We start from the raw sequence: 65,803 nt of genomic DNA on the forward strand, positions 1-65,803 counted from the left end.
AAGCCAGACGCTCGATCGAGCGCCTCCTACATATTAGTCGAGACAACGGCTCGCTCATTAGCATCGTCTTTGTACTTTAACATTTTTTGGCTCTGCCGCTCTCGACACCGATGCGACGCTTCTGTCGCGACGCTGCACTCTCTCGCTCGCCTGACTTAGGCGCAAGTCGTTCAAAGATTCCATCCTCGTTGAGATCACCTTAGGACACCTGCGTTACACCTTGACAGGTGTACCGCCCCAGTCAAACTCACTCTTTGAGACAAGCATATCACTACTGGCAGGACAACCAAATAGCTGCGACAGCTGAGCTCGGCCCCCTCAGGCAGCGTGGCGCTTCTCTTTGCTCTATCCGATGTTTCCATCCTCGCTGAGCTCTCCTTAGGACACCTGCATTACACATTGACAGATGTACCGCCCCAGTCAAACTCAAACTCAATGCATGTATCGCTCCATTTCGAGGCGACAGCTGCGCTCGGCCCCCTCAGGCAGACTGGCGCGCTCTTTTGCTCTACCCGAGGTTTCCATCCTCGCTGAACTCACCTTAGGACACCTGCGTTACACCTTGACAAATGTACCGCCCCAGTCAAACTTAAACTTATTGCATGTATACATAACAATGCGACCGTTCTGCTAGCCCAAAAAGTGCTCAAGACAGACGCTCGATTGAGCGCCTCTTACATATTAGTCGAGACAACGGCTCGCTCATTAGCATCGTATTCGTACTTCAACATTTTTTTGGCTCTGCCGCTCTCGACACCGATGCGACGCTTCTGTCGCGACGCTGCACTCTCTCGCTCGCCTGACTCAGGCGCAAGTCGTTCAAAGATACCATCCTCGTTGAGGTCATCTTAGGACACCTGCGTTACACCTTGACTGATGTACCGCCCCAGTCAAATTCACTCTTTGAGACAAGCATATCAATACTGACAGGACAACCAAATAGCTGCGACAGCTGCGCTCGGCCCCCTCATGCAGCCTGGCGCGCTCCTTTGCTCTACCCGAGGTTTCCATCCTCGCTGAGCTCACCTTAGGACACCTGCATTACAACTTGACAGGTGTAGGAGGCTTCCATCCTCCTACATATTAGTCGAGACAACGGCTCGCTCATTAGCATCGTCTTTGTACTTTAACATTTTTTTGGCTCTGCCGCTCTCGACACCGATGCGACGCTTCTGTCGCGACGCTGCACTCTCTCGCTCGCCTGACTTAGGCGCAAGTCGTTCAAAGATACCATCCTCGCTGAGCTCACCTTAGGACACCTGCGTTACACCTTGACAGATGTACCGCCCCAGTCAAACTTAAACTTATTGCATCTATACCTAACAATGCGACCGTTCTGCTAGCCCAAAAAGTGCTCAAGCCAGACGCTCGATCGAGCGCCTCCTACATATTAGTCGAGACAACGGCTCGCTCATTAGCATCGTCTTTGTACTTTAACATTTTTTTGGCTCTGCCGCTCTCGACACCGATGCGACGCTTCTGTCGCGACGCTGCACTCTCTCGCTCGCCTGACTTAGGCGCAAGTCGTTCAAAGATACCATCCTCGTTGAGGTCACCTTAGGACACCTGCGTTACACCTTGACAGATGCTCCGCCCCAGTCAAACTCACTCTTTGAGACAAGCATATTACTACTGGCAGGACAACCAAATAGCTGCGACAGCTGCACTCGGCCCCCTCAGGCAGCCTGGCGCGCTCCTTTGCTCTACCCGAGGTTTCCATCCTCGCTGAGCTCACCTTAGGACACCTGCGTTACACCTTGACAGATGTACCGCCCCAGTCAAACTCACTCTTTGAGACAAGCATATCACTACTGGCAGGACAACCAAATAGCTGCGACAGCTGCGCTCGGCCCCCTCAGGCAGCCTGGCGCGCTCCTTTGCACTACTCGATGTTTCAATCCTCGCTGATCTCACCTTAGGACACCTGCGTTACACCTTGACAGATGTACCGCCCCAGTCAAACTCACTCTTTGAGACAAGCATATCACTACTGGCAGGACAACCAAATAGCTGCGACAGCTGCGCTCGGCCCCCTCAGGCAGCCTGGCGCGCTCCTTTGCTCTACTCGAGGTTTCCATCCTCGCTGAGCTCACCTTAGAACACCTGCGTTACACCTTGACAGATGTACCGCCCCAGTCAAACTCACTCTTTGAGACAAGCATATCACTGCTGGCAGGACAACTAAATAGCTGCGACAGCTGCGCTCGGCCCCCTCAGGCAGCCTGGCGCGCTCCTTTGCTCTACCCGAGGTTTCCATCCTCGCTGAGCTCACCTTAGGACACCTGCGTTACACCTTGACAGATGTACCGCCCCAGTCAAACTTAAACTTATTGCATGTATACATAACAATGCGACCGTTCTGCTAGCCCAAAAAGTGCTCAAGCCAGACGCTCGATCGAGCGCCTCCTACATATTAGTCGAGACAACGGCTCGCTCATTAGCATCGTCTTTGTACTTTAACATTTTTTGGCTCTGCCGCTCTCGACACCGATGCGACGCTTCTGTCGCGACGCTGCACTCTCTCGCTCGCCTGACTTAGGCGCAAGTCGTTCAAAGATTCCATCCTCGTTGAGATCACCTTAGGACACCTGCGTTACACCTTGACAGGTGTACCGCCCCAGTCAAATTCACTCTTTGAGACAAGCATATCACTACTGGCAGGACAACCAAATAGCTGCGACAGCTGAGCTCGGCCCCCTCAGGCAGCGTGGCGCTTCTCTTTGCTCTATCCGATGTTTCCATCCTCGCTGAGCTCACCTTAGGACACCTGCATTACACATTGACAGATGTACCGCCCCAGTCAAACTCAAACTCAATGCATGTATCGCTCCATTTCGAGGCGACAGCTGCGCTCGGCCCCCTCAGGCAGACTGGCGCGCTCTTTTGCTCTACCCGAGGTTTCCATCCTCGCTGAACTCACCTTAGAACACCTGCGTTACACCTTGACAAATGTACCGCCCCAGTCAAACTCACTCTTTGAGACAAGCATATCACTGCTGGCAGGACAACCAAATAGCTGCGACAGCTGCGCTCGGCCCCCTCAGGCAGACTGGCGCGCTCTTTTGCTCTACCCGAGGTTTCCATCCTCGCTGAGCTCACCTTAGGACACCTGCGTTACACCTTGACAGATGTACCGCCCCAGTCAAACTCACTCTTTGAGACAAGCATATCACTACTGGCAGGACAACCAAATAGCTGCGACAGCTGCGCTCGGCCCCCTCAGGCAGCCTGGCGCGCTCCTTTGCACTACTCGATGTTTCAATCCTCGCTGATCTCACCTTAGGACACCTGCGTTACACCTTGACAGATGTACCGCCCCAGTCAAACTCACTCTTTGAGACAAGCATATCACTACTGGCAGGACAACCAAATAGCTGCGACAGCTGCGCTCGGCCCCCTCAGGCAGCCTGGCGCGCTCCTTTGCTCTACTCGAGGTTTCCATCCTCGCTGAGCTCACCTTAGAACACCTGCGTTACACCTTGACACATGTAACGCCCCAGTCAAACTCACTCTTTGAGACAAGCATATCACTGCTGGCAGGACAACCAAATAGCTGCGACAGCTGCGCTCGGCCCCCTCAGGCAGACTGGCGCGCTCTTTTGCTCTACCCGAGGTTTCCATCCTCGCTGAACTCACCTTAGGACACCTGCGTTACACCTTGACAAATGTACCGCCCCAGTCAAACTTAAACTTATTGCATGTATACATAACAATGTGACCGTTCTGCTAGCCCAAAAAGTGCTCAAGCCAGACGCTCGATTGAGCGCCTCTTACATATTAGTCGAGACAACGGCTCGCTCATTAGCATCGTCTTCGTACTTTAACATTTTTTTGGCTCTTCCGCTCTCGACACCGATGCGACGCTTCTGTCGCGCCGCTGCACTCTCTCGCTCGCCTGACTCAGGCGCAAGTCGTTCAAAGATACCATCCTCGTTGAGGTCATCTTAGGACATCTGCGTTACACCTTGACTGATGTACCGCCCCAGTCAAACTTAAACTTATTGCATGTATACATAACAATGCGACCGTTCTGCTAGCCCAAAAAGTGCTCAAGACAGACGCTCCATTGAGCGCCTCTTACATATTAGTCGAGACAACGGCTCGCTCATTAGCATCGTCTTCGTACTTCAACATTTTTTTGGCTCTGCCGCTCTCGACACCGATGCGACGCTTCTGTCGCGACGCTGCACTCTCTCGCTCGCCTGACTCAGGCGCAAGTCGTTCAAAGATACCATCCTCGTTGAGGTCATCTTAGGACACCGCGTTACACCTTGACTGATGTACCGCCCCAGTCAAATTCACTCTTTGAGACAAGCATATCAATACTGACAGGACAACCAAATAGCTGCGACAGCTGCGCTCGGCCCCCTCATGCAGCCTGGCGCGCTCCTTTGCTCTACCCGAGGTTTCCATCCTCGCTGAGCTCACCTTAGGACACCTGCATTACAACTTGACAGGTGTAGGAGGCTTCCATCCTCCTACATATTAGTCGAGACAACGGCTCGCTCATTAGCATCGTCTTTGTACTTTAACATTTTTTTGGCTCTGCCGCTCTCGACACCGATGCGACGCTTCTGTCGCGACGCTGCACTCTCTCGCTCGCCTGACTTAGGCGCAAGTCGTTCAAAGATACCATCCTCGCTGAGCTCACCTTAGGACACCTGCGTTACACCTTGACAGATGTACCGCCCCAGTCAAACTTAAACTTATTGCATCTATACCTAACAATGCGACCGTTCTGCTGGCCCAAAAAGTGCTCAAGCCAGACGCTCGATCGAGCGCCTCCTACATATTAGTCGAGACAACGGCTCGCTTATTAGCATCGTCTTTGTACTTTAACATTTTTTTGGCTCTGCCGCTCTCGACACCGATGCGACGCTTCTGTCGCGACGCTGCACTCTCTCGCTCGCCTGACTTAGGCGCAAGTCGTTCAAAGATACCATCCTCGTTGAGGTCACCTTAGGACACCTGCGTTACACCTTGACAGATGCTCCGCCCCAGTCAAACTCACTCTTTGAGACAAGCATATTACTACTGGCAGGACAACCAAATAGCTGCGACAGCTGCACTCGGCCCCCTCAGGCAGCCTGGCGCGCTCCTTTGCTCTACCCGAGGTTTCCATCCTCGCTGAGCTCACCTTAGGACACCTGCGTTACACCTTGACAGATGTACCGCCCCAGTCAAACTCACTCTTTGAGACAAGCATATCACTACTGGCAGGACAACCAAATAGCTGCGACAGCTGCGCTCGGCCCCCTCAGGCAGCCTGGCGCGCTCCTTTGCACTACTCGATGTTTCAATCCTCGCTGATCTCACCTTAGGACACCTGCGTTACACCTTGACAGATGTACCGCCCCAGTCAAACTCACTCTTTGAGACAAGCATATCACTACTGGCAGGACAACCAAATAGCTGCGACAGCTGCGCTCGGCCCCCTCAGGCAGCCTGGCGCGCTCCTTTGCTCTACTCGAGGTTTCCATCCTCGCTGAGCTCACCTTAGAACACCTGCGTTACACCTTGACAGATGTACCGCCCCAGTCAAACTCACTCTTTGAGACAAGCATATCACTGCTGGCAGGACAACCAAATAGCTGCGACAGCTGCGCTCGGCCCCCTCAGGCAGCCTGGCGCGCTCCTTTGCTCTACCCGAGGTTTCCATCCTCGCTGAGCTCACCTTAGGACACCTGCGTTACACCTTGACAGATGTACCGCCCCAGTCAAACTTAAACTTATTGCATGTATACATAACAATGCGACCGTTCTGCTAGCCCGAAAAGTGCTCAAGCCAGACGCTCGATCGAGCGCCTCCTACATATTAGTCGAGACAACGGCTCGCTCATTAGCATCGTCTTTGTACTTTAACATTTTTTGGCTCTGCCGCTCTCGACACCGATGCGACGCTTCTGTCGCGACGCTGCACTCTCTCGCTCGCCTGACTTAGGCGCAAGTCGTTCAAAGATTCCATCCTCGTTGAGGTCATCTTAGGACACCTGCGTTACACCTTGACTGATGTACCGCCCCAGTCAAATTCACTCTTTGAGACAAGCATATCAATACTGACAGGACAACCAAATAGCTGCGACAGCTGCGCTCGGCCCCCTCATGCAGCCTGGCGCGCTCCTTTGCTCTACCCGAGGTTTCCATCCTCGCTGAGCTCACCTTAGGACACCTGCATTACAACTTGACAGGTGTAGGAGGCTTCCATCCTCCTACATATTAGTCGAGACAACGGCTCGCTCATTAGCATCGTCTTTGTACTTTAACATTTTTTTGGCTCTGCCGCTCTCGACACCGATGCGACGCTTCTGTCGCGACGCTGCACTCTCTCGCTCGCCTGACTTAGGCGCAAGTCGTTCAAAGATACCATCCTCGCTGAGCTCACCTTAGGACACCTGCGTTACACCTTGACAGATGTACCGCCCCAGTCAAACTTAAACTTATTGCATCTATACCTAACAATGCGACCGTTCTGCTGGCCCAAAAAGTGCTCAAGCCAGACGCTCGATCGAGCGCCTCCTACATATTAGTCGAGACAACGGCTCGCTTATTAGCATCGTCTTTGTACTTTAACATTTTTTTGGCTCTGCCGCTCTCGACACCGATGCGACGCTTCTGTCGCGACGCTGCACTCTCTCGCTCGCCTGACTTAGGCGCAAGTCGTTCAAAGATACCATCCTCGTTGAGGTCACCTTAGGACACCTGCGTTACACCTTGACAGATGCTCCGCCCCAGTCAAACTCACTCTTTGAGACAAGCATATTACTACTGGCAGGACAACCAAATAGCTGCGACAGCTGCACTCGGCCCCCTCAGGCAGCCTGGCGCGCTCCTTTGCTCTACCCGAGGTTTCCATCCTCGCTGAGCTCACCTTAGGACACCTGCGTTACACCTTGACAGATGTACCGCCCCAGTCAAACTCACTCTTTGAGACAAGCATATCACTACTGGCAGGACAACCAAATAGCTGCGACAGCTGCGCTCGGCCCCCTCAGGCAGCCTGGCGCGCTCCTTTGCACTACTCGATGTTTCAATCCTCGCTGATCTCACCTTAGGACACCTGCGTTACACCTTGACAGATGTACCGCCCCAGTCAAACTCACTCTTTGAGACAAGCATATCACTACTGGCAGGACAACCAAATAGCTGCGACAGCTGCGCTCGGCCCCCTCAGGCAGCCTGGCGCGCTCCTTTGCTCTACTCGAGGTTTCCATCCTCGCTGAGCTCACCTTAGAACACCTGCGTTACACCTTGACAGATGTACCGCCCCAGTCAAACTCACTCTTTGAGACAAGCATATCACTGCTGGCAGGACAACCAAATAGCTGCGACAGCTGCGCTCGGCCCCCTCAGGCAGCCTGGCGCGCTCCTTTGCTCTACCCGAGGTTTCCATCCTCGCTGAGCTCACCTTAGGACACCTGCGTTACACCTTGACAGATGTACCGCCCCAGTCAAACTTAAACTTATTGCATGTATACATAACAATGCGACCGTTCTGCTAGCCCGAAAAGTGCTCAAGCCAGACGCTCGATCGAGCGCCTCCTACATATTAGTCGAGACAACGGCTCGCTCATTAGCATCGTCTTTGTACTTTAACATTTTTTGGCTCTGCCGCTCTCGACACCGATGCGACGCTTCTGTCGCGACGCTGCACTCTCTCGCTCGCCTGACTTAGGCGCAAGTCGTTCAAAGATTCCATCCTCGTTGAGATCACCTTAGGACACCTGCGTTACACCTTGACAGGTGTACGGCCCCAGTCAAACTCACTCTTTGAGACAAGCATATCACTACTGGCAGGACAACCAAATAGCTGCGACAGCTGAGCTCGGCCCCCTCAGGCAGCGTGGCGCTTCTCTTTGCTCTATCCGATGTTTCCATCCTCGCTGAGCTCACATTAGGACACCTGCATTACACATTGACAGATGTACCGCCCCAGTCAAACTCAAACTCAATGCATGTATCGCTCCATTTCGAGGCGACAGCTGCGCTCGGCCCCCTCAGGCAGACTGGCGCGCTCTTTTGCTCTACCCTAGGTTTCCATCCTCGCTGAACTCACCTTAGGACACCTGCGTTACATCTTGACAAATGTACCGCCCCAGTCAAACTCAAACTTATTGCATGTATACATAACAATGTGACCGTTCTGCTAGCCCAAAAAGTGCTCAAGCCAGACGCTCGATTGAGCGCCTCTTACATATTAGTCGAGACAACGGCTCGCTCATTAGCATCGTCTTCGTACTTTAACATTTTTTTGGCTCTGCCGCTCTCGACACCGATGCGACGCTTCTGTCGCGACGCTGCACTCTCTCGCTCGCCTGACTCAGGCGCAAGTCGTTCAAAGATACCATCCTCGTTGAGGTCATCTTAGGACATCTGCGTTACACCTTGACTGATGTACCGCCCCAGTCAAACTTAAACTTATTGCATGTATACATAACAATGCGACCGTTCTGCTAGCCCAAAAAGTGCTCAAGACAGACGCTCGATTGAGCGCCTCTTACATATTAGTCGAGACAACGGCTCGCTCATTAGCATCGTCTTTGTACTTCAACATTTTTTTGGCTCTGCCGCTCTCGACACCGATGCGACGCTTCTGTCGCGACGCTGCACTCTCTCGCTCGCCTGACTCAGGCGCAAGTCGTTCAAAGATACCATCCTCGTTGAGGTCATCTTAGGACACCTGCGTTACACCTTGACTGATGTACCGCCCCAGTCAAATTCACTCTTTGAGACAAGCATATCAATACTGACAGGACAACCAAATAGCTGCGACAGCTGCGCTCGGCCCCCTCATGCAGCCTGGCGCGCTCCTTTGCTCTACCCGAGGTTTCCATCCTCGCTGAGCTCACCTTAGGACACCTGCATTACAACTTGACAGGTGTAGGAGGCTTCCATCCTCCTACATATTAGTCGAGACAACGGCTCGCTCATTAGCATCGTCTTTGTACTTTAACATTTTTTTGGCTCTGCCGCTCTCGACACCGATGCGACGCTTCTGTCGCGACGCTGCACTCTCTCGCTCGCCTGACTTAGGCGCAAGTCGTTCAAAGATACCATCCTCGCTGAGCTCACCTTAGGACACCTGCGTTACACCTTGACAGATGTACCGCCCCAGTCAAACTTAAACTTATTGCATCTATACCTAACAATGCGACCGTTCTGCTGGCCCAAAAAGTGCTCAAGCCAGACGCTCGATCGAGCGCCTCCTACATATTAGTCGAGACAACGGCTCGCTTATTAGCATCGTCTTTGTACTTTAACATTTTTTTGGCTCTGCCGCTCTCGACACCGATGCGACGCTTCTGTCGCGACGCTGCACTCTCTCGCTCGCCTGACTTAGGCGCAAGTCGTTCAAAGATACCATCCTCGTTGAGGTCACCTTAGGACACCTGCGTTACACCTTGACAGATGCTCCGCCCCAGTCAAACTCACTCTTTGAGACAAGCATATTACTACTGGCAGGACAACCAAATAGCTGCGACAGCTGCACTCGGCCCCCTCAGGCAGCCTGGCGCGCTCCTTTGCTCTACCCGAGGTTTCCATCCTCGCTGAGCTCACCTTAGGACACCTGCGTTACACCTTGACAGATGTACCGCCCCAGTCAAACTCACTCTTTGAGACAAGCATATCACTACTGGCAGGACAACCAAATAGCTGCGACAGCTTCGCTCGGCCCCCTCAGGCAGCCTGGCGCGCTCCTTTGCACTACTCGATGTTTCAATCCTCGCTGATCTCACCTTAGGACACCTGCGTTACACCTTGACAGATGTACCGCCCCAGTCAAACTCACTCTTTGAGACAAGCATATCACTACTGGCAGGACAACCAAATAGCTGCGACAGCTGCGCTCGGCCCCCTCAGGCAGCCTGGCGCGCTCCTTTGCTCTACTCGAGGTTTCCATCCTCGCTGAGCTCACCTTAGAACACCTGCGTTACACCTTGACAGATGTACCGCCCCAGTCAAACTCACTCTTTGAGACAAGCATATCACTGCTGGCAGGACAACCAAATAGCTGCGACAGCTGCGCTCGGCCCCCTCAGGCAGCCTGGCGCGCTCCTTTGCTCTACCCGAGGTTTCCATCCTCGCTGAGCTCACCTTAGGACACCTGCGTTACACCTTGACAGATGTACCGCCCCAGTCAAACTTAAACTTATTTCATGTACACATAACAATGCGACCGTTCTGCTAGCCCAAAAAGTGCTCAAGCCAGACGCTCGATCGAGCGCCTCCTACATATTAGTCGAGACAACGGCTCGCTCATTAGCATCGTCTTTGTAATTTAACATTTTTTGGCTCTGCCGCTCTCGACACCGATGCGACGCTTCTGTCGCGACGCTACACTCTCTCGCTCGCCTGACTTAGGCGCAAGTCGTTCAAAGATTCCATCCTCGTTGAGATCACCTTAGGACACCTGCGTTACACCTTGACAGGTGTACCGCCCCAGTCAAACTCACTCTTTGAGACAAGCATATCACTACTGGCAGGACAACCAAATAGCTGCGACAGCTGAGCTCGGCCCCCTCAGGCAGCCTGGCGCGCTTCTTTGCTCTACCCGAGGTTTTCATCCTCGCTGAGCTCACCTTAGGACACCTGCGTTACATCTTGACAGATGTACCGCCCCAGTCGAACTCAAACTCAATGCATGTATTAGCTCCAGATTTACCACAGTTATCCACTTCGCTTACGAGACTCAATAAACCAAGGCTGATTTAAAGAGCCATTTGCAGTTTCGCTTTAAGAATACTCGTACTTTCAATTGCATGGCTTCCATCCTTGCTGAGCTCACCTTAGGACACCTGCGTTACAACTTGACAGGTGTACCGTCCCAGTCAAACTCAAACTCAATGCATGTATTAGCGCTAGATTTACCACAGTTATCCACTTCGCTTACGAGACTTATTAAACCGAGGCTGATTTAAAAAGAGCTCACCTTAGGACACCTGCGTTACACCGTGACAGATGTACCGCCCCAGTCAAACTCCCTTTTTGAGACAAGCATATCACTACTGGCAGGACAACCAAATAGCTGCGACAGCTGCGCTCGGCCCCCTCAGGAGGCCTGGCGCGCTCCTTTGATCTACCCGAGGTTTTCATCCTCGCTGAGCTCACCTTAGGACATCTGCGTTACACCTTGACAGATGTACCGCCCCAGTCAAACTCACTCTTTGAGACAAGCATAAGACTACTGGCAGGACAACCAAGTAGCTGCGACAGCTGCGCTCGGCCCCCTCAGGCAGCCTGGTGCACTCTTTTGCTCTACCCGAGGTTTCCATCCTCGCTGAGCTAACCTTAGGACATCTGCATTACACCTAGACAGATGTACCGCCCCAGTCAAACTCACTCTTTGAGACAAGCATATCACTACTGGCAGGACAACCAATTAGCTGCGACAGCTGCGCTCGGCCCCCTCAGGCAGCGTGGCGCTTCTCTTTGCTCTATCCGAGGTTTCCATCCTCGCTGAGCTCACCTTAGGACACCTGCATTACACATTGACAGATGTACCGCCCCAGTCAAACTCAAACTCAATGCATGTATCGCTCCATTTCGAGGCGACAGCTGCGCTCGGCCCCCTCAGGCAGACTGGCGCGCTCTTTTGCTCTACCCGAGGTTTCCATCCTCGCTGAACTCACCTTAGGACACCTGCGTTACACCTTGACAAATGTACCGCCCCAGTCAAACTTAAACTTATTGCATGTATACATAACAATGCGACCGTTCTGCTAGCCCAAAAAGTGCTCAAGCCAGACGCTCGATTGAGCGCCTCTTACATATTAGTCGAGACAACGGCTCGCTCATTAGCATCCTCTTCGTACTTTAACATTTTTTTGGCTCTGCCGCTCTCGACACCGATGCGACGCTTCTGTCGCGACGCTGCACTCTCTCGCTCGCCTGACTCAGGCGCAAGTCGTTCAAAGATACCATCCTCGTTGAGTTCATCTTAGGACACCTGCGTTACACCTTGACTGATGTACCGCCCCAGTCAAACTTAAACTTATTGCATGTATACATAACAATGCGACCGTTCTGCTAGCCCAAAAAGTGCTCAAGACAGACGCTCGATTGAGCGCCTCTTACATATTAGTCGAGACAACGGCTCGCTCATTAGCATCGTCTTCGTACTTTAACATTTTTTTGGCTCTGCCGCTCTCGACACCGATGCAACGCTTCTGTCGCGACGCTGCACTCTCTCGCTCGCCTGACTCAGGCGCAAGTCGTTCAAAGATACCATCCTCGTTGAGGTCATCTTAGGACACCTGCGTTACAACTTGACTGATGTACCGCCCCAGTCAAACTCACTCTTTGAGACAAGCATATCAATACTGACAGGACAACCAAATAGCTGTGACAGCTGCGCTCGGCCCCCTCAGGCAGCCTGGCGCGCTCCTTTGCTCTACCCGAGGTTTCCATCCTCGCTGAGCTCACCTTAGGACACCTGCGTTACACCTTGACAGATGTACCGCCCCAGTCAAACTCACTCTTTGAGACAAGCATATCACTACTGGCAGGACAACCAAATAGCTGCGACAGCTGCGCTCGGCCCCCTCAGGCAGCCTGGCGCGCTCCTTTGCACTACTCGATGTTTCAATCCTCGCTGATCTCACCTTAGGACACCTGCGTTACACCTTGACAGATGTACCGCCCCAGTCAAACTCACTCTTTGAGACAAGCATATCACTACTGGCAGGACAACCAAATAGCTGCGACAGCTGCGCTCGGCCCCCTCAGGCAGCTTGGCGCGCTCCTTTGCTCTACTCGAGGTTTCCATCCTCGCTGAGCTCACCTTAGAACACCTGCGTTACACCTTGACAGATGTACCGCCCCAGTCAAACTCACTCTTTGAGACAAGCATATCACTGCTGGCAGGACAACCAAATAGCTGCGACAGCTGCGCTCGGCCCCCTCAGGCAGCCTGGCGCGCTCCTTTGCTCTACCCGAGGTTTCCATCCTCGCTGAGCTCACCTTAGGACACCTGCGTTACACCTTGACAGATGTACCGCCCCAGTCAAACTTAAACTTATTGCATGTATACATAACAATGCGACCGTTCTGCTAGCCCAAAAAGTGCTCAAGCCAGACGCTCGATCGAGCGCCTCCTACATATTAGTCGAGACAACGGCTCGCTCATTAGCATCGTCTTTGTAATTTAACATTTTTTGGCTCTGCCGCTCTCGACACCGATGCGACGCTTCTGTCGCGACGCTACACTCTCTCGCTCGCCTGACTTAGGCGCAAGTCGTTCAAAGATTCCATCCTCGTTGAGATCACCTTAGGACACCTGCGTTACACCTTGACAGGTGTACCGCCCCAGTCAAACTCACTCTTTGAGACAAGCATATCACTACTGGCAGGACAACCAAATAGCTGCGACAGCTGAGCTCGGCCCCCTCAGGCAGCCTGGCGCGCTTCTTTGCTCTACCCGAGGTTTTCATCCTCGCTGAGCTCACCTTAGGACACCTGCGTTACATCTTGACAGATGTACCGCCCCAGTCGAACTCAAACTCAATGCATGTATTAGCTCCAGATTTACCACAGTTATCCACTTCGCTTACGAGACTCAATAAACCAAGGCTGATTTAAAGAGCCATTTGCAGTTTCGCTTTAAGAATACTCGTACTTTCAATTGCATGGCTTCCATCCTTGCTGAGCTCACCTTAGGACACCTGCGTTACAACTTGACAGGTGTACCGTCCCAGTCAAACTCAAACTCAATGCATGTATTAGCGCTAGATTTACCACAGTTATCCACTTCGCTTACGAGACTTATTAAACCAAGGCTGATTTAAAAAGAGCTCACCTTAGGACACCTGCGATACACCGTGACAGATGTACCGCCACAGTCAAACTCCCTTTTTGAGACAAGCATATCACTACTGGCAGGACAACCAAATAGCTGCGACAGCTGCGCTCGGCCCCCTCAGGCAGCCTGGCGCGCTCCTTTGATCTACCCGAGGTTTTCATCCTCGCTGAGCTCACCTTAGGACATCTGCGTTACACCTTGACAGATGTACCGCCCCAGTCAAACTCACTCTTTGAGACAAGCATAAGACTACTGGCAGGACAACCAAGTAGCTGCGACAGCTGCGCTCGGCCCCCTCAGGCAGCCTGGTGCACTCTTTTGCTCTACCCGAGGTTTCCATCCTCGCTGAGCTAACCTTAGGACATCTGCATTACACCTAGACAGATGTACCGCCCCAGTCAAACTCACTCTTTGAGACAAGCATATCACTACTGGCAGGACAACCAATTAGCTGCGACAGCTGCGCTCGCCCCCCTCAGGCAGCGTGGCGCTTCTCTTTGCTCTATCCGAGGTTTCCATCCTCGCTGAGCTCACCTTAGGACACCTGCATTACACATTGACAGATGTACCGCCCCAGTCAAACTCAAACTCAATGCATGTATCGCTCCATTTCGAGGCGACAGCTGCGCTCGGCCCCCTCAGGCAGACTGGCGCGCTCTTTTGCTCTACCCGAGGTTTCCATCCTCGCTGAACTCACCTTAGGACACCTGCGTTACACCTTGACAAATGTACCGCCCCAGTCAAACTTAAACTTATTGCATGTATACATAACAATGCGACCGTTCTGCTAGCCCAAAAAGTGCTCAAGCCAGACGCTCGATTGAGCGCCTCTTACATATTAGTCGAGACAACGGCTCGCTCATTAGCATCCTCTTCGTACTTTAACATTTTTTTGGCTCTGCCGCTCTCGACACCGATGCGACGCTTCTGTCGCGACGCTGCACTCTCTCGCTCGCCTGACTCAGGCGCAAGTCGTTCAAAGATACCATCCTCGTTGAGTTCATCTTAGGACACCTGCGTTACACCTTGACTGATGTACCGCCCCAGTCAAACTTAAACTTATTGCATGTATACATAACAATGCGACCGTTCTGCTAGCCCAAAAAGTGCTCAAGACAGACGCTCGATTGAGCGCCTCTTACATATTAGTCGAGACAACGGCTCGCTCATTAGCATCGTCTTCGTACTTTAACATTTTTTTGGCTCTGCCGCTCTCGACACCGATGCGACGCTTCTGTCGCGACGCTGCACTCTCTCGCTCGCCTGACTCAGGCGCAAGTCGTTCAAAGATACCATCCTCGTTGAGGTCATCTTAGGACACCTGCGTTACAACTTGACTGATGTACCGCCCCAGTCAAACTCACTCTTTGAGACAAGCATATCAATACTGACAGGACAACCAAATAGCTGTGACAGCTGCGCTCGGCCCCCTCAGGCAGCCTGGCGCGCTCCTTTGCTCTACCCGAGGTTTCCATCCTCGCTGAGCTCCCCTTAGGACACCTGCGTTACACCTTGACATATGTACCGCCCCAGTCAAACTCACTCTTTGAGACAAGCATATCAGTACTTGCAGGACAACCAAATAGCTGCGACAGCTGCGCTCGGCCCCCTCCGGCAGCCTGGCGCACTCCATTGCTCTACCCGAGTTTCCATTCTCGCTGAGCTCACCTTAGGACACCTGCGTTACAACTTGACAGGTGTACCGCCCCAGTCAAACTTAAACTCAATGCATGTATTAGCGATAGATTTACCACAGTTATCCACTTCGCTTACGAGACTTAATAAACCAAGGCTGATTTAAAAAGAGCTCACCTTAGGACACCTGCGTTACACCTTGACAGATGTACCGCCCCAGTCAAACTCACTCTTTGAGACAAGCATATCACTACTGGCAGGACAACCAAATAGCTGCGACAGCTGCACTCGGCCCCCTCAGGCAGCCTGGCGCACTCCTTTGCTCTACCCGAGGTTTCCATCCTCGCTGAGCTCACCTTAGGACACCTGCGTTACACCTTGACAGATGTACCGCCCCAGTCAAACTTAAACTTATTGCATGTATACATAACAATGCGACCGTTCTGCTAGCCCAAAAAGTGCTCAAGCCAGACGCTCGATCGAGCGCCTCCTACATATTAGTCGAGACAACGGCTCGCTCATTAGCGTCGTCTTTGCTCTTTAACATTTTTTTGGCTCTGCCGCTCTCGACACCGATGCGACGCTTCTGTCGCGACGCTGCACTCTCTCGCTCGCCTGACTTAGGCGCAAGTCGTTCAAAGATACCATCCTCGTTGAGGTCACCTTAGGACACCTGCGTTACACCTTGACAGATGTACCGCCCCAGTCAAACTCACTCTTTGAGACAAGCATATCACTACTGGCAGGACAACCAAATAGCTGCGACAGCTGCGCTCGGCCCCCTCACGCAGCCTGACGCGCTCCTTTGCTCTACCCAAGGTTTCCATCCTCGCTGAGCTCACCTTAGGACACCTGCGTTACACCTAGACAGATGCACCGCCCCAGTCAAACTCACTCTTTGAGACAAGCATATCACTACTGGCAGGACAACCAAATAGCTGCGACAGCTGCGCTCGGCCCCCTCAGGCAGCCTGGCGCGCTCCTTTGCTCTACCCGAGGTTTCCATCCTCGCTGAGCTCACCTTAGGAAACCTGCGTTACACCTTGACATATGTACCGCCCCAGTCAAACTCACTCTTTGAGACAAGCATATCACAACTGGCAGGACAACCAAATAGCTGCTACAGCTGCGCTCGGCCCTCTCAGGCAGCCTGGCGCGCTCCTTTGCTCTACCCGAGGTTTCCAACCTCGCTGAGCTCACCTTAGGACACCTGCGTTACACCTTGACAGATGTACCGCCCCAGTCAAACTCACTCTTTGAGACAAGCATATCACTACTGGCAGGACAACCAAATAGCTGCGACAGCTGCGCTCGGCCCCCTCAGGCAGCTTGGCGCGCTCCTTTGCTCTACTCGAGGTTTCCATCCTCGCTGAGCTCACCTTAGAACACCTGCGTTACACCTTGACAGATGTACCGCCCCAGTCAAACTCACTCTTTGAGACAAGCATATCACTGCTGGCAGGACAACCAAATAGCTGCGACAGCTGCGCTCGGCCCCCTCAGGCAGCCTGGCGCGCTCCTTTGCTCTACCCGAGGTTTCCATCCTCGCTGAGCTCACCTTAGGACACCTGCGTTACACCTTGACAGATGTACCGCCCCAGTCAAACTTAAACTTATTGCATGTATACATAACAATGCGACCGTTCTGCTAGCCCAAAAAGTGCTCAAGCCAGACGCTCGATCGAGCGCCTCCTACATATTAGTCGAGACAACGGCTCGCTCATTAGCATCGTCTTTGTAATTTAACATTTTTTGGCTCTGCCGCTCTCGACACCGATGCGACGCTTCTGTCGCGACGCTACACTCTCTCGCTCGCCTGACTTAGGCGCAAGTCGTTCAAAGATTCCATCCTCGTTGAGATCACCTTAGGACACCTGCGTTACACCTTGACAGGTGTACCGCCCCAGTCAAACTCACTCTTTGAGACAAGCATATCACTACTGGCAGGACAACCAAATAGCTGCGACAGCTGAGCTCGGCCCCCTCAGGCAGCCTGGCGCGCTTCTTTGCTCTACCCGAGGTTTTCATCCTCGCTGAGCTCACCTTAGGACACCTGCGTTACATCTTGACAGATGTACCGCCCCAGTCGAACTCAAACTCAATGCATGTATTAGCTCCAGATTTACCACAGTTATCCACTTCGCTTACGAGACTCAATAAACCAAGGCTGATTTAAAGAGCCATTTGCAGTTTCGCTTTAAGAATACTCGTACTTTCAATTGCATGGCTTCCATCCTTGCTGAGCTCACCTTAGGACACCTGCGTTACAACTTGACAGGTGTACCGTCCCAGTCAAACTCAAACTCAATGCATGTATTAGCGCTAGATTTACCACAGTTATCCACTTCGCTTACGAGACTTATTAAACCAAGGCTGATTTAAAAAGAGCTCACCTTAGGACACCTGCGATACACCGTGACAGATGTACCGCCCCAGTCAAACTCCCTTTTTGAGACAAGCATATCACTACTGGCAGGACAACCAAATAGCTGCGACAGCTGCGCTCGGCCCCCTCAGGCAGCCTGGCGCGCTCCTTTGATCTACCCGAGGTTTTCATCCTCGCTGAGCTCACCTTAGGACATCTGCGTTACACCTTGACAGATGTACCGCCCCAGTCAAACTCACTCTTTGAGACAAGCATATCACTACTGGCAGGACAACCAAATAGCTGCGACAGCTGCGCTCGGCCCCCTCAGGCAGCCTGGCGCACTCCTTTGCTCTACCCGAGGTTTCCATCCTCGCTGAGCTCACCTTAGGACATCTGCATTACACCTAGACAGATGTACCGCCCCAGTCAAACTCACTCTTTGAGACAAGCATATCACTACTGGCAGGACAACCAATTAGCTGCGACAGCTGCGCTCGCCCCCCTCAGGCAGCGTGGCGCTTCTCTTTGCTCTATCCGAGGTTTCCATCCTCGCTGAGCTCACCTTAGGACACCTGCATTACACATTGACAGATGTACCGCCCCAGTCAAACTCAAACTCAATGCATGTATCGCTCCATTTCGAGGCGACAGCTGCGCTCGGCCCCCTCAGGCAGACTGGCGCGCTCTTTTGCTCTACCCGAGGTTTCCATCCTCGCTGAACTCACCTTAGGACACCTGCGTTACACCTTGACAAATGTACCGCCCCAGTCAAACTTAAACTTATTGCATGTATACATAACAATGCGACCGTTCTGCTAGCCCAAAAAGTGCTCAAGCCAGACGCTCGATTGAGCGCCTCTTACATATTAGTCGAGACAACGGCTCGCTCATTAGCATCCTCTTCGTACTTTAACATTTTTTTGGCTCTGCCGCTCTCGACACCGATGCGACGCTTCTGTCGCGACGCTGCACTCTCTCGCTCGCCTGACTCAGGCGCAAGTCGTTCAAAGATACCATCCTCGTTGAGTTCATCTTAGGACACCTGCGTTACACCTTGACTGATGTACCGCCCCAGTCAAACTTAAACTTATTGCATGTATACATAACAATGCGACCGTTCTGCTAGCCCAAAAAGTGCTCAAGACAGACGCTCGATTGAGCGCCTCTTACATATTAGTCGAGACAACGGCTCGCTCATTAGCATCGTCTTCGTACTTTAACATTTTTTTGGCTCTGCCGCTCTCGACACCGATGCGACGCTTCTGTCGCGACGCTGCACTCTCTCGCTCGCCTGACTCAGGCGCAAGTCGTTCAAAGATACCATCCTCGTTGAGGTCATCTTAGGACACCTGCGTTACAACTTGACTGATGTACCGCCCCAGTCAAACTCACTCTTTGAGACAAGCATATCAATACTGACAGGACAACCAAATAGCTGTGACAGCTGCGCTCGGCCCCCTCAGGCAGCCTGGCGCGCTCCTTTGCTCTACCCGAGGTTTCCATCCTCGCTGAGCTCCCCTTAGGACACCTGCGTTACACCTTGACATATGTACCGCCCCAGTCAAACTCACTCTTTGAGACAAGCATATCAGTACTTGCAGGACAACCAAATAGCTGCGACAGCTGCGCTCGGCCCCCTCCGGCAGCCTGGCGCACTCCATTGCTCTACCCGAGTTTCCATTCTCGCTGAGCTCACCTTAGGACACCTGCGTTACAACTTGACAGGTGTACCGCCCCAGTCAAACTTAAACTCAATGCATGTATTAGCGATAGATTTACCACAGTTATCCACTTCGCTTACGAGACTTAATAAACCAAGGCTGATTTAAAAAGAGCTCACCTTAGGACACCTGCGTTACACCTTGACAGATGTACCGCCCCAGTCAAACTCACTCTTTGAGACAAGCATATCACTACTGGCAGGACAACCAAATAGCTGCGACAGCTGCACTCGGCCCCCTCAGGCAGCCTGGCGCACTCCTTTGCTCTACCCGAGGTTTCCATCCTCGCTGAGCTCACCTTAGGACACCTGCGTTACACCTTGACAGATGTACCGCCCCAGTCAAACTTAAACTTATTGCATGTATACATAACAATGCGACCGTTCTGCTAGCCCAAAAAGTGCTCAAGCCAGACGCTCGATCGAGCGCCTCCTACATATTAGTCGAGACAACGGCTCGCTCATTAGCGTCGTCTTTGCTCTTTAACATTTTTTTGGCTCTGCCGCTCTCGACACCGATGCGACGCTTCTGTCGCGACGCTGCACTCTCTCGCTCGCCTGACTTAGGCGCAAGTCGTTCAAAGATACCATCCTCGTTGAGGTCACCTTAGGACACCTGCGTTACACCTTGACAGATGTACCGCCCCAGTCAAACTCACTCTTTGAGACAAGCATATCACTACTGGCAGGACAACCAAATAGCTGCGACAGCTGCGCTCGGCCCCCTCACGCAGCCTGACGCGCTCCTTTGCTCTACCCAAGGTTTCCATCCTCGCTGAGCTCACCTTAGGACACCTGCGTTACACCTAGACAGATGCACCGCCCCAGTCAAACTCACTCTTTGAGACAAGCATATCACTACTGGCAGGACAACCAAATAGCTGCGACAGCTGCGCTCGGCCCCCTCAGGCAGCCTGGCGCGCTCCTTTGCTCTACCCGAGGTTTCCATCCTCGCTGAGCTCACCTTAGGAAACCTGCGTTACACCTTGACATATGTACCGCCCCAGTCAAACTCACTCTTTGAGACAAGCATATCACAACTGGCAGGACAACCAAATAGCTGCTACAGCTGCGCTCGGCCCTCTCAGGCAGCCTGGCGCGCTCCTTTGCTCTACCCGAGGTTTCCAACCTCGCTGAGCTCACCTTAGGACACCTGCGTTACACCTTGTCAGATGTACCGCCCCAGTCAAACTTAAACTTATCGCATGTATACATAACAATGTGACCGTTCTGCTAGCCCAAAAAGTGCTCAAGCAAGACGCTCGATCGAGCGCCTCCTACATATTAGTCGAGACAACGGCTCGCTCATTAGCAGCGTCTTTGTACTTTAACATTTTTTGGCTCTGCCGCTCTCGACACCGATGTGACGCTTCTGTCGCGACGCTGCACTCTCTCGCTCGCCTGACTTAGGCGCAAGTCGTTCAAAGATACCATCCTCGCTGAGCTCACCTTAGGACACCTGCATTACAACTTGACAGGTGTACCGCCCCAGTCAAACTCAATGCATGTATTAGCGATGATTTACCACAGTTATCCACTTCGCTTACGAGACTTAATAAACCAAGGCTGATTTAAAGAGCCATTTGCAGTTTCGCTTTAAGAGTACTCGTACTTGCAATTGCATGGCTTCCATCATCGCTGAGCTCACCTTAGGACACCTGCGTTACAACTTGACAGGTGTACCGCCCCAGTCAAACTTAAACTCAATGCATGTATTAGCGATAGATTTACCACAGTTATCCACTTCGCTTACGAGACTTAATAAACCAAGGCTGATTTAAAAAGAGCTCACCTTAGGACACCTGCGTTACACCTTGACAGATGTACCGCCCCATTCAAACTCATTCTTTGAGACAAGCATATCACTACTGGCAGGACAACCAAATAGCTGCGACAGCTGCACTCGGCCCCCTCAGGCAGCCTGGCGCACTCCTTTGCTCTACCCGAGGTTTCCATCCTCGCTGAGCTCACCTTAGGACACCTGCATTACACCTAGACAGATGTACCGCCCCAGTCAAACTTAAACTTATTGCATGTATACATAACAATGCGACCGTTCTGCTAGCCCAAAAAGTGCTCAAGCCAGCCGCTCGATCGAGCGCCTCCTACATATTAGTAGAGACAACGGCTCGCTCATTAGCATCGTCTTTGTACTTTAACATTTTTTGGCTCTGCCGCTCTCGACACCGATGTTCAAAGATACCATCCTCGTTGAGGTCACCTTAGGACACCTGCGTTACACCTTGACAGATGTACCGCCCCAGTCAAACTCACTCTTTGAGACAAGCATATCACTACTGGCAGGACAACCAAATAACTGCGACAGCTGCGCTCAGCCCCCTCAGGCAGCCTGGCGCGCTCCTTTGCTCTACCCGAGGTTTCCATCCTCGCTGAGCTCACCTCAGGACACCTGCATTACACATTGACAGATGTACCGCCCCAGTCAAACTCAAACTCAATGCATGTATCGCTCCATTTCGCGGCGACAGCTGCGCTTGGCCCCCTCAGGCAGCCTGGCGCGCTTTTTTGCTCTACCAGAAGTTTCCATCGTCGCTGAGCTCACCTTAGGACACCTGCGTTACACTTTGACAGATGTACAGCCCCAGTCAAACTCACTCTTTGAGACAAGCAAGCAGGACAACCAATTAGCTGCGACAGCTGCGCTCGGCCCCCTCAGGCAGCGTGGCGCTTCTCTTTGCTCTATCCGAGGTTTCCATCCTCGCTGAGCTCACCTTAGGACACCTGCATTACACCTTGACAGATGTACCGCCCCAGTCAAACTCACTCTTTGAGACAAGCATATCACTACTGGCAGGACAACCAATTAGCTGCGACAGCTGCGCTCGGCCCCCTCAGGCAGCGTTGTGCTTCTCTTTGCTCTATCCGAGGTTTCCATCCTCGCTGAGCTCACCTTAGGACACCTGCATTACACATTGACAGATGTACCGCCCCAGTCAAACTCAAACTCAATGCATGTATCGCTCCATTTCGCGGCGACAGCTGCGCTTGGCCCCCTCAGGCAGCCTGGCGCGCTCTTTTGCTCTACCCGAGGTTTCCATCCTCGCTGAGCTCACCTTAGGACACCTGCGTTACACTTTGACAGATGTACCGCCCCAGTCAAACTCACTCTTTGAGACAAGCATATCACTACTGGCAGGACAACCAATTAGCTGCGACAGCTGCGCTCGGCCCCCTCAGGCAGCGTGGCGCTTCTCTTTGCTCTATCCGAGGTTTCCATCCTCGCTGAGCTCACCTTAGGACACCTGCATTACACATTGACAGATGTACCGCCCCAGTCAAACTCAAACTCAATGCATTTATCGCTCCATTTCGCGGCGACAGCTGCGCATGGCCCCCTCAGGCAGCCTGGCGCGCTCTTTTGCTCTACCCGAGGTTTCCATCCTCGCTGAGCTCACCTTAGGACACCTGCGTTACACCTTGACAGATGTACCGCCCCAGTCAAACTTAAACTTATTGCATGTATACATAACAATGCGACCGTTCTGCTAGGACGAAAAGCGCTCAAGCCAGACGCTCGATCAAGCGCCTACTACGTATTAGTCGAGACAACGGCTCGCTCATTAGCATCGCGTTTGTACTTTAACTTTTTTCGGCTCGACTTCTCTAGAAGCCGATTCCTGCGACACGGCACTCTTACGCCCGCCGCCGAGGGAGTGTGTGCCCCATCCCGTCCCGACTGCCCCGCACCGCACGCAGCTCTTGGCTCATTATAGTTAACTCTGTCTTACGCTCTTACAGGCCTGACCTAGGGTTAGGTTAATATGCTTGCACGTGCCGTCGTTTAACTCCTTTCGGAACGGCCTCTCTCGTGCCGTCACTTAACTCTTTTTGGCACGGCCTCTCTTGACGCTGATGCCGGCGACGCAGCACTCTTTTGCCCGCCGCCGAGGGCGTGTGCGCCCCATCCCGCCCTGACTGTTCCACACCGCACGCCGCTCTTGGCTAATTCGAGTTAACTCTGTCTTTCGCTCTTACAGGCCTTACCTAGGGTTTGGTTAGTATGCTTGCACATGCCGTCACTTAACTCTTTTCGGCATGGCCTCTCTCGACGCCGCTGCCGGTGACGCAGCACTCTTTCGCCCGCCACCGAGGGAGTGTGCGCCCCATCCCGCCCCGACTGCCCCGCACCGCACGTCGCTCTCGGCTTATTCGAATTAACTCTGTCTTTCGCTCTTACAGTCCTCACCTAGGGTTAGGATAGTGTGGTTGCACGTGCGGTCTCTCGAACTTTTTTGGTTTGGTTAGTTTGTACCTGGTCGTATTGCGAAATTGTGCTATCCAATGGGCGGCGGCGACGCCCCCTTTTCGTATTGCGAAATGACACGTGGGCTTCGTCGCGGATGAGTGAGTAACGGCCAATCACGTGAAAGCAATCGGCGCGAGACCAGCCAAGCGAGCGAGCGGAATTCACTTGGAAGATTTCGAAACGGGGCGCGAGCCAATGGAGGGCGGCGACTCCCCCTTGTCGTGTTGCGAAATGACACGTGGGCTTCGTCGCGGATGAGTGGGTAACGGCCAATCACGTGGAAGGTTTCAAATCGGGGCGCTAGCCAATGGGTGGCGCCGCTCCCTCCTTTCGGATTGCGAAATGACACGTCGGCCCCGCTCGGCGTGGTGAAGATAAGTCCGACACCACGATGACGCCGCCGACATGCCCCGCCCGGCTCGGTAAAAAAAAAATAGGACAAGTCTGGCGCGGAAAAAAAAAAGTCCGACACCACGGTTGGGCGAGTCGAAAAAAAAGCAAGTCCCAAAAGGACAAATCGTAGATCTGGAGGATGATTTTCAACACATCGCAGTGAGAAACTGCTCTAGTGGGTACGACACCCCGATCTTTAACTAGGTCGTCTGCAAATGATTTAGCACCTCGCCTTCGCGCAGGCTGCTCGCCTCGACTTAAGCGCAAGGCGACATCGAAGGATCAAAAAGCAACGTCGCTATGAACGCTTGTCTGCCTCAAGCCAGTTATCCCTGTGGTAACTTTTCTGACACCCCTTGCTTGAAATACGCAAACTCAAAGGGATCGATAGGCCACGCTTTCGATGTCTGTATTTATACTGGAAATCCAAATCAAGTGAGCTTTTTCCCTTTTGCTCTACGCGAGGTTTCCGTCATCGCTGAGCTCACCTTAGGACACCTGCATTACACCTTGACATATGTACCGCCTCAGTCAAACTCAAACTCAATGCATGTATCGCTCCACTTCGCGGCGACAGCTGCGCTCGGCCCCCTCAGGCAGCGTGGCGCTTCTCTTTGTTCTATCCGAGGTTTCCATCCTAGCTGAGCTCACCTTAGGACACCTGCATTACACCTTGACAGATGTACCGCCCCAGTCAAACTCAATGCATGTATCGCTCCACTTCGCGGCGACAGCTGCGCTCGGCACCCTCAGGCAGCCTGGCGCGCTCTTTTGCTCTACCCGAGGTTTCCATCCTCGCTGAGCTCACCTTAGGACACCTGCGTTACACCTTGACAGATGTACCGCCCCAGTCAAACTCAAGCTCAATGCATGTATCGCTCCACTTCCGGCGACAGCTGCGCACGGCCCCCTCAGGCAGCCGGGCGCGCTCCTTTGCTCTACCCGAGGTTTCCATCCTCGCTGAGCTCACCATAGGACACCTTGACAGATGTACCGCCCCAGTCGAACTCACTCTTTGAGACAAGCATATCACTACTGGCAGGACAACCAATTAGCTGCGACAGCTGCGCTCGGCCCTCTCAGGCACCTGGAGCGCTCCTTTGCTCTACCCGAGATTTCCATCCTCGCTGAGCTCACCTTAGGACACCTGCGTTACACCTTGACAGATGTACCGCCCTAGTCAAACTTGAACTTATTGCATGTATACATAACAATGCGACCGTTCTGCTAGCCCAAAAAGTGCTCAAGCCAGACGCTCGATCGAGCGCCTCCTACCTATTAGTCGAGACAACGGCTCGCTCATTAGCATCGTCTTTGTACTTGACAACCAAATAGCTGCGACAGCTGCGCTCGGCCCCCTCAGGCAGCCTGGCGCACTCCTTTGCTCTACCCGAGGTTTCCATCCTCGCTTAGCTCACCTTAGGACACCTGCGTTACACCTTGACAGATGTACCGCCCCAGTCAAACTCACTATTTGAGACAAGCATATCACTACTGGCAGGACAACCAAATAGTTGCGACAGCTGCGCTCGGCCCCCTCAGGCACCTGGCGCGCTCCTTTGCTCTACCCGAGATTTCCATCCTCGCTGAGCACACCCACCTTAGGACACCTGCGTTACACCTTGACAGATGTACCGCCCCAGTCAAACTCAAACTCAATGCATGTATCGCTCCACTTCCGGCGACAGCTGCGCTCGGCCCCCTCAGGCAGCCTGGAGCACTCCTTTGTTCTACCCGAGGTTTCCATCCTCGCTGCGCTCACCTTAGGACACCTGCGTTACACCTTGACAGATGTACCGCCCCAGTCAAACTTAAACTTATTGCATGTATACATAACAATGCGACCGTTCTGCTAGCCCAAAAAGTGCTCAAGCCAGACGCTCGATCGAGCGCCTCCTACCTATTAGTCGAGACAACGGCTCGCTCATTAGCATCGTCTTTGTACTTGACAACCAAATAGCTGCGACAGCTGCGCTCGGCCCCCTCAGGCAGCCTGGCGCACTCCTTTGCTCTACCCGAGGTTTCCATCCTCGCTTAGCTCACCTTAGGACATCTGCGTTACACCTTGACAGATGTACCGCCCCAGTCGAACTCACTATTTGAGACAAGCATATCACTACTGGCAGGACAACCAAATAGCTGCGACAGCTGCGCTCGGCCCCCTCAGGCACCTGGCGCGCTCCTTTGCTCTACCCGAGATTTCCATCCTCGCTGAGCTCACCTTAGGACACCTGCGTTACACCTTGACAGATGTACCGCCCCAGTCAAACTCAAACTCAATGCATGTATCGCTCCACTTCCGGCGACAGCTGCGCTCGGCCCCCTCAGGCAGCCTGGCGCACTCCTTTGTTCTACCCGAGGTTTCCATCCTCGCTGCGCTAACCTTAGGACACCTGCGTTACACCTTGACAGATGTACCGCCCCAGTCAAACTTAAACTTATTGCATGTATACATAACAATGCGACCGTTCTGCTAGCCCAAAAAGTGCTCAAGCCAGACGCTTGATCGAGCGCCTCCTACATATTAGTCGAGACAACGGCTCGCTCATTAGCATCGTCTTTGTACTTGACAACCAAATAGCTGGGACAGCTGCGCTCGGCCCCCTCAGGCAGCCTGGCGCACTCCTTTGCTCTACCCGAGGTTTCCATCCTCGCTGAGCTCACCTTAGGACACCTGCGTTACACCTTGACAGATGTACCGCCCCAGTCAAACTCACTCTTTGAGACCAGCATATCACTACTTGCAGGACAACCAATTAGCTACGACAGCTGCGCTCGGCCCCCTCCGGCAGCGTGGCGCTTCTCTTTGCTCTATCCGAGGTTTCCATCCTCGCTGAGCTCACCTTAGGACACCTAGCATTACACAATGACAGATGTACCGCCCCAGTCAAACTCAGTCAAACTCGAGCGCAGCTGTCGCAGTTATTTGGTTGTCTTGCCAGTAGTGATATGCTTGTCTCAAAGAGTGAGTTTGATTGGGGCGGTACATCTGTCAAGGTGTAACGCAGGTGTCCTAAGGTGAGCTCAGCAAGGATGGAAACCTCGGGTAGAGCAAAGGAGTGCGCCAGGCTGCCTGAGGGGGTCGAGCGCAGCTGTCGCAGCTATTTGGTTGTCCTGCCAGTAGTGATAAGCTTGTCTCAAAGAGTGAGTTTGACTGGGGCGGTACATCTGTCAAGGTGTAACGCAGGTGTCCTAAGATGACCTCAACGAGGATGGTATCTTTGAACGACTTGCGCCTAAGTCAGGCGAGTGAGAGAGTGCAGCGTCGCTACAGAAGCGTCGCATCGGTGTCGAGAGCGGCAGAGCCAAAAAAATGTTAAAGTACAAAGACGATGCTAATGAGCGAGCCGTTGTCACGACTTATATGTAAGAGGCGCTCGATCGAGTGTCTGGCTTGAGCACTTTTTGGGCTAGCAGAACGGTCGCATTGTTATGTATACATGCAATAAGTTTAAGTTTGACTGGGGCGGTACATCTGTCAAGGTGTAACGCAGGTGTCCTAAGGTGAGCTCAGCGAGGATGGAAACCTCGGGTAGAGCAAAAGAGCGCGCCAGGCTGCCTGAGGGGCCAAGCGCAGCTGTCGCCGCTTAATGGAGCGATACATGCATTGAGTTTGACTGGGGCGGTACATCTGTCAATGTGTAATGCAGGTGTCCTAAGGTGAGCTCAGCGAGGATGGAAACCTCGGATAGAGCAAGGAGAAGCGCCACGCTGCCTGGGGGGGCCGAGCGCAGCTGTCGCAGCTAATTGGTTGTCCTGCCAGTAGTGATATGCTTGTCTCAAAGAGTGAGTTTGACTGGGGCGGTACATCTGTCAAGGTGTAACGCAGGTGTCCTAAGGTGAGCTCAGCGAGGATGGAAACCTCGGGTAGAGCAAAAGAGTGCACCAGGCTGCCTGAGGGGGCCGAGCGCAGCTGTCGCAGCTATTTGGTTGTCCTGCCAGTAGTGATATGCTTGTCTCAAAGAGTGAGTTTGACTGGGGCGGTACATCTGTCACGGTGTAACGCAGGTGTCCTAAGGTGAGCTCTTTTTAAATCAGCCTTGGTTTATTAAGTCTCGTAAGCGAAGTGGATAACTTTGTAAATCTAGCGCTAATACATGCATTGAGTTTGAGTTTGACTGGGGCGGTACACCTGTCAAGTTGTAACGCAGGTGTCCTAAGGTGAGCTCAGCGAAGATGGAAGCCATGCAATTGCAAGTACGAGTATTCTTGAAGCGAAACTGCAAATGGCTCTTTAAATCAGCCTTGGTTTATTGAGTCTCGTAAGCGAAGTGGATAACTGTGGTAAATCTGGAGCTAATACATGCATTGAGTTTGAGTTCGACTGGGGCGGTACACCTGTCAAGGTGTAACGCAGGTATCCTAAGGTGACCTCAACGAGGATGGTATCTTTGAACGACTTGCGCCTAAGTCAGGCGAGCGAGAGAGTGCAGCGTCGCGACAGAAGCGTTGCATCGTTGTCGAGAGCGGCAGAGCCAAAAAATGTTAAAGTACAAAGACGATGCTAATGAGCGAGCCGTTGTCTCGACTAATATTTAGGAGGCGCTCGATCGAGCGTCTGGCTTGAGCACTTTTTGAGCTAGCAGAACGGTCGCATTGTTATGTATACATGCAATAAGTTTAAGTTTGACTGGGGCGGTACATCTGTCAAGGTGTCTCGTAAGCGAAGTGGATAACTGTGGTAAATCTATCGCTAATACATGCATTGAGTTTGAGTTTGACTGGGGCGGTACACCTGTCAAGTTGTAACGCAGGTGTCCTAAGGTGAGCTCAGCGAGGATGGAAGCCATGCAATTGCAAGTACGAGTACTCTTAAAGCAAAACTGCAAATGGCTCTTTAAATCAGCCTTGGTTTATTAAGTCTCGTAAGCGAAGTGGATAACTGTGGTAAATCTGGAGCTAATACATGCATTGAGTTTGAGTTCGACTGGGGCGGTACACCTGTCAAGGTGTAACGCAGGTGTCCTAAGGTGACCTCAATGAGGATGGTATCTTTGAACGACATGCGCCTAAGACAGGCGGGCGAGAGAGTGCAGCGTCGCAACAGAAGCGGAGCCTCGGTGTCAAGAGCGACAGAGCCAAATATATGTTAAAGTACAAAGCCGATGATCATGAGCGAGCCGTTGTCTCGACTAATATGTAGGAGGCGTTCGATCGAGCGTCTGGCTTGAGCACTTTTGGGGCTAGCAGAACGGTCGTGTTGTTAAATTGTCAAAGGGTAACGCAGTTTTCCTAAGGTGACCTCAGCGAGAATGGTAACCTCGGGTAGAGCAAAGGGACCCGCCGGGCTGCCTGAGGGGGTCGTGCGCAGCTGTCGCACCTGTGTGGTTGGTCCTGCGAGTAGTGATATGCTTGTCTCAAAGATAAGCCACATTCGAAAATGAATGCGACGATCACGCATCGGGCGGCCCGAGGGGGGCGAGCGCAGCTGTCGCAGCTATCTGGTTGGTCCTGTCAGTAGTGATATGGTTATCTCAAAGATAAAGTCATGCAATTGCAAGTACGAGTACTCGTAAAGCAAAACTGCAAATGGCTCATTAAATCAGTCTTGGTTTATTAAGTCTCGTAAGCGAAATCTAGAGCTAATACATGCATTGAGTTTGAGTTTGACTGGGGCGGTACATCTCTCAAGGTGAGTTTGACTGGAGCGGTACACCTGTCAAGGTGTAACGCAGGTGTCCTAAGGTGAGCTCAGCAAGGATGGACACTTCGAGTAGAGCAAAGAGAAGCGCCACACTGCCTGAGGGGGCCGAGCGCAGCTGTCGCCGCTAAGTGGAGCGATAGATGCATTGAGTTTGACTGGGGCGGTACATCTGTCAAGGTCTAACGCAGGTGTCCTAAGGTGAGCTCAGCAAGGATGGAAACCTCGGGTAGAGCAGAGAGCGCGCCAGGCTGCCTGGGGGGCCGAGCGCAGTTGTCGCCGCAAAGTGAAGCGATACATGAATTGAGATTGACTTTGACTGGGGCGGTACATCTGTCAAGGTGTTAGTAACGCAAGTTTCTTAAGGTGAGCTCCGCATACTATTGCACCTATGGAATTTTTGTTTTTTGTTTTACGGATATTTAAATCTATACTTCCCCTAACCCATGGGTTTGAGCACCCGCATATAGATTGAACCCGCAGATATACACATGGGTTCAAATGTACATGGTTCAAACGTACGATCACCGTACACCATGTCAGCGTTTACACATCACGCGAACTGTTGTGTTCCGTGCTTGGCATGTGTGCAAACCACCAAATTTTATTTAAAAATAGCACAGATGTCATCGAATTGCTAAATGAATTGATCAATTTTATTCGGACTGATACATCTATATTGCTTACCAGGGGCCCCATTTGCCAAACTTTGTAAAAATATGAAGGGCGCTGAACTGTGCACCAATATTTTCCAGTCTAAACGATCTATCTCAATACAGCAATATTTGTCTATGTTCGGTCCAGACAATCCTCTCCAAATTATTCCCGTCTTATAACTGAGATAAGCAAGCTGAAGTCCACAAGCCCACAATACGCAACTTTGAATACAGGAGAATTGTAATATGTCGTGAAATTATCAAGCACTTGCTCAGCACAATATATACAATCGAGATGTCAGATGGAGCCAAACGGATTACGGAAACAGATGACGAACACAGATCGATAGATAGATAGAGTTGAGATAGAGGTTTTCTAAAGAAAACAAAACACACTCTAAATACTAGGAACTTGTCGCATAAATAACCAACATGCAATCAAATTATATCGCTTACCGACTGTTTTTAGCCAAGGTCAACAATAAATCAAATCTTTTAGGTAACTGTAGAACACTGAAATAAACATGAACAAATAAGCATTACAGCAACAGTACTGAACCTCACAGAATTAATTGTGGCAATAATTATAATACCATCAACATTTCATCCAAATAAGATTTCTACATAACAAGTCAAATGCAATGGAATACAGAAAACTCACCAAGAGTATTTCACAAAACAATCAAAATGTAGGAAAGATTCACAAATTGTAGTTCAATAATCCAGAGTTCAATGCAGCAAATATTAAACTGTTAGAAAGTTAAATAAGCATGAAACAAAGGAAATCATAATTAGGCCACTGTAATTAATATGATACAGCCCATCCTAATGCTAAATACCGTAAAATAACGCATTGCAACAGCAAACTAGCTGTGCACATTTTACAATTTCGGCCCTAACGCGAGGCGATAAAATAACGATGTTAACACGCAAATTGCATTAGACCAGTGGTTCTCAACCTTTTTCAGTTCGCGGACCGGTAAAATTTCAAAACAAATTTCGCGGACCGGCGGATCTTCAAAATTAACCAAAAATGTCATGAATACAAAACAAATTCGAAAGAATGCAATTACGACGAAAGTAGAAAGTGCAAAAGAATACAATCCGATCTAATGAGAAATTTGCGGCTGTTATTTTGATATTATTTTTTTCGTTGGCTTTGCAAGTTTTATTGGATAGTTTGAAAGATTTTTGGCGCAGACTTTGCACATGGGAAGCGGTACTTTTTTGCTGCTGGGAGCAATAGTAAAACCTAGCTCCAAATACTTCTTATCATACCAGATCCATATCAACTTTCCTGAATGGTCGTTTCGGGGCATGTTGTAAAGTTGATGTAGCAGTCTCTTCATCTGTCCTGTCAACACCACTAACTTGGTTTTCACCGCTGCGTTTCTTTTGGAAGAACTGGATAATACTTTGTTGTTTATTTGTCTCCATTTTACTATAAACCTCGCTAAATATATGCCTGCTATTTAATTACGGAACGTGCAAACTGCGAAGTTCTCAATCAGGTAACGTATTGTGTGTATGGTTTTGTTCAAAAAGAATTTTTTTTCAAACAATTGTTTTAAATTCATTTTTTGCCTGTTTTGTTTGAAATGGCTTTACTATTTGCAGGCGCTCTCGTAGTATGTGGACCAAGATGGCAGACACCGGAACGTAGTATGTGTACCAGATTAGGGTTTGAAAATAATTTTATTCCATTTTTTCTAGCCTAGTGACTTCCGTAGTATTTGTACCTAAAATTATGGCCTAACCCCAACCTGGTACACATACTACGTTCTGGTGTCCGCTATCTTGGTTCACATACTCCGGGAGTTCCGATTTTTTTTGTATTAAATGTGTTAAAGACAAATGAATGTAAAAACATGCCAAGCGTTTCTTATTTGCAATAAATCCTTCGAAACGACACAAATATCGACGAAGGCCCATACAAGCCTTCTTAAGCTTTAGTTCAATGCGTCCGCAAACGTGGTTGGCGCAGGAAGATGCAAGCTATAAGACGATATTACGTGATACCGATACGTGAACGACCCTGCGACGAGAACGACCTTGCAAAAAGTGAAATACGACCGAATAAATGAGTTTGTATAACTTTTAAAAACTCTATCACTTCAACCTTAAGAACAAGGTATGCTAGGCATGAATCAACCGAACAGTTTTAACCGTAATATTGCCTTTATTTTATGAGAAAAATGTCAATACAGAAACTCAAAATCCTTAATATGGGGTCATAATAGATTAGTTTTGACATCATTGCACCAGACGTGTCTTACAATAAGCAGAGCCTGACTCGTCGTTTAAATCACTCTGGCGCCGCTGGAGTATATTCTTCCTTATCGTACCGCACTTGTTTTGCCAAAGGCTGCCATTAATTAAATAAGTTTGATGATTGTTCTTACTCAAAACGTCTCTCTGGTATCTCGGATAAATATTCCTGTTAAAATCGTATGGCTTTGGTATAGATACAAACTTGGCGGTAGGTGTACGCAATCGAAATGAAAGTCAAAGCAATAATTTTTACTTACATTTTTGAAAATATAATTCCGGCAGCTCATGCGGCTGCAAGAACGCAACGTTCTGGCGTAGTTTCACGGCGATGCAAGGGGTATTTTATTAAAAACAAGCCCTTGTTTTAAAACAGAGTGTTTTTTTAGAATTGCTAAAAAACAAAACCCTAGCTGTGTGCTATCAAACTCCCCTATTAGGACGTTAGCCGCCGTTATGAGGCCATAGACTTAACAAACATCCAACCGTTTAGGGTTTGAAATGGGCAGAGGACCTCTCACCAAGTTTGGTTGTTAGACGAATACCGGTCTACGAATCAATAGGTGTTAAATAAAAATAATCATAAAACTAACGGACATGACGTCAATACATTATATTTTGCAATTTGCTTATAATAAATTAATATTGGAAATATAGGCAGCAAAATTGCCGCGGACCGGCAACGGTCCACGGACCGGCGGTTGAGAACCACTGCACTAGACAGAAACCTTCTCGGCTCGGTCTACAGATAATAAAGAATCACATCAAATGCGAGTAATAAAATGAGACTTTGTGACGTTGACAAAGGAAAAGGTGCAATACGTGTCAGCAATAAAGAAATAAACACTAATGGCGCTGGAGATCTAACACCGCGTTTACAAACACGTAACCTTGTCTCTCAAGAACGCAGTTACGAAATCTCGTTAAGTGCGATTTATGAAAGATCTCGTAAAAACTTTACGCACGGTCACGCAAGTTCTCTCGAAATCCAACGCACGGTCGTCGTTGAACAAAAATTACTGTGTGATCACTCAACCGTATCACTCACTGCCGCTAGCCGCCCGGCGAGGATAAGCCTATTTTGCAATGATCTCTGTTTTACTTTTTGCAGCCTGTGATTTAATGTTGGGAGAATATAGCAGTAATCTATGGATGAATGAAATAAATTCTGGGATACATATTGTTAAACTACTTCTGCAATAGACAATAAAATAGATGAATATGTAATCCCATATTGGATGTTAGTACGGTGTTAGTCGGCATATATAGATGGGTTCACAGCTACTAGACTACAGTCACTCTTACCCAATTTAGGGATTTTTGATACTAATTTTTCACGAAGTATGCAAGCACCACAGCATTTGTTGGGGTGCATGTCGCACATACTTGTCTTAGGCCGGTAAGGTATTGAACTAGTATCCCGTCTTAGTTATATCATTTAATTATTATGTTAATACTGTTACAAATAAACACACATACATTTTAACTCGAATTCATGCTAAGAACAGGCCGAACTACTGTTAACGAGCAAACTTTTCGACTTCTCTCATTTAAAATGCGAGAAGAAGGCACTTTACGAGACCGCAAAAAATTCTCTCGAATATTAACGATACTTCGAGAATACCATTTTTGAAAAAAAAGTTTGACGAATGGAGCCCCAGGTGTCTTGCTTGTTATAATATCTGGGCCTGCCATGGAGTTGCCAAATTTCGGTAATGATCAACAACATATTAGGAAAACGATCCATAGGTCAACTCCATGTTTAACATTTTTTTTTTTATAATAGACTTTCTGTCACGTTCTTCCACAAGAAATGTTGGTTAGTACTGTGTAGTTTTCAAGTTTTACACATGCTTAAGCCTACTTGACGGTATGAAATTCATTTACAAAAACACGGATTCGCATGCTTATGAATTACCAAAAAACGTTATATAATGTCAGATCATGATGGTTCAGAAGGAAATTCCGCTCAACCGCATTAGAGTTACCGCAATGCTTCTCCATCCTTTTCTTCTATATTTATTTTTCTAAATGCAATGTGTGCGGAAAGTGAGTGAACCGCGAAGTAGCATTTACTTTTCATGTGTCCCCGTTACTATTCTGCTGCTTTCTTTGGTTCATGTACTTTCTAATGAAAAATGTTTTTGAACAAGTTGTAAGAAATGAGGAGATGAACTTTACTGTTAGGTCATGAACATTGTGACAGCGTGGCTGCAAGTAGCGGTATATCGGTCAGTGGTGAACTGTAGCCGGAACGCACCGAAACGGCGTTCCGGTTGTTGGACATTTTACTGCATTTCAGTTCCTTCCGTTGAAATAAAATTATGGTACAAAAAGTATACAAATGTATAATGGGTCAATGGTTCTCCATCTTTGTTATAATATGCTTGTAGCTTGCTACGAGTTACCTAAAAATTGATCCATATTAGATAATATATTAGTTACCTTCTATCCGCAATTGATCGTTATCTCAGATATGAATGAATTGTGTTGTTCAAGCTTTAAATATATCAATTTTCATAGTTAGAATTTTGGTAATCCCTAGTGTGTGTACCAGGTTAGGGATAGGTCATGATTTTGTTCCGATTTTAGTTCTATTACGAGTTCGTGAACTATCTGGGTTAGCCAAGAGAATATACCCCCTACCCATATGTTTCGGTTACTTTACACCAGGGGTCCGCAACTACTTTTGAGCGCGACCCAAAAAAAAATTTTAAACATATAATTAGTTATCGATTTTAAGACTATTGTCGACACTAGCATTTTTCTTGCACAAAATTTTATGAAACTTATCACATAAAATTGTGAATAATAGCGTTTTCAAAACTCATTCAATGTCACCTGTATTTCCGTGCAAGGAAAAGGGGGGAGATAGGGCAGTAGGTCGAGAAGAGAGAGGTTGAGGGAGATAAAGCGGTGGTTCAAGGATGCGAAAGTTGGGAGGATAGGGAGATCGCGTAGTGGGTCGAGGATAGGAAAGTTGAGGGAGATCGGGCAGTGGGTCTAGTAAAGGTAAGGAGATGAAGATAGGGCAGCGGGTCGAGGACAGTTTTAAGTGTCTTCAACGGAGTCCTGAGGCTACGTACGGAGCAATTTGAGAACCCAAAGTCTACGTAATAGTATATAACAATGTCAACAACTAAGTAACAAATGTTTCCCCGACTTTGGATCTCTTGAATTCTTCCTCTTTACACTCTACCATTGCAAAATTATTGGTACTTATTTCAAGAATGGTTTTGCGAGTTTAGGACTTACATTTACCAAAACAGAAATTATAAATAAATTCTAACAAATAACACGCGAAAACCGACAAAACAAGGTAATATCACAACCACGAAAGACTGTCTGAATGGCAAAAGTATCTGAGCGCTTCTGAAACGTTTATTGTAACTTCAATTTTGCACTTATGCTGATTGGGCAATATTACGGCAGTAAATAAGGAAGTGTATATTCGGGGAAACATTCATAATTATAATCAGAGATTTATACAATTGTTATACATAAATACGCTGCACAGACGCGATGCTCATATTTATGAAAAATTTAAATTGTTTTCGACCCAGAGCGGAGGGCTTCGCGACCCAAACTAAAATTTTCTAACTTTTCGCGACCCAAGCATTTGGTAAACATGTAATTAGTTATCGATTTTAACTTATCACATAAAATTGTGAATAATAGCGTTTATTATGACTAATGCAAATTATAAGCTTTGTGTAAAATACACAACATATCAATTCACGTTTTAATTTAGGAGACGGCAACTCGAAGATATTTTTCTACCTCTAGCCTTGATCTGTAATTGTATTTTATGTATGTAAACGCTGATACGCGGGAAAAATGTATTGATTTTTTAATGATTTTTGTATGCTTTGCTGTAAGATCCACGTGAAACCAATCTTTATACATTATTCGCTGGTATTCCGCTTATATGTGTGGTTTGAGTGATGTATTTCTATCCGATGAGGGTGAGTAGAGGAGTCTTTTGTCGGGCGTTGATCCCCACTGCTATAAGGGCTACGAGAGCTATTCGTTCACTTAAAAAACTGACTTGGTTAATTTTGTATCTGTGAAGGAGCATTAACGTCACTATCACTAATAAAATTTGACGATGGTGGTGTCGAAATGTGGTAGTGATTCAAATATAACATTATCTATAGCTAAGGGCGCAGCAGCCATGGTTTTCTAAAAGGGAGGGGGTTCAGAATAGAAATTTTCCGAGAAACACTCATCGCTCAATCCATGGCCGACCCGAGAATTTAAAATGTCATATCAATTCAATTGTGTTCATCGTTGCTCGTCTTTGAGTTAAATAATATACTACGGCAACCATGAATTATTCTATTCAATTAAACAGTCCAGCTGCACACTAACACAAATGTATTTCTGTAACGTTTCGTCCGACCAGAGTCAGACTTCCTCAGACAAGCAGTTTACAACAATGGCAAGAAATAAATTTGGTAAATGAATTTGAAATATCAAATCAAGTATGACGTAACAATGCATAAACATTTCATTTGCATTTAGTCGTTAGAAGTAATGATGGGAAGATTAGAACCACAAATATCAGTGGAGCTCATTTCAGATGTAATTGAAAAAAAAAAAAAATTTATTGTTGCATTTACGAAAATGATGGGTTACTAAATGTAATTGAAATTATGGGCACTTAGAGAACCACGAGGAGGTAAATTAACATTTAAACATAAATCAAGGCTTAGTCTGGTGAGGACCAAATTCAAAATTAAAAAAGGTTAAAAGTTATTGCTGAATTTTGATCTTAAATAGCGTTAAAATGTAATAATAATTCATAATAATAAATGAATGAATTAACCATTAGGACAAAAAAAAATAAAAAATTAAAAAACTATCGCAAGCACATAACTCCAAGGTTTTGAATTATAATTAAAATTAAACTTGGGACACTTGAAAATAATAGTAAAATAAAACGCCAATCAAGGGGCGAGTAATAATATAAACTTAAGAAAAAGAGTGATGGTTAAATTTAAATATTATATGACGTTGAAATGAAAATTATTATTAAATAATAATTCTTAGATGAGTCTACAGTCTATTTCTCCCTTTAATTGAGTCCTTGGGGTTCCAATGTTCCGAATTTGTTGATGTAGTATGCTTCTACTGTTTGACGATAGCCCTGGTCTCTGAATAGTTTTTTATTCCAGTTACTGAAAAGTCACTTATTGAATGTCCCAGTTTGTTGAAGTGTTCTCCCACTACTAAATCATATTTCCTTTTCGTAATACTTCTCAGATGTTTTGTTATACGATATTTTAACGACCTTCCGGTCTCGCCGACATACTGCATCCCACATTTCTTACAGTTTATTAGATAAATAACATTTTTTGATTTACAACTTATTCTTTCGTTAATGTTTATATGGACTCCCGTCACGTTCCCGATACTTATTTTTGTTTCTTCGGAATATTTACAGGTGGTGCATGCTTTTCTATTACATTTATAAAAACCAGATTGTACTTTCTGTGATATTACTGGTTGTAGTTTAGCTCTAACCAGTCTATCGCGTAATGTAGGGCACTTTCTATATGCAATTTTCGGAGGTTGAGGGAAAATCTCTTTTAGTCGTGCATTGTTGTCAAGAATATATTGGTAGTCCGAAAATATTTTCCTAAAGTGCGGTTGGTTTGGGTGGTAGTTGGTAATAAATGGCAATAGTTGCTGACTTTGTTTTGTACTTTTTGGTGTTAAAAGGTAATCTCTGTTCATTTCTTTTGCCAATTTTATTGTTTTGTCAATAGAAGTCTCTTCGTAATTTCGTTGCATGAGATAGCGTTTCATAATTCCTGCATGCTTGTCAAAAAATTCGACATTTGATCACGATCTTCTTATTCTTATGAAGAGTCCCTTTGGAATGTTAGCAGTAATATGTTTGGGGCGGCATGAGGAGGGTAAAAGATATTGGTGAGAGTCCGTGTCTTTAGTGTAAATTTCCGTTTCCAATTTGTTGTCCATGATATGAACTTTTACGTCTAAAAATGTAATGTTTTCCGTTGAGTATTCGAATGTGAACTTGATAGAAGGGTGTATTGAATTCGCATGGTTTATAAAAGATATAAGCTCGGTTTCGCCGTGTGTCCAGATCAGAAAACAGTCATCGATGTATCTATAGTAGTATTGTGGCCTAATCTTGGCTGTTTCTAGAATCTCAGACTCTAAGTCTGCCATAAATATATTTGCATATTTGGGAGCCATCTTAGTTCCCATCGCTGTCCCATTGATTTGGAGATAATGCAGTTCCGTTTGTTGATATGATTGGCCGACTGGGGTGATTTTTCTCATGCACTTTTGGTTGTAAACGTAAACGACCTGGTTTAGGTATTTTTGAAGTTATCCCTTTGAATAGTATGTCATCAATAATGTCGGCTTCCCTCATATTATGACATAATTTGGTTACTTTGTTGCCAATTTGTATAGATATGTAATAGAAAAGCATGCACCACCTGTAAATATTCCGAAGAAACAAAAATAAGTATCGGGAACGTGACGGGAGTCCATATAAATATTAACGAAAGAATAAGTTGTAAATCAAAAAATGTTATTTATCTAGTAAACTGTAAGAAATGTGGGATGCAGGATATCGGCGAGACCGGAAGGTCGTTAAAATATCGTATAACAGAACATCTGAGAAGTATTACGTAAAGGAAATATGATTTAGTAGTTGGAGAACACTTCAACAAACTGGGACATTCAATAAGTGACTTTTCAGTAACTGGAATAAAAAAACTATTCAGAGACCAGGGCTATCGCCAAACAGTAGAAGCATACTACATCAACAAATTCGGAACATTGGAACCCCAAGGACTCAATTCACGGGAGAAATTGACTGTAGACTCATCTAAGAATTATTATTTAATAATAATTTTCATTTCAACGTCATATAATATTTAAATTTAACATTCACTTTTTTTTTCAAGTTTATATTATTACTCGCCCCTTGATTGGCGTTTTATTTTACTATTATTTTCAAGTGTCCCAAGTTTAATTTTAATTATAATTCAAAACCTTGGAGTTATGTGCTTGCGATAGTTTTTTAATTTATTATTTTTTTTTTGTCCTACTCGAAATATGCTAGATGGTTAATTCATTCATTTATTATTATGAATTATTATTATATTTTAACGCTATTTAAGATCAAAATTCAGCAATACCTTTTAACCTTTTTTAATTTTGAAATTGGTCCTCACCAGACTAAGCCTTGATTTATGTTTAAATGTTGGTTTACTTCCTCGTGGTTCTTTAAGTGCGCATAATTTCAATTACATTTAGTTACCCATCATTTTCGTAAATGCAACAATAAAACTTTTTTTTTTTCAATAACATCTGAAATGAGCTCCACTGATATTTGTGGTTCTAATCTTCCCATCTTTACTTCTACGGCTAAATGCAAATGAAATGTTTATGCATTGTTACGTCATACTTGATTTGATATTTCAAATTCATTTACCAAATTTATTTCTTGCCATTGTTGTAAACTGCTTGTCTGAGGAAGTCCGACTCTGGTCGGACGAAACGTTACAGAAATACATTTGTGTTAGTGTGCAGCTGGACTCTTTAATTGAATAGAATAGTCATGTTTATTCCAGCTACAGTATCCTTGCAGTATACGCATACGGATCCACTAGCATAAAGGCATAGAGAAAAGATAGGAAGTTAGTCTCGCGCAACCCAACTCAAATTCAACCATGAATTACTTGTTAAATCGTCTACTAGCAATAAATGGATTGAAATCGTATTTTTGAGTTGCTCTTTCAGCACTTAGGATTATCGCAATGTTTCGTTGTTAAGGGAGAGTTTGCAGTTATGGAGCCAATTATATTTGATACCTTCATATCGAATTCGGTCTATGCATAAATGTATCAGTGACTTCCAGATGCAGTGATGGGACAAATATCGGCCGACTCAGTAAAATGATCAAACTTTCATTGAAGGGTTTAGATCAGGGGTCGGCAAACTACGGCTCGCGGCGCTTCAGTGAATTATATTAACAAAACAGCTTTATTGACGAATATATTCTTTACGTGGCAAAATTTGTTTTGAGAAACTAAATTATACTATAACTTAACAAATATATATTTCACAATCACTCATTTAATGAGCCTATAATTGATTATATTAGAGAAATGGCAAGAGAACGGAAAAAAGTAGATGTTGAGCTCAAATGGTGCAATGACGCTGAAAATATTCAAATGATCAGTCTTCGCGCACCGCTTGAAATTTCTGGGTGAAAAAATGTGATTCATTGGCCAATCCTTTGGTTTTTAACTTTCTAAAATACGTGCTGCCCGCTAATGACTTGCAACCTTTAATTTTGGCCTGCAAACGACAAAAGTTTGCCGACGTCTGATCTAGACTTTAGAGCCAGTGAAGTTATACAGTCATCCCAAAACTCCAATCCTCGGCCCACTGCCCTATCTCGCTCCACTTTCCTATCCTCGACCCACCGCCCTATCTCCCTCAACCGTCCTATCCTCGACCCACTGTCCTATTTCCCCCAACCTTCCTATCCCCTTAAATCTCTTTATCCTCAACTCATCGCCCTATCTCTTTTATCTCCTCTATCCACTGCACTATCTGCCTCAAATTTCCACCCTTGACCTACTGTCCGACCTCCCTCTAACGACGCTATACCGCTCAGCACCTAACGGCGCTATAATCACGACTCGATCGTCAAAATGAACTCTACCACCTTCCATGTATTATATTGGTCGAGTATGCCAATGAGATGATTCAATCGTACGTCGACAAAACATAATTGAGGGCATTCTTAAATGTAGGCTGGAATCTCAATTGGTAATCAATAACCATAATTAGTAGCTTAAAATGTGCTACTAAATAAGCTACTGCTGGCATCGGGTTTGAGGTGACTGTTTTTAAAATTTTGAAAGGGCAGTCGATATCGACATACCTGAGTTCATTGTAAGAAACTCATTCAATGTCGTCTGTATATCCCTGCAAGGCAAAACGATGAGGAAATAATCAAATATTTGCACGCTTAGTCATTTTCAACGAATGTTCTGCTATATTCTGTTGTTTAAGTTGCAGATCAGATAAGCTCACTTTTGGGGCTATACGCTGAATTAAAGGGCAGTTAGCAACGCTAGTTACGACAAAACATTTCATGGCTTAAAATTAGTTCGGAAGGGATTACACTCACTGAGCGACTTATATTTTTGACTGTTTTTAACTTTTCAGCCTTCTCAGTCACGTAAAAGAAATTTGTTTAATGAAGTTGCAAAGGACGCAGTTAGTACGTTATCCTTGGCATCGCTTTTACTATAAAATGTTGAAGAAAAATACTTTATACGGACCAGAGCACTATTGCTTATATCAGATCAGCATCATAATGTCACAAGACTCACGACATGGCCAATTATTAAGGGCATAAAACGGCTTGTTAAAATTTAGAAAACTGTTATTCCCAGCAAAAAACCATCAGTAGCCCAATTAGTAAAACATTTTTAAACTGCCAATTATGATTATTGTTTACTATTTGATATTCCAGATTGATTGGGAGTCCTGAGGCTCCTTACGGAGCACTTTAAAAACCCAAAGTCTACGTAGTAGGATATAACAATGCGAACAACTAAGTAACGAATGTTTCCCCGACTTTTGATCTCTTGAATTCTTCCTCTTTACACTCTACCATTGCAAAATTATTGGTACTTATTTTAAGAATGGTTTTGCGAGTTTAGGACTCATATTTACCAAAACACAACTAAAATATAACAAATAACACGCGAAAACCGACAAAACGAGGTAATATCACAACCACGAAAGACTGTCTGAATGGCAAAAGTATCTGAGCGCTTCTGAAACGTTTATTGTTACTTCAATTTTGCACTTATGCTGATTGGCCAATGTTACGGCAGTAAATAAGGAAGTGTATACTCGGGGAAACATTCATAATTATAATCAGAGATTTATAAAGTTGTTATACATGAATACGTTGCACAGACCCAATGCTCATATTTATGGAAAATTTAAATTGTTTCGCGACCCAAATTTGGGTCGCGACCCCGTAGTTGCGGAGCCCTTCTTTACACAACTTAATGTGAAGTAGGCGAACAATATTAGTTACCTCCGTATTGGTGCACACACTTCTGGGGTTAAATTTTTCCTTTCCAGTCGCACTAGTTATATTATTGTTCCAGCAATCCCCTTTGAAGCGATTGTGACAAAACCAATGTTATTTCGACGTGGTGTATCAATATTTAAGATTACATAACAATGATCGTGGTACTTCCGAGTTTGTCTTTCGAAATTGCATTTCCGGGGAGTATGTCCGGACGACTATGAAAAGTTGTTCTCTTGTTGCTATAATCATTGGTGCACTCATGGGGGGTCGGTGGTTGATACCTCGGGGAAGTTTATCCCCCGAATTATTTCTGATATTAGGTATAAAGGGCATCATCATCAGAAACTTTCCATGGGTTGTGTTGCACGCCCTTGATGATACCTTTTAATATCGCCGCGTGTCCGTTGAATACAACCCCAAACACCTAATAATAATACACAACCGATAATATCGGTCAGAGATCGAAGACTTATCGATCGAAAATTAGGGGATCCCCAAAACAGAAACTGCATGTTCAATTCGAAAAATTCTGCAAACCCGAACTGGATTGTTTTGAATAGTTTTCAGCCAATATCAAAAATGTAGGAAACAATAGCCAACTCCCCATGTCGTCGTCGAAATACTATTCGAGGAAATACTTTTATGAAGAATTCTGCAAATCCGAACTGGATTGTTTCGATTAGTTTCCAGTCAATAGCCTATTTACCAATCCTATATTTTGTGTCAAATACAACGGCGCTAACCAGGGTTGCGACGACTATTCAAACACAGCCTAGCAATATTTTGGTGAGGAATTCTGCAACCCCGAACCTGATAGACGGATATGGACATTGCTTAAACTTCAAAGAGTAATTATAAGTAACGCGATACGATCTCGCGGCGTGTATTCTTCGCTCTGACTCAATAGGGTGGAAAATTTCTCGAAGGAAACTTGCGCATCGCGACAGACAGACAGACAGACAGACAGACAGACAGACAGACAGACAGACAGACAAATACCTATCAACATACTTACCGATTAAAATCGATAAGTAATAATTCGTTCTCTGTCAATTGGCGGCGGTATTCCATCTTCTACCCACAGTACACTAACGTATCGAGCAGTTTCAAATTCTAACTATTTGTTTATCAAAGAATCCCTTTCATGAATATGTTCATGAAAATAGTTGTAAATGTAATTTTATTTGATAAAGATTTATATTAGTTTTTGAAATAAAACTTACGTCTTCTGTGGCAGCAGGGTTGAATTAAACGTTAAGCAAATTAAGCACGTGCTTAGAGTTATCACCAAGGGTAAGGGGACGGCATGTTAATTTCCTGGGACAAATTTTCAACGCCCCAGTGTTAAATAACGAACTGAGTTGGTTGGCAAACTTTCAGACCTTTATATTATTAGTCCGGTAGAAATAAATTTTTACGTACCAACTTTAACCCTCTTTGTGGAGTAAAGTACCAAGTTTAAAGTACCATCTTCAAACTTCCCTATAAATTTTTCTAGACATATATCTTGTAAGTTAATCCTAATTTGGACTTCATTCAGTAATAAATTCCGAAATTGCCTACTCAATTTCAGTTAATGTGGAACACTAGTTTCATTATAGAGAATCGTGAGTGGTTAGTGCGTGATCCGGGCTTGTGTGGCATTCTTCTATATACGGGACAGCATGGATTTATTAAATCATTTGCAAGAAATCAAAACAGTCAAACAGGAATCTTTATTAGTTAGCCTGGACGTTGTCTCCCTTTATACAAACATTCCCACAGCGATGGAATAAAAGCAATGGAAAAATATCTGCACAGAATCAATGAAGAAAAACAAGAAATCCCCTGGATAGCAAAAGCAGCTTATTGAGTCCTTACAAACAACACCTTCGTTTTTGACGAGAAACATTCCCTCCAAATTTTAGGAACGGCAATGGGAACAAAATTGGCACTCAAATATGCGAACATTTTCATGGCAAACCTAGAATCTGAACTATTGGACAAAACCTCTTTCAAACCACAATACTATTGCCGCTTCATTGATGACTGTTTCTTCATATGGACACATGGTAGAGAAAGATTATCGGAATTTATCACCTTAGCAAATTCTCTACATCCAACCATCAAATTTACCTTTGAATGCTCACCAAATAGCCTTACGTTTTTGGATGTTAAAGTTCATATTATTAACGACAAATTGGAAACTGAAATTTTCAGCAAAGAACCCGACTCCCACCAGTATCTTTCGCCGTCTTCTTGTCATTTTAGACATGTCACAAAAAATATTCGGAAAAGCCTATTCAACAGAATAAGAAGAGCCTGTTCAACCAACCAACGAATTCTTTGATAAACATGCAAAAATCCTGAAAACATACCTCACGACGAGAAACTACAAAGAAAATTTAATTGACGACGCGATACAATATGCAAAAGAACTTGACAGAAAACTCCTTTTAACCCCAAAAACAGAAAGTAAAAAAAAAACCTTGCTACCGTTCATCACAAGTTAACACCCGACCCACCAAATATCAGAAAAATTTTTCAGATTACTAATATATTCTGGACAGCGACGAAAGACTAAAAGAAATTTTCCCCAATTCACCAAGATTATCTTATCGTAAGTGCCCTACTCTAAGAGACAGATTAGTCAGAGCAAGATTGAAATCAGGAACACCAGTCAAAAAGAATCCTGGATTTTTCAAATGTAGCAGGAAGTCATGCAGTACTTGCCAACATTCTAAAGAAATAAAAATTGCAACAGGCAGACACAAGGACGTAGAGAGGAAAATTAATCAGAAAATGACATGCAACTCGGAAAATGTCATCTACTTAATAAGCTGCAAAAATTGTGACATGCAATACATAGGAGAAACGGGAAGACATCTAAAATACAGAATAACTGAGCATATCAGAAGTATTAAAACCCACAACAAAGATCTAGTTGTAGGTGCCCATTTCAGCCAACCGGGACATTCACTTGAAGACCTCAGTGTCATTGGCATTGGAAAATTATTTTATGACCACATTAATAGAAAAAAAAAGGAATCCTATCTCATTCATTTCTTCGGGACAAATGAGCCACAAGGGATAAATATTAATGAAATTTAGAGCAATTACAAATCCTTCATTCATTGTGTAACTTATCCTTTGTACTTAAATAACAATGTCGAAAACACATTTCCTGAGCACCGCGATTATCATCATTGTGACAGATATATATAGAACAGTATGTTGCCTGGTATTTAATAGAATTGCAGTCTTATAAAATGTAGTGAAAATATTGAGGTTTGTTGGAGCTTAGTGCACACGATTTTCAAGAAGAAAGTAGTATTAATGTTTATTGTTAATTGAATTCTTATTATTAGAAGGGCAATATAGATATTTACTATTTTCACACGACACAGGTAGCCAACGGCAATATATGAAAGAGTAGAATGTACCCAAAAGTTTGTTTCAAGAATCGAGTTTAATTAGGCAATATATTTCATGCATTATAAGCGCTTTGTTTGAAGTATATATCTAAATAGTCAAATTGCCCCCACTAGTTATTGGGGAGTCCTTGTGGAATATATTTTTGAAAAATATAATTATTTCAATCGTTTTTCTATTTATTTTTTATTGTAGCTCTTATATACATAAGGCGACGTTAGATCTAGATTACAAGAATCAATGATTCCAGCCGAGTTTGAGCTGAACTGTAATGCAAGTTTTCCGCAGATTATCTGGCTGAGATACTTCATGTGAGAGTTATTGGATTGAATTTATCTTTATTAATATATAGGATGACGATATGATAGCTCCAAGATAACAATAATCCGTCAATTATGAGATATATATTTTATATTTTCACCACCAGTATGTTGCTATGAGTTTAAAAATATACCATTGGCAATGACAGTTGATTGAGCACAAAAGGAATTACATTTTGAAAGTGAATGTAGCTTAATTTGTGATTCTTGACAATAACAGGAATACTTCCCGCTCGTCTCGAACGCAATGGATATTGCTCGAAAACAAAGCCAAGTTTGTAACAAGCGAGGTGAAATCAGTACCAATCTGTTTATTCAATAAACAAAGGATTTACAATTGATTATGGAAATTTATTGCTAATTCGGTGCAGTTGATGCGTGAAAACACGGTAATTTTTCCAAGCGTAATTTGGCTGCTATATCATGTTGATCAATTATAATATGCATGTACATAGAAAGTATGTCCATTAAATAGTAGTGATGGGGGAGTTCCAGAAGTATGTGCACCAAGGTGGCGCACAACATGAACGTAGTATTTGTGTTCCGGTCAACGTTCAGCTTGTGCGACTAATAATCGTGTTTGGTCGATAACGATACCTCGTTTCCACGACAACCAGGTATTCTGCTATCAAAGGCAATTGTCAAAATGCACTTTTTATCACATTTCTTACTTCTTAAATACACATCGGTTTACTTATCTTGGGAATATCCCTTCCTAAAGTAATGTTTCTTACACTTGGATAGCAATACAGATGATGCCTCGTTTCCATGGCAATTAGGTATTTTCTTGGATGGCATCATATCCAAAATTAATTAGAAGATGCTACTGTACATGTGTGCTAAGTTTCATGCTTGCATCCAAAAGTGCACAATTCTATGATATTTGAGGTCTTAACTGCTGTACAAATGAAGGATGCAAAAATGAGAAGGACATTAAGAATATGAAGAAGAATATGGAATTGAAATCCAACTGTCAGCAAACAGTGATTCCACCCCCCTAAAATTTCAATGTCCCCCCCCCTCCCCCCCCCCTGATTTTGAGGTGCGATTCCACACTGTAATATCTAACTCAAGTATATTTGTATTTAAATATATAGTATATGGCATATTTATCAGTGTAGATCAGGGATTCCCAAACTTGCAAATTCCCAAACTTGCAAATTCGGACAATTAAAAATTTTCCCAAAATCATAAATCTAATATTCGTACAATTTTTAATTTCTATGATTAAAGCTCGTTCGGTTCACCAATTTGATTCATTCTACTTCTTGTGCTGACTGACCGTCTCATCTTAGGTTTACGGTTTCTAAATTTATAAAACGCCTCTAAAAATGTTGAAATTGGAGTGAGTTCCGTGTATGCTGTGGGATGTAAATGATGATGTTTTTCGCTATCATTTGGATTTGAAAAATCAACCACGAACCAGTAGAGGATTTCTATCAATTGTGAGTTCTATATTTGATTCATTGGGATTTTTGTCACCTGTGATACTGGAAGGTAAGAAAATTTTGCAAGAACTTTGTAAAAGCAAGATTGATTGTGATGATCCTATCCCAAAGAATGTACAACCAAGAGTCAATGCATAGATTGATGACTTACATGGCATTGATACTTTAACAATTAGCAGATGTATCAAACCACCACATTTTGGAGTAGGCAAAGTTATTGAATTGCATCATTTCTGAGATGCATGTCAGTCTAGTTATGGTCAATCTTCATACGTCATATTGGTGAATGAAAATGGAGATTCACACTGCACCTTGATCATGACGAAATCTTGTGTTGCTCCATTGAAGCAAGTTTCCATTCCAGGGATGGAATTGACAGCAGCTACAATTTCTGCACGACTGAGCAGATATTTGAGGGAAGAACTGATATGAAATAATTAAAGAATTTTTTGGGGTTGATAGTATGGTGGTGCTGTGTTATGTGAACAATCCAGTGAAAAGATTTCATGAATTTGTTGCAAATGGGGTTCAACAAATTGTGGATGTGGATGTGTCTGATGTTAGTTCATGGTTACACATTGAATCTAATAAAACATTAGTAAAAAAGTTAATTGATGATTTAAAATGCTGGAATGATCCTGAATGAACCAGAAACAGGAGCGCACATAGTAAATTTGCTTATCTACTTTATTCGTTTATTGTAGAACTATTGGCTGGATAGACACAATTGTTATTTACCGCAATCAATTCCTGTATTAATGATTTGGTTTCTGCGAGACTAACTAATTATCTTTCTTCTGTGCTTTTGTGCCGGCGGATCCGTATGCATATATTGCAAAGATGCTGTTGCAAGAATAAAGATAACTATCCTAAGTGATTCAAGAGTCTTGCTGCACACTAACACAAATATATTTCTGTAACGTTTCGTCTGACCAAGGTCAGACTTCTTCAGACATAAATAGTTCAACTATGACAAGAAAAGCAGTTACATGTATATTGAAACAATCAAGAGTAAGAGTATGGGAGCTACGCATGTTAAATAATCAATAAAACCAGTGAATTCTTGATTAAATAACAGCGGGTGACTGAAATGAAAAGTCATTGGTGCGGTCTCTCTTTTTGTTTTATAGTTATTATTTAACGATTGAAGTCCATATCATACAATGGTGTTTTGTGTTTCTCAGCATTGGATGATGCTGACCAGAAACGTCATCTGTGAGTCAATCATAATATATTTGTTTGATTTGATTGTTTGTCTATTGACGACATATCTGGCCGTGTATGATCCAACTCTGAGAATAACATTAAAAAAACAATGCATATGTACATTTTTTGTGTCCAAAATTGAAGCGCCTGAAATAGTGCTTGAATTCGGGAGTGCCAGTCTGTAAATAGCCACTGTCAGCAAAACGCTAGCAAAATCCTGCTGCAAAATACACGATGTCATGAAAACATGTTTTCACTTTGATAAATATTTCCAATTGATAGCGAACAAGATCCACCTTTCAGGCTCAAAATATATTTTTGGTAAGGATGGATATTTTAATCATCTTTCCAATAAAATAAAGAAATTGGAGAAAAATCGTTCAGAATCCTAGCAAAATACTTTTGATGTAACAAATAGACGGTAATGTTTGCAGAAATACAAATAATCGTTTAAATTAATCAAAATTTAGGCACAATCTGTCTTTGGGACTAATAAAATATTTTGGGTTGGATGAATAGTTTGAACATTCCTTCTATCAAGCAATGTAATTTTAAAAGATACTCGATCAGTTTTTTAACAAAATACAAGTAGTACAAATTAATAATAATTAATGTAAGATTTTCCCAATGGACCTTTCCCCGAGCATCGACTTTCTTGTTTACTTCGTGACATTGGCCAATCAGCAAGATACAAAAAGGGACGTAACAATGCTCCCTTTTCGCATCTGCTCAGACACTTTTCTCACTCAGACCGATTTTCAAGCGTGGTCATAAACATTACCTGGTTTAAGCGTTTTTGAACTCTATTCGTTAGTTTTCAGTTGTGTTTCGGAAATTTAAATATAAATCAAATAATTCAATGATAACTCTGTCTTCCTAGGAATTTTAATTTAATTGCAGTAATAAAAAATTAGTGTAGAAATAGCTGTGATAGAATAGGCTTAAATTCTTTACCGGTACTTTTAAAAACAGGTTGTTGTATGCAATGACATTAAACAACATGATAGGCAACTCTGACGTCACTCCATAAGACTACAGGCGAAAGATTGTATTTCATGATACGCTACAATGCACATATTTCTCATCGCCTTTTCTGCTCGCTTTTGCTACTCGGCGTCTTCTTTACGTGTAGTACCTGCCTTTTTGCGCTTGTAACGAAAGAAAATGATCTCTATATCTAAGAAGTTTTGCTCACTTTGAAAGCTGGAATGGCAGACAAGCTGTGAAGAGTAATTCTGGACATCATAGACGTTTTTTTATCACGGAAGATTACAAACGCGATAGCGTAAAGATTTGTGTGGAACATTTTGCAGATAATGACAAAGTTCAAAGTTAGTAATTTTAATGTTTGCGCTTAAACATTGAAATCTCATTTAAAGAGGGTGTCATACAAAACAGCAAAACTGTTTTTACTTCTATTAACAGTGCTGTGGTACGATTCCATAACACAAAGTTCGCACCTATCGAACTTGCTTTAGTATATGAATTTATTAGACATATTACATATTCAGTTAATCGTAGGTAACATTGCTGGTACATAATGCCTCGTAGATAGGTTTGTGTCTAAATTTAGGAATTCAGCTCATAGCCCACTAATTAATATTATCTTCTATGCAGGAGGTTGCAGGGCTGAATTGAACTTGCAGCCTTACCGATCACCTGACGATGCTCATTTAGTTTGGCCCGAGCAAGTCTTCTTGAAAAACTAGTGTGAATGTGAACTACCTATATGTTTTGCCTTCCTCCGATTTTAGAAGACAAATTCATTCTGAGGGATTTCGCATATAATTCTCATTGATTGTTGGCTGTTTATAATTCCTATTAATTGTGAATTCTGATTATAACAAAGAGTTGAAAAAATTTTTACGTAATTTACTGGCCACTTTTTTTGTCAATACTCCAAGCTGAGGTAATAAACAAGACAAAACATTCATGTCATTTGGAAGCAAAATATGCACACTAATTAAATGTTTGACACATTGAGATAATACACCATGACAGAAAATACAAGTTAAAGATATATATGACCATCACATGGTAATTAAAAAAAAACTAATAGGAGCTGTGGAGTATAAAAAGTTCAAGACAAAAAAAAGAGGTACATAGCTCATGAACTCTCAATTTAGCCTCCATTGCTTTGTGAAGGCCAATATATTTCGAGTGGCTGAATTGGTTTACCTTTATGATAGCAACGATTTCGTATTCAATATAGCGAGATTTTTCTCAATTTAATTGAAGTGATATTATTTCCCAAACAATGCTTCTAATAGGGGTGGGCAACCCCTGGCACGCGTGCCGAACTTGGCACGCGAGCCCATTTATTCGGCACGCGAGCGAGGCTTCGGAAACGAGATCATTCTCCTTCAGATAAAAAGTTTCAAGACTCTGAAATATCTGATGAAACTCAGTGTTCGTTTATTCATCTTCGTTTGTTAACAATTCCTTATTTAGTTAACCTCTTTTTGTCCTTTCATGACGTATGGCTACAAAAAATATATTATGACGTAACAAATGAGTTAGGTCTCGAGAAGAGCGCAGCATTCATTTGGCTACATTCTTACATAATATAGTTCGTCTGAGTCACCCTTTTTCTTCATTTCTGCTTGATTTATGAAGGTATACAGCTCCTATTGGTTAGAGTTACTTGCTAACTTACTATTATAAATTGGTTTCGAAAAAGATATAATCGATTATGGGGGGGGAATACAAGAGGGGAGTGCAGAAAACGAACTATTGCGTGATTAGGAGGCTATTCCCGAAAATTTTCCGTCTCTTAAAAACTTTGCAACTGCATTACTCTCCATGTTTTCATCCACATATGCTTGTGAATACCTCTTCTCGGTTATGAACTTTATTCAGTCTCATAGCAGGAGTAGCCTGAAAGACGACACCAGTAGTTCGTGTATTTCGCTGAAAGTTACAAAATATAAACCCAATGTAAACTCGCTATCAGCGGTAATGTAGCAGCAGAAGTCCCACTGATATAGTATAAGAAAAGTAATCAAATCTATTTGTTGGACTGATATTTTCCCGAATAGTGAATTTGCCTGGACATGTTTAAAAGGATGGTTTATTATTGTGTATCTTTGATTTGAAAGTAGCAAAGCATTGTTTTCAACTTTTGTCAGCACGCAGAAGAATTTTGTCGTTAAATTTAGCCGATTTTGGCACGCGAGCCGAAAAAGGTTGCCCACCCCTGGCTTATATCATCTAGAATAGATCAGTGGTGTCAAACTCATGGGTTTTCGAGAGCCGCATTGCATTTTGGAAATTGTACAAAGGGCCGCAAACAGTTTTTGATAATGTATACTTGAAAGATAGTTTTAGTTTGTGACATATATTGTGATGCAACTAAACAGTTGGATAAAGTTTTATTATTTTCTTTAATTTCAATTGCAAATACATATTAATATTTGCATTCCACTATTATTGCAAGTTACTGTATTTATTACAAAAAAAACATAAAATTCTATGTACAACCATCAAAATCATTTTTGAACAAGCTTTGGATAAGGAGAGAATAATAAATACACTCAATCTAAATATATGGACCTAAAATTAACAAAAATACTACAGTATAAACTCAATATTTTTTTAATTACATTTGTCCTGACGTTTGGCATCTTTTAAGTGTCACAAGCATACTAAGGCCAGGCTGAAATGATTTTATAGTACCAACTCTAACTAACGAGGTCACATAATCATGGGTTAATCTGAATCTTTGCGAATGTTCAATTAATTCCAGTAATGCAAAAAAGTTACTTTTATCATTTCATGTATAGATCAGTAAAAAAACAAATGACAGATTTTTTCGACAAGACATTTCGCGCCACATTGCGTGGCATAGGATTGCTTGCATTATTATCTACATTGATTTTTAGTAACTAATTCGTTGTATAATTATATCAATATAGAAACACATAGAAATTTTCTGTTCGAAGTTGGTCTTTGAATTTGTCATATTGACTGCTGAGCTTATTGTGTTTTTTCATTGTACTGATGGAAATATGACAAATTAACCATGCTAAAACGCTTAAGCAATGTGTTTCAGAATTTTGTGAAATGCAGAAATATTGCAACTCCCATTTTCTTCGAAAATGCCACCTTCTTCATGTACTTTGCGTTTAATTTAATCACTAAAGTGTTTTATTCAAGTATTCTTTTGCTAGCTTGATGTGTATTCTTAATTGGGTCAAAATGTGAACAAAAAAATTAATTTTCCAAAACTACTTTCAGTAAATTGTTTTCTGTGTGAATAATCAATTTCACTTTAAGAGGTTTGAAAAATCTATTACATTTAGATAAAAAAAAACTTTCAAAATACTATAACAATTATTGTTAGGCGTTCGAGGGCCGCACTGGAAGTTCTCTGGGGCCGCAATCTTACGCTTTGAATTTAGTTATATTCCGCAAGCCCTGCAGGATGTGGGGGCCATACACAACTCTACCGGAGGGGCAAATGTCTTTACATGCCTCCATAGGTTGTTCTTCTATTGCAAACATTTATGGAGAACTCTAATTTTATTTCTTGGAATCACACTGTCACTGCTATGTCGCCAGACTTCTGATATCTCCCCTTCTGCTACAGTTGTGCTGTGAATAAATAATAGGAAATTGAGATTAGACGAATAGTTGAAAGTTTTGCTTTATGTCGGCTTAATTTCTTGATTGATATACTTACTATTTTTACTATTGCCTCTTGTGCTGCAGGAGTCTCACAATGCTTAAACAGGTTAGTCCACAACTTTCACATCTGAGGAAAGAGAGGAGACTTAATAATTTTCGTTAAGAATAAATAAAGCAGTCTATATGATTTAGAATGGAAAAGCTGATAAATCTAATATCCCATGTCTATGTAAAAAATGTTTTACTGAATTTGGTATATAAACCAACTAATAAAAGGGTTTAGTCAGAAAATTACAAGCATTCGTGGCTCCAACTACTTGAGAGATCAGACTATACAATATAGACCGGTATGAGTGAAATGTTAGGTGAACTTGTTAAGCCTTTGATTCAATACGCAAATAAAAGTTAATGAGCAATAGTATGTTACAGCAATGAGTATATACCCTCACTGATTAAAAACATTTAAATGGAGGTGCATGAACTATTTGAAACCATAAGGGGTAAGTTAATATGCAATTTCGGCAAATGGGCAACTACGTACCGTACTGAATTAATAACTTCGTAGTATTTGACAAAAGCTGGCTTTCCCACATGTACTTAAAACAGTGCGATGCCCGGGTGTGATATACAACAATAGTATTTACCTTACCTTTTTCCAATTTCTTTCTACCTCAACTTTACAAAATATCATTAAAATCGACAACAACTGTCAAAGCAGGCACGAACACCATTCGTGCTATGCCTTGAAAGCAGCACACATCCGCTCGTTTTCATCTCGTCAAGTATGTTCATTGGAGCGTGCTATCGGATACGATCTTCGGCCAAAAATGGCGGAGTTGCGCATCATGTTGTTTAATCATATTTACGGTTTAATGTCATTGTTGTATGCGATGAATCATAATGGTGGTTTGAAACACATACTCCATTTTACAGGCGCCGAATCACTTTTAAAATAGCCCCGAAAATGTTGCAATGGTGAAGTATAGGAAGAATTTTTCGGGGTCAAAGGTCGTGGAAAGGTCCAGACCAAAGCGTATATATAAAGAAGAGAGCTATGCTCAAATATATGGAAACGTAGAGTCACATAATTTTGATGACGTCATAACGAAAAAAAAGTAATAGCCTTCTGGAGAACATTTTTATCTTTAACCCTTGAAAATTTTAAAGCAATTGGTCCAGTATTCGAAGAGAAGAGCAATTTCTTCAAAACGTGTTGACGGAGACGAATAATACCATTAACAACAACATTTTGAAACGATCGTTATGTCCCCTACGTGTTTAATAAGCAAGGTAACCCCCAGACACAGACAATCTTCTTGTGCCTATTGTTCTCGGCAATTTAACACGGCGCCTTATGAGAAGTTCCAACACAAATATTGAAACATACCTATTATTTTCACTGATATTTTAGGTAGAAAAATTTTGAAGGTCGCGTTTTGAAGTAGAATCTTAGACGTACATGCTTATATCCTTTCATGTTGGCCAAATTACATTTATAGTACATCAAATTGTCTTTGAAGACAAGTATACCGGTTCCGAGTTGCTTCCGAAATAAATTGGCCATTCTAATCGTCATAATTAACCATTTGACAATTGCGTACCTTATGACGTCACTTTGCTTCAATGGCCGTTTCTATTTTCTGGTTAACATTCTTCGTCTGTCAAACTCTATATTGCGCTACTGCTCAGCTCCAAGCTGCGCTAAAAGAACAAATGACATTGTGGGATTGTTGCGGAGACATTTTACAGCCTCAAATTGGCGTAACACTATAAAATAGTTTTTTTATTTCTAATTGCGTTATATACTTAGATAGCATATATCTTAAAGTTCAAAATCCACCCTTCAGTTTCATTCTAGCCCGTATAACAGCGGACTAGAAAATTTCCCATAAGACTCCATTGTACCGCGTTTTCCAAATATGGCACAAGAACTGGCGTCCATGAACTTGTTTAACATTAGGCAAGTTGGTTATCGGCCGTTGGTCCAGACCAGAGCCATTGTATAACCGTTAGACTGGTGGTAAATGGTAACCGTGAGCATATATACATGCTCATTGATGGTAATGAGAGAAATACATGCTGATTTATAAACCGACCCAACCCCTGATACTCATTTATATAGTATCACATGACAGTAGTATATAAGAGAAATGCGCGAATATATGAGCTGTTGTGTTTTGCTGGAAGAAATCAACTTGATCAGTTGTGACTCCACACTCTGAGGAACAATCTCTTCATTATGTTTGATTGCGGTTTGATTTTGGGTAAATTTGAAGATTTTTCGAAGTTTGCCCAAATTTACGTTATTACGTTGTATTAAAAGTTTTTTTTAGAATACCGGTCGAATTTTTTTCTAATTTCTATATTTGATTGAAAAGATATTGAAAGGATCAATCCATACCCAAAATTTCGTTGAGTCCCAACGGCGAATCTTGTTCAAATTTTGACCTAATTCAACAATTTTTCGGAATTTTGTTCAATTTAAGTTATTACGTTGTATTATAAGTATCTTATTAGAAATCTACTCGACCTTTTTCTATTTTCTTTATTCGATTGGAAATATGGAGATTTAAAATTTCACAAAAGAACACTTTTTATGACATCGTGTATTTGGGCAGCTGATTTATGCTGTCATTTGCCTAGCGTGATTGAGGTTGTAAACGGTCGGGAATTGCTCTTAATGCGAAGAGAACGGTTTAGGATGAGTAGGAGTTGTGACTCCTCTGCGGCCCATGGGCCGGGGCCACGGCCCATCGAATTGGGCCTCGGCCCATCAGGCTATGGGCCGCGGCCCATCAAGTTGTGTAAAGAAACTATTCACTTGGCTAACACAGACAGTCCCCGAACTCATAATAGAACTATAATGTAAAAAATCTGAATTTTTTTTGTCCTAACCCTAACCTGGTACACATACTACAGGAGTATATTTTTTTGGTTTGAATATTGACAATTTGGTAAAAATTGAAAATTTTGTTAAGATAATTAAATTTTTCCTCGAGGGGCTCAATTAGATGGGTCGTGGCCCCGGCCCATGGAGGAGTCACCACTCCTGTAGTTTAGGATGGACCTTTCCCCAAGCATCGACTTCCTTGTTTACTTCGTGACATTGGCCGATCAGCAAGATGCAAAAAGTGACGTAACAATGCTCCCTTTTCGCATCCGCTCAGACACTTTACTCACTCAGACAGATTTTCAAACGTGGTCGTAAACATTACCTCGATTTTGCATTTTTGAACTCTATTTGTTAGTTTTCAGTTGTGTTTCGGAAACTTAAATCTAAATCAGATAACTCAATGATCACTCTGTCTTCCTAGGAGTTTTAATTTAATTGCAGTAATAAAAATTAGTGTAGAAATAGCTGTGATAGACTAGGCTAAAATTCTTTACCGGTACTTTTAAAAATTAGATTGTTGTATGCGATGAATCATAATGATGATTTGAAACACACACCCCATTTAACAGGCGCCAACTTGCCAAAGCACTCTTAAAATAGCCCCAAAAATTTTGCAATGGTAAAGTATAGGAAGAATTTTTCGGGGGTCAAAGTTCAGGGAAAGGTCCATAGGATAGGATTTACATATTTATCCCGGTGGAGAGGAAAGCCGATAAGACGGCCTATCCATATGGCGAACCACGGCCTCTCGTCCGGTTACCATTCCAAGTCGGGTATGGGATTAGTTATATTGTTTGTTTTCGGAAGCATGGACTTGGTGGTGGAGGAAGCCGTAACCGACTAGCGGTTACGTGAACCACCCGACGACGGCGAGGAGTCCAGCAATCCTCTCGCACATAACCATCCCTGCATGGGATTCGAACCCGCGAACCCATGCAGAGTAATTAGAGGTGCGGTGGCAAGCGTATTCCTAACGCTTAGCCCGTTGAGCCACACCGGTATTGAGCCACACAGGTATTTCTGTATTGCAGTTCTGGGTTGTCGCTTACCCGTACCGGTACGGTACCTACCAGTATACTGGTATACGTGTTAGACTAGATTATCGTACTTTATTGAAAATTTGACCGAGTACCGGTACCTAATTGTATTAACAACGCTGACAATTAATTTTTGATTTTTCCATGTTTCCGGTGCCGGTACCGGTAGTGATTTCAAAATACAGAACAAAGTCTGCGAGTATAGTACGGTCAGACTGTCGGTGCCGTACCGGTAGTCGATACGGTGGTTGTCCTGAAGGGGAGGCGGACAACTCAACTACACGGACAACTCACCAGAGACAACTCGACTACCTAGAGGCCTGGTGAGTTGTCCGTCTTTTGGCATTTTCTACGGTGGTGTTTTAGGTCTATAGAAACAATGACATTAAACAACATGATAGGCAACTCTGACGTCACTCCATAAGACTACAGGCAAAACATTGTATTTCATGATACGCTCCAATGCACATATTTCTCGTCGCCTTTCGCGTCCGTTTTCCGCTCGCTTTTGCTACTCGGCGTCTTTTTTACGTGTAGTACCTGCCTTTTTGCGCCTGTAACGAAACAAAATAATCTCTATATCTAAGAAGTTTTGCTTACTTGGAAAGCTGGAATAACAGGCAAGCTGTAAAGAGCAATTCTGGACATCATAGACGTTTTTTTTTTATCAGAGAAGATTACAAACGCGATAGCGGAAAGATTTGTGTGGAACATTTTGCAGATAATGACAAAGTTCAAAGTTTGTTTGCGCTTAATCATTGAAATTTCATTTAAAGAGGGTGTCATACAAAACTGTGCTGCGATACAATTCCATAACACAAAGTTTGCACCTATCGAACTTGCTTTTGTAGGTGAATTTATTAGACATATTACATATTCAGTTAATCGTAGGTAACATTGCTGGTACATAATGCATCGTAGATAGGTTTGTTTAAATTTAGGAATTTAGCTCATAGCCCACTAATTAATATTATCTTCTATGCAGGAGGTTGCAGGGCTGAATTCAACTTGCAGCCTTACCGATCACCTGACGATGCTCATTTAGTTTGGCTCGAGCAAGTCTTCTTGAAATGCTTGTGTGAATGGAAACTACCTATATTTTTTGCCTTTCTCCGATTTTAGACAAATTTATTCTGAGGGATTTCGCATATAATTCTCACTGATTGTTGGCTGTTTATAATTCCTATTGATTGTGAATTCTGATTATAACAATGAGTTGAAAATTTTTTTACCTAATTTACTGGCACCTTTTTCTTGTCAATACTCCAAGCTGAGGTAATAAACATGACAATACATTTATGTCATCTGGAAGCAAAATATGCACACAAATTAATAGTTTGGCACATTGAGATAATACATCATGACAGAAAATACAAGTTAAAGATATGTATGACCATCACATGGTAATTAAAATTAAAAAAAATTAATAGGGGCTGTGGAGTATGGAAAGTTCAAGACAAAGAAAAGAACAAATGTTCATAGAACATAGCTCATATATTGTGATGCAACTAAACAGTTGGATTAAGTTTTATTATTTTCTTCAATTTCAAATGCAATTACATATTAATATTTGCATTCCACTATTATTGCAACATTTGCAAGTTACAGTATTTATTATAAAAAATCGTAAAATTCTATGTACAACCATCAAAATCATTTTTGAACAAGCTTTGAATAAGGAAAGAATAATACATACACTAAAAATAACTTAATCTAAATATATGAACCTAAAATTAACAAAAATCTACAGTATAAACTCAATGTTTTAATAATTACATTCGTCCTGGCGTTTGGCATCTTTTTTGTGTCACCAGCATACTAAGGCCAGTATGAAATGATTTTATAGTACCAACTCTAACTAACGAGGCCACATGATCATGGGTTTATCTGGATCTTTACGAATGTTTAATTAATTCCAGTAATGCAAAAAAGTTACTTTTATCATTTCATGTATAGATCAGTAAAAAAACAAATGACAGATTTTTTCGACAAGACATTTCGCACTACCTTGCGTGGCATAGGATTGCTTGAATTATTATTGATATTGATTTTTAGTAACTAAGTCGTTGTATAATTATATTAATATACAAACACATGGAAATTTCCTGTTCGAAGTTGGTCTTCGAATTTGTCATATTGACTGCTGAGCTTATTGTGTTTTTTGATTGTATTGATGGAAATATGACAAATTAAACAATGTGCTTCAGAATTTTGTGAAGAGCAGAAATGTTACAACTCCCATTTTCTTCGAAAATGCCACCTTCTTCGTGTACTTTGCGTTTAATTTAATTGCTCAAGTGTTTTATTCAAGTATTCTTTTGCTAGCTTGATGTGTATTCTTAATTGGGTCAAAATGTGGACAAAAAAAATTAATATTCCAAAACTACTTTCAGTAAATTGTTTTCTGTGTGAATAATCAATTTCACTTTAGAAAGTTTGAAAAATCTATTACATTTAGATAAAAAAAAAACTTCCAAAATACTATTACAATTATTGTTAAGCGTTCGAGGGCCGCACTGGAAGTTCTCTGGGGCCGCGAGTTTGAGATCCCTGGTCTAGATTGAAGTTGTTCAAAAATATATGATAGTATTTTATCATGAATGATGATTATACCCCTTCCGGAATTTCTTCTATAGTACTACCAAAAGTTGATGAACCAAATATAACACAGGTGCAGTGAGGTACCCGTAATCCTCATTTCCAAAGCTGTTTTAAGTATGTCTGGCGTGTTTTGTGCCTTTTTACAAATAAGACCGCTTATGCAATCTTACGCTTTGGAATTTTTAGTTATTTTCCTCAAGCCCTGCAGGATGTGGGGGCCATACACAACTCTACCGAAGGGTCAAATGTCTTTGCATGCCTCCATAGGTTATTTTTCTATTGCAATTTTCTATTTTCAATTGCATTATATTTCTTGGAATCACACTGTCACTGATATGTCGCCAGACTTCTGATATCTCCCCGTCTGCTATAGTTGTCCTGTGAATAAATAATAGGAAATTGAGATTAGACGAATAGTTGAAAGTTTTGCTTCATGTCGGCTTAATTTCTTGATTGATATACTCACTATTTCTGCTATTGCCTCTTGTGCTGCAAGAGTCTCACAATGCTTAGACAGGTTTGTCCACAACTTTCACATCTGAAGAAAGAGAGGAGATTTATTAATTTTCGTTAAGAATAAATAAAGCAGTCTATATGATTCAGAATGGAAAAGCTAATAAATCCAATATCTCATGTTTTATTTAAAAAATATTTTACTGAATTTTGGAAAATAAACCAACTAATAAAAGGGTTTAGTCAGAAAATTACAAGCATTCGTGGCTCCAAATACTTGAGAAATCAGACTATACAATATAGACCGGTATGAGTGAAATGTTAGGTGAACTTGTTAACACTTTGATTCAATACGCAAATAAAAGTGAATGCGTAATAGTATGTTACAATGAGCAGCAATCAACAATGAGTATATATCCTCACTGATTAAAAAAATCTAACTGGAGGTGCATGAACTATTTGAAACCATAAGGAGTAAGTAAATATGTAATTTCGGCAAATGGGCAACTACGTACCGTACTGAATTAATAACTTCGTAGTATTTGACAAAGGCTGGCTTTCCCACATGTACTTAACAGTGCGATGCCCGGGTGTGATATACAACAATAGTATTCACCTTACCTTTTATCGATTTCTTTTTACCCCAACTTTCAAAAATATCATTAAAATCGACAACAACTGTCAAAGCAGGCACGAACACCATTCGTGCTACGCCTTGAAAGCAGCACACATCCGCTCGTTTTCGTCTCGTCAAGTATGTGCATTGGAGCGTGCTATCGAATACGATCTTCGGACAAAAATGCCGGAGTTGCGCATCATGTTGTTATATGTCATTGATAGAAATGACCACTGTGAAGCTAGTAGCAAACCTTCTTCGAATTGTGCGCAGCGGTGCGTTAAGTCTCGTTTTTGTGCTCATTGAAGAGTGATATTACAGCTTTGTACTTTTTGAAGGGTGATGGAGTAAAACGTAGGCGATTTCTAAATTCCACACGGCAGAATTGCTCTCGATTATGGAATTGCTCTCGATTATAGATATGGAAGAAACATCAAGACCAACCATCCGAGACCAACAATCGCCGTGAAAACGCACAATTGACGATTTTCACAGCGCTAATGTTGTTATTAAAATAGCCGATTATTTTCGGCAGCGTGACGTGTTATTTAGCCGTAATGACAAATAGCGGAAGACAAATGTCTTGTTTCATGAAGAAAGATTAAAATTACATATTGTTTATTTATTTTTTGTCAATTGTGCGAGCGAGGCACTTTTTATTCATTGTAAAAATACCGGCGGGAAACTAGCGTAACTTTTTATATAAAATAATTAATGTGTAAAGTATCTTCAATCAACTTTTGGAACTAAATTTAACTCAATGAAATTTTATTGCTGTCGCAGGGATTTGTCTAACGGTTGTCTTAAAAGCATTACAACCGAAAGAAATGCGATAGAGCCGTGTCAATATTACAAGAACAGCTCAGATTTATCAAATTTGCGAAAATACAAATTACATACAACACGATATTATCAGGCACTTTACCACACATTTTTATGTCCGCGGATTACCGTGTTAATTTGAGAAATAACGCTTTCATTTTGTTGACGCAATTTATCTCACATTATTATGTCCACAGATTGGACTCTATCGACGCAACAACGAGTTACACTGAACACAATTAAATTAATATAGAAGGACTTTTCAAATTCCTGTAGTTGTCGCGGATTAAATATTTCACGCCACATAAGAGTCATTGTACGCTGAATACGTCAGCCGTTTTAACGAACACACAATCTCGGCGAACGTTTTAGAAGCCGTTGCATGGGAATTTCCGATTCTGAACAATCGGTGATTTTAATAACAATATTAGTGCTGTGAAAAACGCAGTCGATGTTATGAAAATTTCATAAGAAATTATTCTGCGCTTTTAATAGAGCGTCTCGCATAGATTCGAGATCAGACATGGGATAAATTGTGTCCAAATATGTTCTTAATAGAAAGTCCTTCCGCTCAAGTGGCACCCAATTTTATGATTTCTTATCAAAGTGGAATATATGAAGTTTATCACACATATTGAACCTAAAACTACTCGAACTTAGAAAAGGGAGTACTTCCCTGTTGAAGATACCTCAATTCATCAAAATTACGTAAAGCGAAAAAGGGTTAAATTTTGCAATTTTCAAATGTTAATAGAAATATGTTCCGCTCAAGAGGCACGCGATTTTATAATTTCATATCAAAGTAGAATATATTAAGTTTATCACACACATTGAACCTAAAACTACTCGAACTTAGAAAAGGGAGTACTCCCCTGTTGAAAATACCCCTTTTCATCAAAATTACGTAAAGCGAAAAAGGGTTAAATTTTGCAATTTTCAAATGTTAATAGAAATATGTTCCGCTCAAGAGGCACGCGATTTTATAATTTCATATCAAAGTAGAATATATTAAGTTTATCACACACATTGAACCTAAAACTACTCGAACTTAGAAAAGGGAGTACTCCCCTGTTGAAGATACCCCTTTTCATCAAAATTACGTAAAGCGAAAAAGGATTAAATTTTGCAATTTTCAAATGTTAATAGAAATATGTTCCGCTCAAGAGGCACGCGATTTTATAATTTCATATCAAAGTAGAATATATTAAGTTTATCACACACATTGAACCTAAAACTACTCGAACTTAGAAAAGGGAGTACTCCCCTGTTGAAGATACCCCTTTTCATCAAAATTACGTAAAGCGAAAAAGGGTTAAATTTTGCAATTTTCAAATGTTAATAGAAATATGTTCCGCTCAAGAGGCACGCGATTTTATAATTTCATATCAAAGTAGAATACATTAAGTTTATCACACACATTGAACCTAAAACTACTCGAACTTAGAAAAGGGAGTACTCCCCTGTTGAAGATACCCCTTTTCATCAAAATTACGTAAAGCGAAAAAGGGTTAAATTTTGCAATTTTCAAATGTTAATAGAAATATGTTCCGCTCAAGAGGCACGCGATTTTATAATTTCATATCAAAGTAGAATATATTAAGTTTATCACACACATTGAACCTAAAACTACTCGAACTTAGAAAAGGGAGTACTCCCCTGTTGAAGATACCCCTTTTCATCAAAATTACGTAAAGCGAAAAAGGGTTAAATTTTGCAATTTTCAAATGTTAATAGAAATATGTTCCGCTCAAGAGGCACGCGATTTTATAATTTCATATCAAAGTAGAATATATTAAGTTTATCACACACATTGAACCTAAAACTACTCGAACTTAGAAAAGGGAGTACTCCCCTGTTGAAAATACCCCTTTTCATCAAAATTACGTAAAGCGAAAAAGGGTTAAATTTTGCAATTTTCAAATGTTAATAGAAATATGTTCCGCTCAAGAGGCACGCGATTTTATAATTTTATATCAAAGTAGAATATATTAAGTTTATCACACACATTGAACCTAAAACTACTCGAACTTAGTAAAGAGAGTACTCTCCTGTTGAAGATACCCCTTTTCATCAAAATTACGTAAAGCGAAAAAGGGTTAAATTTTGCAATTTTCAAATGTTAATAGAAATATGTTCCGCTCAAGAGGCACGCGATTTTATAATTTCATATCAAAGTAGAATATATTAAGTTTATCACACACATTGAACCTAAAACTACTCGAACTTAGAAAAGGGAGTACTCCCCTGTTGAAGATACCCCTTTTCATCAAAATTACGTAAAGCGAAAAAGGGTTAAATTTTGCAATTTTCAAATGTTAATAGAAATATGTTCCGCTCAAGAGGCACGCGATTTTATAATTTCATATCAAAGTAGAATATATTAAGTTTATCACACACATTGAACCTAAAACTACTCGAACTTAGAAAAGGGAGTACTCCCCTGTTGAAGATACCCCTTTTCATCAAAATTACGTAAAGCGAAAAAGGGTTAAATTTTGCAATTTTCAAATGTTAATAGAAATATGTTCCGCTCAAGAGGCACGCGATTTTATAATTTCATATCAAAGTAGAATATATTAAGTTTATCACACACATTGAACCTAAAACTACTCGAACTTAGAAAAAGGAGTACTCCCCTGTTGAAGATACCCCTTTTCATCAAAATTACGTAAAGCGAAAAAGGGTTAAATTTTGCAATTTTCAAATATTAATAGAAAGTCCTTCCACTCGCGATTTTATAATTCCCCCCTCCTTTCAAATTTATGGAAAACTGAAAAAGTCACAAATAGCGCGTGCGATTGCTTTTCGCTAAAATTCCTGATTGTTTTTATCAGCGTTACGTGTTATTTAGGCCGTAAACACCCATAGTTGGTGTTTATTCTCCCTGAATCACAACAATTATTTCACGACAACGATAATAATTACTTTATTTTTGCCCAGAATTGAAATTCGTTGAGAGTTATTATACAATCAATCGAAACTAAATACAATTAGCCATTAGGCATGTTTATCTCATATTTTTACATCAAAAGATTGAGTGGTATTTCAGACTAATAATGTTTATATTTTGACGCAAGAAGACGTAACCGCGAGTTACGTTGGACACAAGATTATATCAATATAGAAGAAAGTTTTAGATTCTCGTAGCTATCATGAAATGAATATTTTACTGGAGAGAATGTTGGTATACGCTGAAAAACTCGGCCTTTTTAATGAGAGCGTAATCGCGGCGACTGTTTCATAAGGGAATGGAAATTTTCGGTTTTGAAACACCCCCTTTTTAAAATCCTGACTGTGCGCCTGGCTGATTTTCATCATTCCACCGTGAGCTACATGTAACCCTAACAAAAACGATGAAATAAAGGCGCTCCGTAGTATGTGCACCAAGATGGCGGACACCGGAACGTAGAATGTGTATCAGGTTTGGGTTAGGGCATAATTTTATTCCAGTTATATTTAGAGATGTACCGATACCGATTAATGTTTGGTGTTTGCTTTAACTGATTAAGATACACTGTA

General features: G+C 43.5%; 2 long non-coding RNA genes across 2 annotated transcripts; both read right to left on the reverse strand.

Moving 5' to 3' along the window:
* Positions 1-30,525: 30,525 nt before the first annotated feature.
* Positions 30,526-31,213, reverse strand: LOC120328474 (uncharacterized). Its single transcript, XR_013476713.1, has 3 exons — positions 31,137-31,213; positions 30,932-30,988; positions 30,526-30,851 (listed from the first exon to the last, which is right to left on the reverse strand). It is a non-coding gene; the product is annotated as an uncharacterized LOC120328474 (long non-coding RNA).
* A 20,951-nt stretch (positions 31,214-52,164) lies between these two features.
* Positions 52,165-54,757, reverse strand: LOC144427254 (uncharacterized). The gene is made up of 3 exons (XR_013477824.1): positions 54,512-54,757; positions 53,918-53,989; positions 52,165-53,829 (listed from the first exon to the last, which is right to left on the reverse strand). It is a non-coding gene; the product is annotated as an uncharacterized LOC144427254 (long non-coding RNA).
* Between the last annotated feature and the right edge of the window lie 11,046 nt (positions 54,758-65,803).

The sequence above is a fragment of the Styela clava genome, chromosome 1 (assembly GCF_964204865.1).
Source record: "Styela clava chromosome 1, kaStyClav1.hap1.2, whole genome shotgun sequence".
Lineage (NCBI taxonomy): Eukaryota > Metazoa > Chordata > Ascidiacea > Stolidobranchia > Styelidae > Styela > Styela clava.